Genomic DNA, 72,089 nt, shown 5'->3' with positions numbered 1-72,089 from the left:
TGCTTGCAAGGGAGGCAAAAGGTGAAACCCGATGCCCTAACTCCCATCCATTTGATAACAACTTGTTTAATTTAGCTTAGTTTTTATATTACTTGCTTTCATTGTTTCAATTTGAATAGAAACCAATCTGAAAATCAAAATCAAATCTCTACACACCATCTTGCACATACTCACTATGAACTTTGGTTCACTTGTGAGCCTTTGTTTGTGATTGTACATTTGCATATTCTTCTAGTTTTTCCTTAGGTTTTCCCTATCTAGGAAAGGATTTACCAATCCTCGTGGGTTCGACATCCTTACTTAATCCCTTATTCTATAACTTGTACCTCTAGCACTTGAGGTGGCATCAATGTTAACAACACCTTACTCCATTGAGGAATACCAACATAGAGAAAATTGACATAAATGGAAAGACGCGATCTAGGTTGAATTTGATTCACTAACGAAGAGGAAGGATTTCCGCTTGAGATGTCAACACCTCCTGACATAAAACCTGTTAACATAAATAGGTCTTTGTTAAAAAGCGTGATGAGAAAGAAAAAAAATGTAGACTCGCCTCATGGCGCAAGGCTTCTCACAATGCCCTGGAATCGACTACAAGAAGATATATTCTCTCGTAAGGGATGTCATCGCGCTCCACTACTTTGTCAATTTGGTAGTTTCCAAATAACTGAACATGTAGCTTATGAATGTGGTCATTAAGTATCTTTATGGGGATCTAGATATGAAAATATACATGAAGGTCCCTAATGGACTTTATTTATCCAAATCAAGTGGCTCTAAACCACGAAACACGTTTGCAATGAGGATGCAACGCTCACTAAGTGACTACTAGATTAGGAAGGGATATGATGAACTATGCCTGTGCGTTTTCATGACAAGCTCTAGACTTACAATTATCGCGGTCTATGTTGATAAACATAATTGGTAAGAAAAACCGCTGAACAACTGAAATCCAAGTTTAGGATTAATGACCTTGGGAGAACAGGGTTTTATCTAGATTTAGAACTTGTATATAGTGACAATGGATGCTTAGGAATTTTTGTTAAATTCAAGATGCACTCCCATGATCGTTCGTAGTCTTGACCCTATGAGGGATCAGTTTCGTCCCAGGGATGATGACAAAGACGTGTTAATAGCAAAAGTGCTTACCTAAGAGCAATAGGCAAATTATTGTACTTAGCATAATGCAAGACCGGACGCCTCATTTGTTGTGAACTTGTTGGCTATATGTAGCCCTGCGCCAACGCGATGTCATTGGATTGGTGTAAAAGACAATCTTTTGATACTTAAGATATGAGCTTGTTCTATCCCTACAGAGAGAAAACAAAGGACGAAAGAATGGATTTGGACTCCATCGGTCCGAAGGCTACTATCCACACCGCCACCTACGGTGTCGACGACACTCCCACCACCAAGGGTGGCTAGCGTCCTCCCTCCCTCCGTCACAATGATGGTGACGTTTTGATGGGTTTTGCTGATGCAGGGTACCTCTCTGACCCTCACAAAGTTAGTTCCTAAAATGGTTATGTCTTTACCATGGGAAGCACAGCGATATCTTGAAGGTATACAAAGTAGACCCTTGTCGCTACTTCTTTGAATCATGAAAAGATTATTGTTCTTTACAAAGTAATTCATGAATGCATATGGTTGAGATCCATAGTTGGACATATTCGAAAAACTTGTGGTTTGAAGTCTACTACAGATAAACCCACGTGCATTTATGAGGATAATGTAACTTGCATTGAATAATGAAGCAAGGTTTCATCATGGGTGACAACACCAAGCATACATAGCCTAAGTTATTTTATAAATAAGCAAATAACAATCACTTCTAAAGATTGAAGTGAATTAATCGATCTGAGGATAATGTAGCGGAATTATTCACTAAATCATTACCTAAATCCACATTTGAGAAACATGTGAAGAACATTGGATTAAGAAAGTTATCCGAACTCCCATGATTGTAGCAATCAGGGGGAGGCATGATGTCTACATGTTTGATCTCGAACAGTGAAGGGCATGTTGTACTCTTTTTCTTCTCCTCGAGGTTGTTTTTGTCCCATAGAGTTTTTATTACTCCAGCAAGGTTTTTAATAAGGTAGCATTTAAAGCACCATGGTGTCACGATGACATCTCGTTTGGACTGCATAAGGGGGAGTGTTGAAAGATATCAGGATTTTGTGTGTGCTTTACCAAAATATGATTACTTTCTATAGTTGTAATAGGAGAGAATGTTCTAGATTCCTAGTTCTAATTAGAATATGATTCTTTGTACTCAAAGATTATGTACTTGTACTCCCTATATATGGAGGCTCCTATTATCAATGAAATACACAACTATTCTCCCAATTCTCTCTACAATTCTCTTTTCCTTAAACAATTTTCTGGTAGTGATGTTTGAAAGGTACATGTTAAATTTGTTAGTCTCAAGAAAGTAGTCGTTTTCAAGCTTAAAATCTTTCGGCCGAGTTAATTTGGTAATGTGGTTGTGCAGTGGTCCGGTATGATTGATAGTTGGTTGTCCATGATATTGAAGAAAGAATTCCTTCCAGCAAAATGAATTACAAGCAAACCATCATAGATACGTATTGCGGTATATGACATGTGCTCCTTCTGTCCTTCATGCGATTTCTGGAATTATGTTCTTATTGATAATTTCCCTTTTTCTTTGTGCACGAAGAGTAAAAACCAGAAAAGAATAAGCGTGGTTAAAACTAGAAGTATGTTCTTCTAGTCTTGTGCGGACTGTAAAAATCTCCATTTTGTTATAGAGGATAAACATAGGAAGTGAGCAGAACTAAAGGTGGGCTTGCTTCGTGTTCTCTCTACTATGGGCTTTGGTTCTTGCTTCATTTATAAAACCATAACTTCATGCTCACAATCATATGCATACAAGCTCGACAACAATCATACAAGGATCAAGTCTTACCTTTAGCAATAACTGGCATAGATTCCATCTCTGCAGCTGCACAACAATAATCACTTGAAGATGGCCTTCTGTTACTTACCAACTTGCTTATTAATTGACAGAACAATATGCAAAACGTGGTGGTAACAGAGACCAGTTCATCCATATATATAGGATACTTAAACCTCAAGAAGCTTCCCATTAAAGCATTCCTTATCGGATTAGGTTTCCTAGTTAGATTCCTAATGTATCACAATCTTGTAGCCTTTCTTGTAGACTAAGCAATAGATTACTATCCTTAATGAACTGATACACTGCTTCATTAAGTCACTAGTATTGATTTACAGCTATATCCATGTTAAACTAGGATTGATATTAAGCTAATCATCATATGATAATATGTGACAAGTCCATATTTGATTCTAACATCATTTATTAGTGTTGCCTAGCATATGCCGTTGTCCCTTGTTATGCAATCAGAAGATGATAATGGGTAGGTTCGGTTCTGTTTATGGCGGTAATCATATTTCCTGGCATGTTTTAGTTATTGCTTGGCTGAGGGTCATACTTTAGTGATGTGACACATCACTAGAGGTACTGATTCTCTTCTTGCTATGTATGCGAACCTTGTGGGCTTCTCTTTGTTTGCCACAATCTATGAAAAGGAAAGAAGACATTTGTGCTGCAGTGCTGCTGTCATGCATGATTTTCATGAAGCCCCAGAAGGACAAACAACTTTTGGGTTCAGCCGGCAACTTCTAAATTTAGTCGATAACTTTCGAAAAGTAACCCACTAAAAAGCCAATTCTCACGTCAGTAAAAGATAGATGTAGTTCAAGCCTATAAATAATTGGCTAGTGTTTGAAACGAATACACAAAAGATCTAAATGGCTTCGGATAAGCCTCATGCTGTTTGTATTCCAGCTCCATCTCAAAGCCACATAAAGGGTGTGCTCAAGTTTGCAAAACTCCTACACCACAGAGGTTTTTATGTCACTTTTGTCAACACAGAGTTCAATCACAAGCGTTTTCTGAAATCTCTAGGCCCTGACTCCTTAGATGGCATCGCTGATTTTCGGTTTCAAACCATTCGGATGGCCTTCCCGATTCTGATCCTGATGCCAATCAAGACTTGACATTACTCTGTGAATCCACGAAGAAATATTGCTTGGCTCCTTTTCATGACATCCTTGTAAAACTCAACAATTCTAATACTAATCCTCCAGTGACTTGCATTGTTTCAGATGGTTTCATGTCATTATTCACCATTACAGCCGCTGAAGAAATTGGAGCCCCCATAGTACTCTTCAATACTGTTGCTGCATCCACTTACATGGGGTTCAAACAATTTCGGACTTTGGTCCAAAAAGGGCTTGCACCATTAAAAGGTGAATGGATAGTACTTAATTAACTATATCTTGAACAGAGTAGAATTTGTTCATATCAAATTTTTCTTTCTTTAACCATTTACTTTGGTTGTTGAAGATGAGAGCTGTCTCACAAATGGTTTCCTGGACAAAGTAATAGATTGGATTCCCGGAATGAAAGATATTCGTTTAAAGGATCTTCCATCCTTTTTTCGAACTACAGATCCAAATGACACCGTCTTTAACTTCGTCATAGAAGTGATGGACAAAGTTCATAAAGCTGATGCACTCGTGTTTCTTACATTTGATGCGTTGGAACAAGATGTTTTGGAGGCTCTATCATCTATATTTGATCCGTCACTTGTTTGTGCAATTGGCCCTCTCGAATTACTTCTCAGTCAGATTCCGGATGACCCTTTGAAGCATATCGGATACAGCCTGTGCAAAGAAGAAATAAAGTGCTTAGAATGGCTGGAGAACAAAGCGCAAAATTCAGTTGTTTATGTGAATTTTGGAAGCATAGCTGTCTTGACACCAAAACAGCTTGTAGAGTTTGGTTGGGGACTTGCAAATACCAAGTTTCATATCTTCTGGGTAATTAGGCCTGATCTTGTTATTGGTGAATCAGCTATTCTGCCGCCTGAGTTGGTAGCTGAAACTAAGGAAAGAGGCCTAATAGCAAGTTGGTGCCCACAGGAGCAAGTCCTTAACCATCCATCAGTTGGTGGATTTTTAACACACTGCGGCTGGAATTCGACCATTGAGAGTCTAACGGCTGGAGTGCCTATGCTCTGTTGGCCATTCTTTGGTGACTAGCAAACAAACTGTTTCTATACTTGTAACAAATGGGGGATCGGAATGGAAATTACCAATGACGTCAAGAGAGACGAAGTAGAGAAGCTTGTTAGGGAGTTAATGGAAGGAGAGAAGGGTAAGAAAATGAAGAGCAAGGTCATGAGTGGAAGAAACTTGTGGAAGAAGCCACGGCTCCAGAGGGTTCTTTGTTCAAAAATTTGGACAATCTAGTGAACCACGTTCTACTGCAGAAAAGTTAAATGTTATCTATGCATTAGAATGATGTAACAGAGACGAAGTAGAGAAGCTTGTTAGAGAGTTAATGGAAGGAAAGGACGGAAAGAAAATGAAAACTAAAATCATGGAATGGAAGAAACTTCCGGAAGAAGTCACAGCTCCCGATGGTTCTTCATTCACAAACCTTGACAATTTGGTGAATCGAATTCTGTTACAGAAAAGATAGACGTTGCCAATCTTATTTGTCGCTTACTGGTCTGTCTTTGCCGAGCCTCAGGGTCTGTGTTTCCGTTGGTTTTTTTTGTTTTAGACTTTTCACTCTTCGCTTGTTAAGGGTTGTGATAAGCTTGTTGCTTGCCGCTTGTTGCTTGTTGCTTTGTTAGTTTTTATGCAAGCTGTCATTTTACATGAGTGCTTTGGGAATGATAGTTCTTATTGTGTAATCTTTCTTTTACTAGAGGGTGTGTGATTGTAGATACTGCCATGGAGCCCAATATCTCTCTGCTGTTCTATGAATGTGAAAAGATAAAATTACCTATATGTTAGAAGTCCTCCTGATTTTCTGGATTTATAAACAGCATGTGATGCGCATTTTTATGTTCTTTTGAGCAAAGTTGGTATACTGCTTGTAATTGGGTTGATAAGCTTCACGGTGTCCTGATTTCTGGAACTAATATGCTTTTATAAGCATATTGATTGATCATCTGCCATGCATTTTTGTTATATATAAGTTTTTTAAATAAGTTGGATTGATATATAGACTAGGTTTTTTCGAACAACAAGTCCAAGTTTAAAGCTGAAGCTTATTGAAGAAGAAATTACAGAAAACTGGAAAAGAAGAACAGAGGAAGTGAGAGAAAACATTGTTACCGACGTGAAAATGGATCGGAGAATAACAAAGCTATATATGATGTCAACTAATACAGGTTAAATCAATGAATTAAAAAGCGCGCCTCCTGAGGCTCAAACAGCGATTTCCTGGCCTGAAATTCAGTGTGTTTCAGTGGCTATGTGACGACGCTGGTGAGGCGTCCTCCAAGGCGCTAAAGGCGTACGAGCAGAAAAAACTGAAAAGTGACATCGTTTGAAACAGATCGGGTTTAAAGGCTTTCTTGGTCACGACCCCAGGGCCATTAAGTGTGTGAGATCCAATTTCAGTCCTCTTTGTTCCAAAAGGTACCAAATTCGATCCCTAACCCAGAGTTCGAGTTAGGAGTTTGATTTCGATTCGCAGCAGTCAATTTGAGCTTGATTGGAGGTCGATTCGCAGCAGGCTATTTGAAGGTATTGGAGTTGGATACTTGGATTCGCAACAGGCCATTTGAACTTTTGAAGGTATGATTCCTTATTTCCCGATTTCAGGTTGTTCCCGATTTCCTGTCTAGACAATCATATATGTCCAGTAACCCCATTAATTTGGTTGCAATAGTTTGCATATTTTGATCTTTTAGATATTCTTGTTTGTGGGTTACTGTCAATTTTGCAGATTTTGTGATCACATTGGAATTGATTTAGATTTTGTTGGATTCAGTTTGAGTTTTGAGTTTGGTTACTGTCAATGTTCTTGGTCCAGATATTAATAGCAGCAGGAAGATATTGATTGCAGCAGGAAGATATTGATTGCAGCGGGAAGATATTGATTGTCTCTTGTGTATATATAATACACAAGAAGATATTGATTGTCTCTTAGTTCTCGGTCCAGTTATTATATAATTCTAGTTATTGATAGCAGCAGGAAGATATTGATTGTCTCTTGTGTATGATACCAATTATATAATACCAGTAGAGTCCAGTACCAGTTATTGATAGCTGCCCGAAATAGTCATGTTGTGATTTTTGGCAGATTGTATGATTTTGTGTAATAACAATAGTCATGTTGTTGATTATTGTTTTAATATTGATATTTGCCATATTTCAGTCTTTTGTGAATAAATTAGCTGATTAAGATGTTGGATTCTTTGGTCGATTACATTGACATGTTGGCTGTTCATTTTACAGATGTTCCTGTTGCAGTCCAGGTTGAGAGTCTTCACTGTTTTTTCTCTCTGTGTCTTCAATCAGAACTTTGATTGCCAATTCAATTTCTCGCTGAATTTCCATCTCTTCTTGTTCCATTGGCTAGTTGTAACCAGGTTGGGTCTTTTGCCTTTTCTTTGGTTAACTAGTTGAAGTTGTATGTACTTGCAGTGGACCTTTTCTTCTCTCAAGTGTCTTGATTATCATTTGTTACCATCCTGCATGCCTTTTCTACTTTGTTAAGATCATCTTTTATTGTCTATCATGTCATTTGGCCAAATGCTTGTCATTCTTTTATACTAATAATGTGGTATATATAAGAGTAATAATGACATCAATATATGTCTTTTATACGTAAGACTTACGCCTTACGCCTTAAGGCGAACGCCTTCTTGAGGCTCACCAAAAAACGCCTCAGCCTACTCCTCAGCGTTTTAAAACATTGGGTTAAATTACCTCTCTATCCTTAACACTCCCCCCTTCAACCATATGCATGGGTACAAACATATGGTTGGAACTAATTTGAAAAGAAAATTCCCACATAAAATCTTCAACTAATGTGCTTCTTGAACTCTGGGAAAATGGTAGAACTGGTGCTTTTTCAATGCAACTCACAGCTCTGCAAGCAATGCAATTAAAATGACAAAATGTGTCAATATGAGTTGTGTGACCACTTTGTTCATAGAAACAAAAGCCTTAAGCATAGCCTTCTTGTTCAAACCAAACTTGATGCAGCAGATGGAATACTACAGATTAAGATAAGCCTGTGGGAGAGGTAGATGCAGCAGATGGCAGCAAAGAGACCCCTGCTAATGAACCTGAAGTAAAGAAGCATGAGCACTCATATGTTGCCGGAGTATGTCATCAGCTTCAGAGCTACTACTTGCTTGAAATAGCTGTAGAAGACTCGGGAACCAATTAGAAAACCAACTTCACCTTGGAATCTTGGATGCCAATTCCAATTCCAATATATCAGTGTACTTTCAAAGTTCTTGCCTCAACCTAGCATTGCTTTGATCAACAGGCTAGGTATCATAAGGCCCACAGAGAGAAGATCTCAATGAGTGAACTAACAAGTATCATACCCTGCATCGTCTTCTATGCTTTCCCTGAATTCCTTGTAAACAATTATACTATCTCACTTGTTTGGTCAGAACCATCCCATCCAAAAACATAGAAACAAAAAAAACCTGCAATATTCAACTAAATCTTCTTCAACTTTATTCAATTCTTCTTCTGCAACTTCAAACTATATACAACTAATTCATCTACTCTTCAAAATCCAATCAATTCATCTTCTTCACACTTCTTCTTTCAACACTCAATCAGTTCTTCTTGTTCAAACTATATACAATTAATTCATCTGCTCTTCAAAATCCAATCAATTCGTCTTCTTCAAAATTCACTTCTTCTTTCAACATTCAATCAATTCTTCTTCTTTAAATATACACAACTAACTCTTCTACTCATGCAAAATTCCATCAATTCTTCTTCTTCGAAATTCAACTATACATTCATAATGGACGGATGAAAACTGGACTTAAAAACCAAGTACAGAGCTTCCATGATAGACAATACCTCATGAGTAGAAAAGAGAGAGGTGCCAATCGGAATGAAATTACCAAACTCTTTGTGATTAACATGGACATGAGTCCTCACAGCAAGCGAAATTGAGCATCAGACTGTCCGAATGAAAGCCATCGAATTGGTCCAAAAGCCTCACAAGCTCCACATCATCGACTTCGAGCTGCTTCACACCGTCTCGGGCAAAGAGTACATCACTCTGGATCAATTGAGGCATGAAAATACAGGCGGAAGAGAGGCTTCCAATGATAAGCAAGAACATCTGGGTCACCGATAGACTTGAGCTCCTGATACCATAAAAGATGAAGCTTATTAAAGAAGAAATTACAAAAAAACTGGCAAAGAAGAAGAACAGAGGAAGCGGGAGAAAAGTTGGGATATTACATTGTTACCCACGTGAAAATAGATCGGAGAATTACAAAGCTGTATATGATATCACTAACACCGGTGAAATTACCTATCCATCCCTAACACAAGTGACATCATGTTCAACTTCACCATGGATGATGGATAGCTGCATAAGCTTTGGCACTTGTATTTGTTACTTTTGATGCATGCGTTAGAATATTTGAATAGGGAAAAATTGTAAGAACAATACATGAAATGTTGGCCACTCTGAAGTTCGGTACATCAAGTTTCAAATAATTAAGATCGGTACATGAAGTTGCAATCCCAACACACTTTAAGTATATGCTGTTACATCCTCGGTTAGTCAATGTGATTTTGGTCAAATTTGTAAGGGCAAATCCGTCTCTTCAAGGATTGATAAAAATAAACAAAATTGCAAAAGAAGAAGAAGGAGAAAAAAAAATCAAATTTGGGTGTCAAAATCAAACCTTGATATCGGGGAGGGAGGGAGGGAGGAAGAAGAAGAAGGAGGAGGAGGAGGAGAAGAAAATTAGATTTAGGTGTCCAAATCAAACCTTGGTATCATGGAGGGAAGGAGGGAGGAAGAAGAATGAGGAGGATGAGAAGAAAATCATATTTGGGTGTCCAAACCAAACCTTGATATCGGGGAGGGACGGAGGGACGGAGGAAGAAGAAGGAAAAAGAAGAAGGAGAAGGGGTACCCAGATTTGGGTGTCCAAATCAGAGAGAGATGAAAACCCAAAATCACCCTTTGAAAATTGAAGAATTGGTTAGGTTTAACGATGTTATTGACGTTATGTACTAAAAGTGTGTCGGAATTGCAACTTCATGTACTGATCTTACCGAACTTTATAGTGGCCAACATTTCATGCACCGTTCTTAATTTTTTTTTTCTTTGAATAAACTAGATATTTCGGAAGCTCTCTCAACTATATATGGTTGAGATTGAGTTTGTCTGGGCTTATACGGAGAACGGTGTTGAAGCATTCAACGATGATAAATTTAAGGAGTTATGCTCTAAACAATTAAGAGAAAAATTAACTGGAACAAAAACTTCTCATGCTAAGAAATTTCAAGTGAGCTTGCAAGGTTGCTACCCCGTGTGTCAGGAATAGAACAAGTACGGTAAAGCTTAATCTTTTATTATTCCTTGCAACTTTTTGGGAAATTTCTTTTGATTTTCTTTGGTTGCTTTGATTTTTATTTTATTTTTGGCCATTTTGTTTTATTTAAGGATTTGATTTACATGTTCCCTCCTCTCTTGTTACTTTTGTTTTTCTATATTTACTTTAATAAATATCTCGGTTTGCTGAGGCTCGCAAAAACAAATAAAAATAATAATAATAATAATAAGAAAATTTACTAAAAAGAAATCGAATTACTTCACAATCGGATTCCAAATGACCCTTTGGCACCTTAGGGATGCAGCATGTGGAAAGAAGAAATCGAATGCCTCATTTATGGGATGCTCGTATAGCTGAAGAATAATGCTCCAAATTAGGGCTGGCCTGAGTCGGTTCTACACTTTCAAGTCCAGAAACCGGAACCGGAACCGAGATGACATAATCGGTTCGGGTATGCTGTTTTTTTTATTAAGAACCGATATGGAACCGAACCGACCATATTCGGGTCGGTTTCTCGGTTTTTCGGTTCCAAGATCAGTTCGGGTCCTGTGAAGGTTTTTCGGTTTCGGTTCCAAGTTCGGTTCAGTCCAAGTTCGGTTCCTCGGTTTTTCCATACAGAAAAACTGTTTTTCAGCATTTTTCAGTCTCCAGCTTCCAGTTTTCCTGATTTCCATACATACATTCAAATGATTCAATATTGCAAATACCATTCACTCATAAAACTCAACAATCAACATCAACATAACAAATTAGAAATTTCTAGCAAACTCCCAAACTCTCAAAGCATGAAACTGATCGAAGCATTAAACCATCAAACACACAAAATATTGAAACTGCATCAATTTGCAGCAAACTAAAATACTGAAACAAACCAACTAAAATGAAACAAACCAACTAAAATTGAAACAAACTGAAACAAACCAACTAAAATTGAAACAAACTGAAACAACCAACTAAAATTGAAAAAGTTGAAAAAGTTCATGAATGATCAATATTTCATCAAAGTGCATTACTGCAAACAATCAAACATTTCCAGCATGGCTTCCTCAGTTCCTCTTCATCAATGCAACAAGGCTTCCAGCCTTCCATCAATAGATTCAATACCAAATCTGCATACAAAATAACAAATCTAAAATCAATGATATTAGGATAACTTAAAAAAAAATTGAACTTCAAATGAAGCAAAAATGTTCAGACCTTTATGCATCCTTGATTGTTGATGAATTGCATCATTTTTATGCCTTTTCTTCTTGATAAAGGCAGCAAGCTGCAAGCGTATGTACAACCTCAATACCTTCTGGCCTGAAATGAAGACACCAAGCAATTTTGTTAAGCAATATTTCCTGGCCTCAAAACAGATGCAATATATTTTTTTCATTAACAGTTAACAAACAAAAAAACTGAGCAAAACAGATGCAATATATTTTTTTCATTAACAGTTAACAAACAACAAAACTGAGCAAAACAGATGCAATATATTTTGAATTAATAAAAACAATTTCTTAAGTACAACCAAACCAAAATTTAGATCAATTTTGAAATCATAAAAAACAATGGATGAGCTTAGCTACCTGCAATGATGGTGGCTTGAGTTGAGCTCTAAGATCCCGTTTTGCAAATGTAACTATGAATGCAGCTTCCTTTTTCTTTGCTTTCTCCAACTGGTGGGAAAAAAAATTAAAAATTAAAAGATGAACAAAAGCTGGAGATTACTGATGACTAATAAAGGAACGATGAACACAAACCTGAAATGCAGAATGCCACTTCTGAACCTCAGATTTTGCAGCATCATATTCCATCTGTAACCAAGAAGATCATAATTTAATATATGAGAGAAGAATTAGAATGTAGGTACAACCATATAACACATATAATGGTGGTGCATGCATCAAGAGGTGCCATGAATCATGCATGTGACTAGAAGGAATTACATTTGACATGATTTTTAAAATTACACACTAGTAAGCATTAGATTTTCCAACTAGATGGAATTTGATGTCACATGAGTGATATATCACTAACTGTAGAAGGATAATGAAGAGATAGAAACGAGGGGAAATGAAATATGATACATACTTGGCACTTTGCAAGATCATCCTTAGATAGTAATGAAGACTGCAAAACAAATTCATTGTCATAATCAATTTAGGCCCTCCTGAATATTCAATGCAAAACCAACTGCCCAAGGTATAGAAGTTTGATCAGTAAATTATAAACCATTCTAGATTTCAGAGTACCTCTCACGCAGAGACAAAATCATTCCTGTTGCAACACCAGGAGCAATTTCTTCAACTTTTGAATTAACCTACATTGTAAATAAATCACTATCTTTCTCTAAGGGACTAAACAATAACCGAACGATAAGCAATGCATATATCAGATGGGTGCTCTAACCCAGTAAGCAAAAACCATCAAAAATTGAAACTTTGAAACAAACAAGAACAAAGTTTGAATTTTTATACCACAAATCTTGATGGGTGCTCTAACAAATTGGGTTGTTGCAAGAAGATATCTTTAGAGGTAGAGCAGAGTTGTCGGATCTCGGACTCCAATAGCTGCACGCCTGCACCTGCTTTCCGGGTCGGCCTCGGACTTCAAGAAGACGGCTGAAAGATCAAAGACTGAAACTTGAAGAGAGAAGAAGAAGAAGAAGATGAAGGAGAAGGATAAGATAGGGAGTGAAAGAAATGCATGAGACTGGGGTCCAGACTTACATTGATGGAGGTCGAAGATGGGGATGCATCAACCAAATCGCAGATGGCTAACAGCCCAACACAAATCGAAGACGCGATGGTCTTGCTCGTCGGGGCTGCATCCGATCTTTGAGGGCGATCGTCTTGGTCGTCTGGCTTTTGAATCTTTTGATCGCCTTGGTCGTCTGGGTTAGAGAATGGAGAGTTGGGGTTTTGAGAGGCAGTGAGCGATAGAGAGAGGCAGTGGGCGATAGAGAGAACTAGAGAAATTTTAGGGTTTTGAACTTTTGATCGAATGGATAGATCGGAATCATCGGGGCCTCATCAAATGAGAATGGGTTTATTTTAGAGAAATAAGCTCGGCCCTTATATCCACTTATACACTGACATATGTATTTCGGTTCCAAGGGTGTTTTAAAAACAAGAACCGGAACCGAACCGATAATACTTCATTAGGAACCGAACCGAGCAAAATGTAAATATATATACCCTAAAACCGAACCGAACCGGATTTTTCGGTGGTTCGGTTCGGTGCGGTTCCTTCGGTTTTTCGGTTTGCCAGGCCAGCCCTACTCCAAATTCAGTTGTTAATTATGTGAATTTTGGTAGGGCAGCAGTCGATCTTGACAGCAAAACAGCTTGTAGAGTTTGGTTATGGACTTGTAGGGTTTCTTCATTGGTAACTAGGCCTCATTTATCATTTATGGTGAAATGACTATTTGCCACCTGAGTGTAATACATCTGCATGAGGTCTCAGCAGCACCCAAGTGACAATGAACTCCAGTACAGAGGATCACAACCACAATCTGCACCTGTATGCTGTATGTACATACACTACAACAATTTTCCCCAAGTGAATGAACTCGAGTATATATACCAGCAAACAAGAACTTACAGAGCCCGACGCCAGACCAAAAATGCAGCAAGCTCAGGAATCTTGTCCTAACTATAAAACTGATGTCGCAGAGTCGCATCAGTAGCAGTCTACAAGGACATGTCCACTTGCAAACACATGCATGTATACACGAAACCTCAGTGTAAACGTTGTAATCAGGCAAATATTCAATACACAAAGCTTTTCTGCAAATTTTCGCTTGTTATCTCAATTTTCTCAAACCAAAAAAAAAAAAAAAAATTCTCAAGTTTCTTTACAGAGCTTGCTGCTGAAACCAAAGAATAGCAACTTGTCAAGTTGGTATCCACAAGAGCAAGTGCATAAGGATCCATTAGTCGGTGGGTTTCTTACACAATGCGGTTGGAATTCGACCATCAAGAGTTTGACAGCTGGAGTGCCTATGTGGGATGGTTCTCTCAATAATGTGTTGTACTTGAGATGCATGGAGTTGGAATACACCAATATATTGGTGTGTTTGTAATGGTGCTTACTCAATAATAATCGGTGTATGTGTTTGTTGTACTGCTCACTCAGTAATATACAAATTATTGGTGTACGTGTTTGTAGTAGCACTCATTGGTTATTTCAGCACCTGAATGTCCTCTCTTTACCTCCAAGGGATAAAAATTATTGGCCAGGTTATTGGTTATGAGCAGGCATGCAATAATACACTCGTTTATACAAAGGATAAACCTCCATCTCTAGCAGAAGCAACCTGCAATAATACATTCAAGTACTGACTACTGACCATGCATGAGGAATAGATAGGACATTCTGGTGGTGAAATTACCTAACTATACGTAACCGAAACTCATTGTACAATAATTGCAATTACCTAACAGCTCGTTGCCTCTGTCTTGACTCTTGACCACATGGTACTATTGCCTCTGTTTGTGGCCATAATAACAAAGACAACATCATTATGTATAAAGCAAGATGATCAGAGGATCTTAATGTCAAGCAAAAGGGAAGGCTGACATCAAGAAATACAAAGGAAAGCAAAGAAAAGGTGAGAGCTGTTTAAGTAAAATCCCTATTTGTGTGTCTAACTCAAATTTTAGGTTACTTGACTTAGGGGTAATAGAGTTAAATTAGAATGATATAGATTCCTATTCAATGTATGATTACCTTTCCTTGTATGATTCAGATTCTATGTATTGTAATCCTCTATATAAAGAGACCTCTATTATCAATGAGAATACACAGCAATTTTTTGTCAATTCCTGTTTCTCTAAAACACGTTATCAGCACGAGCCCCAACCCTATCCTTAAAAACCAAAACCTTAAAAGCCGAAAATACTTCACCGGATTAGCCTCGCCAGTGATACCACTGCCCCCGCAGTCCCCGCATCGCAACTCAATGCTAATCCTATAAGGTTAGCCTCGCTGCCCCTGTAGCGCCCACAAGCCATCCTTACCTTCTGCCCCCCCCCCCCCCGAACACTTGCCTTTCCATGCGAACGCTCTCCTTCCCTCGGCATCTCCGCAGCGACCTCTCGGCGTCTCCACAGCAGCCTCGCGGCATCACAGCATCTTCGCGGCATCCCCGCACAGCCCAGCTTAGCTCCGGCCACCAACTTTGGTCACCAGATTCCGGCAACTTTTCAAAATAAAATTTTCTAAAAGTTCCCGTTTTTGAAGTTTTTCATCCATTTCTTCTTTGCTCGGGGACTTGTAACCTCCCTTCTTCTACCCCCCCCCCTCTTCTTCATCGAGGAGACCAAAAAGCCGAACTGTGAGGGTTCGTACTCACTACAAGCTTGAAGCTTGTAGAGTACTCCAAACTTAGATTTTGTTGAGATAAAACGATTGGCCACAAACATCATTGTTCTGATCTAATCCAACCCCTCTTGGAATTGAATTTCTTGGAAGCGACTACGCTTGGAAATTCCTTATTTCTTGGAAGTGACTGTGCTCAGAAATGTTTATTGTTTTCATGGTAGCCTATTTCGCTCCAAAACTAAACCTATTTTCTTGTTGTTTTTCAGGATGAGTAACTTGAACAAGTTGAGCTTCACTCCACTAGAGACAATAAGCGCAGGATATCACAAGTGGGTCCGTGATGAGCGTCAGCATCTTAAAACTGATGGGATCTTGAGTACGATCCTAGAGGCAAGTCAGGACGTGTTTACTCCTCAACAAGCTACTGCTTTTGAAGCAAATAGAGCTACGAGAGATGTGAATGAAGCTAAAGCCATCATTCTCATGACAAGGCACATGAATGACACGCTCCAGAATGAGTACCTCAATGAGGAAGACCCAAGGAAACTATGGGTAGAACTCGAGCAGCGTTTTGGCAACGCCTATGACTCCCTGCTTCCAGACTTAGAAGTGAGATGGCATAGCCTTTGCTTATGTGATTTCAAGTCCGTACTTGACTACGATTCGGAAGCACTTCGTATCAAGTCTTTGATGGAATTCTGTGGGCAGAAAATTACTGATACAATGTTGATCGAAAGACTCTCTCTACCTTCCCCGTCTCTACAGTGATGGTAGCCAAGAACTATCGGATTGATGTCAAGGCTAGACACATCACAAGATTTCATGAGCTCATTGGTGCCATGAACGTGGCTGAAAAGCACGATAACATACTTATGAACAACTATAACTCTAGACCCGTGGGAGCCAAGTCAATTCCGGAGTCTAATTATAGTCGCGCCCCTAAGAAAGGTCGCAAGGAGCGAAACCCTAAGGATAGGGATAATTCTCGCCCTAAAGAAGAAGGAAACTGCCAAGATAGGCGTGCACGGAACCGTGGTGGTAAATGTGTGAAGAGAGAGGAGCCAAGCCTCCGGTTATGGTGGTGACGCCACCAAGGGAAGAAACCATCCCCAAAACGCTTCTAAACCACCTCAATCAAGGGAACCTGACCATAAAGATGCTTGTCTTAGATGTGGACTACCTAGACATTGGGCAAGAGCATGTAAAGCATCCCAGAATGTTGCAAACTCATACAAGATGTATCGTGAAGCAAGGGAGGAAAATTACATGGAACAAGAAGATCAAGGTGGCTATCTCGATCTAAGGGTGGAAGACTTCAAAGATCAAAACCCAGAAACTAGCGATTTTGATTAAGTCTTTTTTTTTTATTTTCCAAGAGATGTAGGCAATTGCCATATTATTTTTGTAGTAGTTGTCAATAGTTTAATATTTCTTCAAAGTAGGCGTACTCAATAAAAATGTGATGTCTATGAAGGTTTTGAGATTAGTGGTACTTAAGAGAGCCTTGCTCCACCAACATCTCTCTACTCACCTAGTCACATTTGCGTTGGAATTACCGAAAGAAGTTAGACAACTACCATTGTTTTGCATTAGCTGGTTTTTGGATTATATTTTCTCTAATGAAAGAGACAATGATGTAATCTCGTTGGCTTATTAATAAAAGTTGAGTTCTTTTCTTTATGACTCCTTTTTAATTATGAGCTTTTCTTCTAGGAATGGATTTTGGAAAACTACAATATCTTGCGGATAGTTCCACTACGCACACTATTCTACGCCCTAGGCAATTATTCTTAGAGATGTTACCTACACATTCCTTTGTGACTACGATGGCTGGGCCATCAGGTTTAGTTCAAGGACATGGAATGACCCAATTCCTATTGCCAAATGGCACCTTGATTAAAGTCGCAGAAGCTCTCTATGCTCCTAAGGCAAATCGAACCTTATTGAACTTTAAAGATATAAGAGGCAACGACTTCCATGTTGAAACGCATACTGAGAATGGAAAAGAGTTCCTTTGCATTACCTCTAATAATTGCGGATGAAACCGCATCTTAGAGAAGCTTATGTGTCAATCTAGTGGACTTTATGTCACCACAATTCGACCAATTGAATCCAATAATGTCATAAGAGAAGATCTCTTAGATTCTAATACTTACTAGCTTTGGCATGACAGACTAGGACATCCTGATCGTGATATGATGCTCTGTATACTAAAGACTTCACACGAACATCCATTCTTCAGAGTGAGAAGAAGCAAGAATCGAAAACTGATTCTCAGACTTAGTAAGATAGTAGCCACCACAGCATCTGGCGCTGCAGCTATCTTAGGACGCCATAGGGCCACCTAAGTCCCATGTGAAAACACCATAAATGGCGCTACCCATGGCCATGCCGCCATGGATGATTCTCCCCATGGTCAAGACGCCATGGATGCCAATTTCCATGGCTCCAACGCAATGATGGGTGATGTAGTCACACATTTTGTTTCTAATAGCACCACGGACGCTCAGGCCCAACCAAAATTCTCATTGGTTGCTTCTAAGGACCCTAGCTCATTCTGCAAAACCTGTTCCATCGGGAAATTAGGATCGAGACTGTCCTACGCAAAGTATCCCAAAATACTCATTCTGTTCTTACAGAGAATCCAAAGGGATATCTGTGGAACAATTCAACCATCATGCAGACCTTTTAAATACTTTATGGTATTGGTTGATGCATCGAGACCCTGGTCACATGTTGCACTGTTGTCCACTTGAAATACTGCTTATGCTAAACTCCTCACCCAGATTATCCGTCTATGGGCTCACTCTTGATAATGCTAGGAAGTTTATATCGAAAACATTCAATGACTATTGCATGTCACTGGGGATTGATGTAGAGCATCCAGTTCCCCATGTCCATACCCAAAATGGTCTCGCAGAAGCCGCTATCAAATGACTGCAAATGATAGCACGGACATTGGTTATGCACACCAATCTCCCTGTTTCTGCTAGGGGATATGCAATATTGCATGCAGCGACGCAAATTTGTCTACGACCCACTGCAACCCAATCTTACTATGCATTACAGCTAGTGACTGGGTACGAGCCTGATGTCTCACACTTACGCATTTTTGGGTGTGATATTTATGTGCCTATTACGCAGCCACAACGTACTAAGATGGGTCCACAACGACGAATGGGAATCTATGTTGGCTATGAATCTTCAACTATCGTCTGCTATCTTGAACCCTTGATAGGCGATCTTTTTACCACTAGATTTACTGATTGTCACTTTGATGATACAGTCTTTCCGTCGTTAGGGGGAGATAAGAACACAGATGTTCAATAGGAACAACAGGAATTGTCGTGGTCTGTCCCCACTATGTCTCATCTCGATCCTCGTACCTCACAGTCCAAACTTGAAGTGCGACGAATAATCGAGCTCCAGAATGTAGCAGACACTCTGCCTAATGAGTTTTCTGATGTTGCTAAAGTGACGAGATCACACATACCTACTACAAACGTGTCTGCAAGGATCGATGTCCGAAATACTGGACATAACGCCACTCCTGTGACACCAAGAGATGGCGCCATTGCCTAGAATGGCAATGATGTGGAGTCTATGACCGCAGGTCTCGTGAGGAAGTGAGGTAGACCAATTGGTTCGAAGGATACTTGCCCTAGAAAGAGAGCGAATGAGGCACAAACGAATCTTTTGATCATCAATACTCAAAATCCGTCTCATGAGAATGTTCCAGATTATGGTTATGTCCAAGAGATATTATTGGGGGACGCCTCAATGTCAGAACCTATCCCTAACTATGTAGAGATCTCTGTCAATTACACTAGTGTACATGGGACGTGGGAAAGAATCTTCATCATCGTTGATGATATATTCACGTACTCAGTAGCGTGTGTGATTAATGAGACCGATGATATCGAACCACTCTCCGTTGATGAATGCCAACATAGAGCTGATTGGTCAAAATGGAAAGATGTGATCCAGACAGAACTTGATTCTCTAGTGAAAAGAAAGGTATTTAGCAAAGTTATACCAATACTGCCCAACACCAAACTAGTTGGTAATAAATGGGTATTCGTTAGAAAGCGTAATGAGAGAAACGAGATTGTAAGGTACAAAGCTTGCCTTGTGGCGCAAGGCTTCTCACAGCGCCCTGGAATAGACTACAAGGAGACCTATTCTCCCGTAATGGACGTCATAACGTTCCGCTACCTTGTCAGTTTCGTAGTTTCTGAAAAACTGAACATGTAGCTTATGGATGTGGTTACTGCATATCTATATGGGGATCTAGATACAAAAATATACATATAAAGGTCCCAGATGGACTTCAGTTACCCAAATCAAGTAGCTCTAAACCACGGAGCACTTTCACAATTAGATTGAAACACTCACTATATGGATTGAAACAATCCGGATGGATGTGATATAACTGTCTGAGTGACTACTTGATTGGTAAGGGATATGTCAACAATGAACTATGCCCATGTGTGTTCATAAAAAGGACAAGTTTCAGATTTGAAATAGTGGCGGTTTATGTCGATGACATAAACATAATTAGCACCCTTAAAGAGTTAAGGGAAACCGTTGAACACTTGACATCTGAGTTTGAGATGAAAGATCTTGGGAAAACACAGTTTGGAACTTGAGCACCGTAAAAATGGTATCCTAATTCATTAATCAGCTTCTACCCAAAAGATGCTTAGGCGTTTCAACACTGACAAGATTAAGCCTTCAAGCACCCCAATGGTCGTCTGTAGTCTTGATCCAAAGAATGATCCATTTCGTCTAAAGGATGATGATGAAGAAGTGCTAGAGGCAGAAGTGCCCTACCTAAGTGCAATAAGCACATTATTGTACTTAGCATAATGCACAAGACCGGACATAGCATTCGCTGTGAACTTGCTAGCTAGATATAGCTCTGCGCCAACACGACGCCATTGGACTAGTGTTAAGGATATCTTTCGCTACCTAAGTGGTACGATAGATATGGGCTTGTTCTATCCCTATAGAGAGAAGATGGATTCGGACCCATCAAGTGCCAGGGAAGCCATACATGGTGGACTGCGTCCCCTTTCCCCATCCCAAAATGATATAAGTGTTTTGGAAGGTTTTTGCTGATGTTGGGTACCTCTCTGATCCACACAAAGGTCGCTCCCAAACTAGCTATGTATTCCCCATGGGAAAGACAACGATATCTTGGAGGTCTACAAAGCAGACCTTAGTCGCTACCTCTTTGAATCATGCAGAGATCATCGCTCTTCACAGAGTAGTTTGTGAATGCATATGGCTTCAATCCATAGTTACACATGCTAGAAACAATTGTGGTTTGAAGTCTACCATAGATGAGCCAACAAGCATTTATGAGGATAATGCCACTTGCATTGAACAAATGAAGCAAGATTACATCAAAGGCGACAACACTAACCATATATCGCCTAATTCTTCTACAATCAGCAACAACAGAAGCTCCTCAAGATAAAAGTAAATCAGGTTCGATCTGAGGACAATGTGGCAGACTTGTTTACTAAGTCATTACCCAAATCCACATTCGAGAAACATGTGGTAAGAATTGGCTTGAGGAAATTATCTAAACTCCCATGATCGTAGTCTTCAGGGGGAGGCGCAAACATCATGGAGAGATGTCTACATGTAAATCCCGGAAAGTGAAAGGTGTGTTGTGCTCTCTTTCCCCTTCGACCGAGATTATTTTTGCCCCACTGGATTTTTGTTACTCGGCAAGGTTTTTAGCTAGGCAACCAGAGAAGCACCGCATTTGGGCGACACAAGGGGGAGTGTTTAAGTAAAATCCATATTTGTGTGTTTGGCCCAAACATAGGTTACACTATGCCAAAAACTGCATCACACTACACTTTTTAGTCAACAAAAAAAAAATTTCCGTTGTGTGATCACTGAAACTACTTCACACAACAAGTTTAATGAGATTGGCATTGTATAAGGAGGTCGTACATCAATTTTTTTGGGTCCAAGATTATTGTACAACAGTTTTAAGGATTTGTCTGTTGTCTGAATGTAAAAAAAAATTCCCCCTCACCTTGCTCAAATTTGGGTCGAAATTTTGACTCACCTTGCACAACAGTATTGTTGTATATGTTGTATGAGAGTAAGTTGCAAAATAACATACAACGTATTTTTTTGTTTCCATTGTGCAAGTTTGGAAGAAAATCACATGTACCCCAAAATGTTTGTGAGTAGCCCCAAAAAGGCCAATATTTGAGTAAAATGCTGGTACACGATTTAAGCTCCTACAACGGAATGGCTTATTTGTGTTGTCTAAAAGAGAAATGTATGTCCCTAACGTCAAAACTGCTACTTTGATTGCACATAGGTGGGAATTTTCCCTCCTTTCTCCCTTAACTCAAATTTAACATGTACATGACCAGACAACTTAACTTCATACATGCGTTGTGTGAAAATGTTATTAAAAAAAAAAACCCACCTTTAGTTAGGGCCTTAGTGACTTTGTCTCCCCATCGGCTTGCACAAAGTAACTCTGCCTTCTGGTCTCTCTTCTTGTTCGTGTCTATCTCTTAGAAGCCAACGATTTCCTCTCTCATCTCTCCTCACCTGCAAACCAAAAAGGAAGAAACCCAAAGTTTTGATTCTAAGCAACATCACCACCAAGGTAACTCCCTCTTCTCCTTCTCTAGATTTGGTCTCTTCGCCCCATTCTACCATGTTTTAATTTCCTGATTTTGATTTTAGGGTTCTTTTTGTTTTCCAGATTGGGAAGAGACACTCTTCATTCCTCTCTTTCAGCTTGGGGTTTCGTATGTGGTTCCCGAATGGGGTTTCAATTAGAGTTCCAAAAGGTGGAACGATTCAGATCGTCATCGTCGTCCACCTCCAGTAGCTCTCACTACTTCTCCAAGTGCCTCCTCCGAGGCACCGTTGTTCTCCAGGTCCTTTACGGTCACATCCACTTCCCCAACTCCAACGATATCGTTTTCGGTAAGGTCCTCTCTCTCTCACTCTCACACACGCGCACCCTCCCCCTTCTCTCTCTCTCTACTCTCTAGGTCAATCTTTTCTCATTTTAGATCTGATTTTCATGGAATTAGAAACAAAGATGATCTTTTGATTGTTGTTAAGTGCATGTCTAAATGTGTGTTTATGGACAAGTAAATATATGAGTTTAATTGTTAAGTTGAGATTGAAGTAGTGACGAGTAAAAGGATGAATGGGAATTAATGTTTTATGAATTAGTAATGAATCACGTTACTGACATTAAAAGGATGAATGACTTTGCGAGTGATATCCTCATTTCTTCTGTCAAACCTCAAGTTGGTATGTAAACAAACGTTTCTTGATTCTGGGTTTTTGTTTTTGTTTAGTGAAAATTAATTAAAATGGTTGATGCAATTAAAGATGTAGTCTTGCAACCAAGGCCATTGCTTTCCACAAAGAAGCTGCTTGTTTCCATTGCAGTTGGAGTCAAACTGAAAGATCTCCAGGTCTCTCTCACTTTCACCATCCTATTACTCTCTTCTACATTTCAATCTCTATTATGTCTCGTGGTTCATGTGTTTAATTCTATTTTTTAAGTTTCACATATGACTTTGAGCTCTCAATCTTTCTTACAAATGTATGAAATTTCAAGTGTTTGACCTTCAGGCTTGTTGTATTTTGCTAACCAATTTGTTCCATCTTCCTCAGGATTGGGCCAGTCACAGCCGATTTATCAGGGTAATGCTCAATACTTCTTCTGCTGTTGGTGTTGCAGCATCAGGTACTTCAACTAGTTCAGTAGATTTCCGGCCGGTTCTAGTGGTTCTGCCACCGGTTCTAGATTCCTGCGGTCAAGGGCTTCAAGTTGTGTGGCGGAGGCAGAAAATGGTTCAAGGTTTTGTATTCAGATTTAAGGTTTTAGCTTCTTGAATCAGGGTTTGGCTATTTGTTTCAGGGTTAGGGCTTCGTGCTGATAACGTGCACTATGCCAAAAAGGCCTTCGGATGACAGAACTGTTCTGTCGTCTAAAAAATCAGATGACATAAAAAATAAAAGTCTTGTGTTGTCTGATGAGTTTTGCATTTTGGGAACATTGTGATCTGTATCTTTAAAAGCATTCAAACAACAGTTTTGTATTGTCTGATAAACAAAACAACCACAATCTTTTTTAAATACTATTGTGTGAAGCATATTTGCAAGACTTATTTGTGTGGTCTGAATGCCCTTAAATAAGAAATATGAAGACTTTTATGTAGTGTCTTCTCTCATAGAACAACAATTAAAGGTTGTGCTAATTTACTTTAAACTACAATTATATGTGGTTGTAAAGAGTATCAGAGGACAATTAAGTGTCATTCTACGGTAGGGTTGTATGACATTTAAGTGTTGTGTTAAAGGTTTTGAAATTATACGTATGTGATGTTGGGAAATGGTTTAGACAATAGATATCATATTCTTTTGTTATGTCAGTCTCATTACAACGACAATTTACTGTCGTTTAAGGTTATTAGGATGACAAATATTTATAGTCTGAATATAAAAAGGACGACTAATAGTACGCGTTTTATATTGTCTGTGATCAAGTCCAATCACACTTATTTGTTGTTGTTATACGCTATAGCCAATACTTTCATCTAACTTATGTTGTTGTTTTGCCTTTTATACTACAATTTTATGTTGTCCCAATGCCAAAAAGACAACAGACTTCTAATTGATTTTTGTGTTGTTTTTGGCTGCAACCACACGTTTTGGTGTGCTTTTGTTGTAGCTTGCATTTTGAGATAACACATATTACTGGTCCCCTATTACAATTGGTATGCATGCATTCTGGAAATTAAAATTGCCCATTCATGAAACCATAATATCCACATCCAAAATCATTCATTGCAATTTTCATGAATCCACCATTGTCTCATGTACACAAACCTATTCATGAGCATCAGTTCAAAATGGCTATATCTATTAATCTGGGCAGCCAACAAAATATATGCATGAATCAAGCTTTCATACCCTAAGTTATAGGGCACCCAAAAAATCTAACTAGGCTTCCATCTTTAATAAGAAGCTAACAAAGAACGAGCTCGTTTAGTCGGATTTCCACAGCCAATGACACCAGTCTGAGCAAGGTCTACGAAGCCAATCATGTCAAGCATATTCGATTTCTTCAACACTTGATAAAGGAAGCTATAGAGTAAGAAGATTGTAGTAAGACGAGTGTAGCTTAGCATGCTTTGCCCTAGAAAACCTCCTAGCCCTAGTGTTAAGGGCAAGGAGAAAATTTAGTTTTGTTCTTTGAACTAAGCCCATTTACTTGTCATTATAACATAGTTTCTAGGCTTTCTTTAAATAAGTGAGCATGGGTACCGTCAAATGATCGAACATAATCTATGTATCGCTGTGGTTTTTATACCACAAACTCTTTATCTAACCAGAGATGGTAGAGTGATCAAGGATATGTAATGGTCCTTTTTGGCCTGAGAAATATTAATATATAGACATGATATTCTTCAAAAAAAAAAATTAATAGACTTTGGTGTATTATGGGGTGGGTTTTTTTTTTTAATCAATAATAATAGGGTTTTCATTCACTAAAGCCAGTTTGGCACGGATACATATCAGTCACTGCTCATAGGCAAGTAAGACGAGCGATATGCTAGCACCACTCACTACTACATATCAATGCTCACTTATTCCAAGTGAGCCTATAAACTACACAAAGGTATAGTAAATAGGCTAAGTCACAAAATAAAGAAACTTAAATTTTCTCCTTGCCCTTCTCACTAGGGCTAGGAGGCTTAGTAAGGTACTCAAAACAAGTGGATTGTGCAGCAGCAATCTTCTTTGATTTGGGTGGATTTTTTTTTTTTTAATCCCAGTGGCCTGTCTCTCTTCTTTGTTGGCTCCATAGTAACTGCCACGATCGGCTCCTTTGGCACCAGAATGCTACCCGGGGCTTCCAGGAGTCCTCTAGAAACCTGGCTGAAAACTTAGTCAAGAAACATGAGGTCTTCAACTTCTTTGTTGGAGCATCATGCATATCCACTTGTTTGAACAAGTCCAGGAGCAAAATCTTCAGCTTTTTGGGAGAGGCCTCAGAGGTGGGAGGGCATACCCTCTTCTCAATTCTTGGCTCCACCTTGGCAGGAACATCTGTGTCACTATCCAACTTCTCAGCAGACTGCCCCGTATCTTTATCATCTTCAATGAGAACCAGCACAATAGGTTCAATCTCAGCATTATCATGAGGATTAGAGACTGGGACTAAGGCCAGTGAATTATCCGTTTTTTTTTTAAGTAACTTCTCCCACAGTATGATAGGTTTACGGCCAGGAGTGTCATGACTAAATAGAGCCCTATTGACTGGTGGAAGGACCGGTGTTTGTACCCCCTAGAATCGAAACATGCCGTCCATGAATGTACCTGCATTAAAACTCAGCGATGGAGCGGTGATCTCCACTCTCTTATCAATATTGGCTCGAACCCCAGTATGTATAGTATCCACCCCACTAACCGGACACCGATTCCCATCATGCATCAGAAAATGGCAGGAGTTGCACATACCTACCAAGTTTTCGAAAAAGAATGAGATATATGCTTCTATCCCCGGAGCAAGGCGGAGCGTTTTCTACGTAAAGAAGGGTTTGGACAATTCATGAGCAACTCGAACCCTAACTTTACCCACAGTGTCGAAAAGTTTGTCATCCATTTCTAAAAACTTTCCCGCTACAGAAGCAATAGCTTGGATCATATCTGGGTCCTCAAACGCAGGTGGGATGTTGGAGATCCTCACCCAGAAGAATAAAGAGTTCATCTTCACCGAACTAATCGGCGACATGCCATCATATTCATTCATCACAATCGGGGCATGATTAAAGCTCCATGGACCACCACACAACACCTTGTTTCAATCACGTTGGAGGTCAAAAGCGAGCACAAAATGGTTCCGCTCTCTCTCTTGGATCTTATATCCTTTATCGAGCACCCATACTCGTCTGAAGAATCGCCTGCTGTCGTTGAGGGCAGCAGGCTGCTTTGCCAAGGGTTTGGCCAGTACGTAGGATTGCCGAGGACGGCGTTGTGCACCCCCAGTTCGATCAGACAAATCGATAAGTTCATTGCTGGCTAAAGCAAGAGATGCCGCAAAGGAGGCAGTGACATCCTCAATGGACTCCATGGAGGTGAGGAGATCACAGGAAAAGCAGCCGGCGGCCGCCGTAATCACTCTTAGGGTTTGGATGCGTGTAGAGAGAGAAACACACGCTTAGGGTTTTTATTATGGGGTGGGTTTGATCTGATATATGACTAGAAAATTGGGTGTATTATAAAATTCTTATAAAAAATAAAAAATACAGCTAACACACAGCAGCAGATAAAAACACAAACCGCACATAACCCATTCACAAAATCATATTTATTAAATTCTGCTGGCATTACTTAGTCCGAACACGTACTTGTACAGACATCACTCACTATATGCTAAGGCACTCTTGAGGAAGGAAGTTCAAACAAGCAAATTCTATTGAGAAAGTGAGGACAAACAAGTGTCAGGTCCTGTCTACTTGCTCCATAAAAGATACAGTATACACCAGAACCTCCAGATTGATGAATAAACTGATAGTCCTTCCCTGAACCAGCCAGTTACAAAATTCATCAACCACTTTTATAACAAATTGAACACGTAAAACTTAACAGACTGAGAAAAACTTACACATCTAGCAGTATTGTTTCCTCGGCAAGCCAAAGCAGTAGACCTTATTTTGAACAACAAAAGTTTGCAAAGCTAAACAATGGAACACTGAGATCAATATAAAACATACAGCAAATTGAAATTAAAAATGGTAGTAGAGAGAACGTCTGGGTAGTCTGCCGCTCAGACAATAACCTCTAGCAGTAAATTTGGTTATGAAATGGGAACAACATTAGCTTTGCTCAATAGCACTTCATTGACTAAATTGTCTAGGGTTATGGATGAAGAACCAAGTGGACCACTGGCCTTTTCTGCTAGCTTCTTCCACTCCATGACCTTACTTTTCATTTTCCTACCCTTCTCTCCCTCCATCAACTCTTTAACAAGCTTCTCTACTTCGTCTCTCTTCACATCACTACTGATCTCCATGCCGATGCCCCACTCATTGCAAACATAGCGACAGTTTATAGGCTGGTCACCACTTAATGGCCAACAGAGCATATGCACTCCAGCAGAAATACTCTCCATGGTCGAATTCCAACCGCAATGTGTTAAAAACGCTCCGACTGATGGATGGTTAAGCACTTGTTCTTGTGGGCACCAACTTGCTACTAGACATCTTCCCTCTGTTTCAGCCACAAACTCAGGTGGCAGAATCGCTGATTCCCCAATAATCAAATCAGGTCTAATAACCCACAAGAAGGGAAGCTTGCTATTTGCAAGTCCCCAGCCAAACTCAATAAGATGGTCTGCTCTAATGACTACTAAACTGCCAAAGTTGACATAAACAACTGAATTTTTTGCCTTAGAGTTGAGCCATAGCAAGCACTCTGTTTCTTCTTTCCATAGACTGTACCCCACGGACTTCAGAGGGTGTTCTGGTATCTGATTGATAAGTAATTGGAGAGGGCCAATGGCATAAACTGGTGGAAGCAGAGATGTACTCTTAGAGAGAGAATCTAGAACATCTGGCTCCAGGGCATCAAAAGTATGAACAACAACCGCTGAAGCTTTATGAACTCTCTTTACTGCTTCCAAGGTGAAGTTAAACAAGATGTTGTCGGGGTTTGTCGTTCTCCAAGAGCTTGGGAGATCCCTGAGACGGATATCTTTAATTCCGGGGATCCAATCTATTACCTTGTCCACAGATCCAATTGTTAAACAGTTCTCATCTGCAACAACCAAGTGAGGAAAAAATTCATCATTTATTTAAAAACAGAGAAGTTAAAAGTGAAATTAAACAGTTGATTCAATAATGCTTTCAGTACCTTTGAGTGGTGCAAGTCCTTTTTCCACCAAAGTGGGAAGTTGTTTACATCCCAGGAATCCTATTGCAGCCAACGTAAAGAATTGCACTACAGGGATGCCCAGTTCTTCAGCAGCTGTGATGGTGAACGTAAGGAAACCATCAGAGACGATGCAAGTCACGGGAACCATATTTCCATTTAGTTTGTTAAGGATGTTACGAAACGGATGCAAGCAATTTCTTCTGACGGAATCACAAAGCAAAGGGATGTTTTGGGTCTCACTTTCAACTGAATTTGGAAGGCCATCTGGAATAGTTTCAAAGCGAAAATCAGGCAAGGCATCAAGAGAGTTGGGTCCAAGAGATTTAAGAAAGCGCTTGTGATTGAACTCTGTGTTGACGAAGGTAATATGAAAACCTCTGTGGTGGAGGATTTTAGCTAACTGAAGCATTGCCTTTATATGGCTTTGCATTGGCAATGGAATGCATACAGCATGAGGCTTATTACCGACTTCCATAGATTATGTATTCAGTGAAATGCACTAAAACTTTAGAGGAATAACGTTTATGTGCGGCTCTGCATAATCACAATCGTAAGCAATATAGTAAGGATGGAGGGGGGTTGCTATATCTGTTAAGTTTCTTTGCGTGGTAAGATATCTGCTGCATTTTCACACAGGTAGAAATCTAATCTTGTCTTTTCCAAAAAAAAACAAATCGAATCTTGTAGAAAATCAAAACGGTATCCTGCAGATTAATGAGCAAGTTCTTTTTTTTTTTCTTTTTTTTTTTAAATAAAGGGCTTGTGCGGCTACCCTTAAGCCTTGATTAATTAAACTGAATACAAGGGGGGACTTAGAGCCTAAACCTCTGATTACAATAAGCATCTAGAGAATTTCCCGAAATAATATCAGGAGTCTCTACAAAATACATGCATTCTAACAAGCACCAATTAGTAAGGAGTGCACTACTAGCTACTCCAATTGCTTTGACATAGCGGTGACATACCGAAAAAATAACTCGATTACAACGAAACATAATTACTAAAATCACAGCTTTCCCACTATGTTACCGCCGGAAAATAATTCCGACGACACTTAGTTTCATTTTGACACTAGGGAGTTGAGACCATTTAATTGATCGTCGCCTCGTTAGGCCATTAAGATACTTAGAGTGCACGCACTGGCATTTAGCCTGACTTGTCCTACAAAATAGATGTAGGGATTTATTCCAAGCCGAAGGCGAGACAACACTAACCAACTAATAGAAATAAAATTAAAAACATAAATAAAAAAATCAACCCAGGCCAGACCCAAAAGAAGGGCCCAACCCAAGCCTCTACCAAGGAAGCAAGGGAGATCCATGATGTCATCCAAGCCTGGCCCAACCCCACCACCGACAAGCCACCAACTGCACCGTGCCGCCAGAGTCGCCGGACCGCCGCCATCATCATTCCACCCTCCCTACAGCACCACGGAACAGCGCCGTCGCTGTCCAACAACCCCAACCCTAGATCAGTTCGAAGAGAACCAAACCAGATCGGATTGATCTGAACAGACCCAATCCGCGCAGCCATGACCTCTGCACCGTCCAGCATCATTCCTCCAACCTTTCCTCGCCATGGAAACATACATCCACGGCCAAAGAAATTCATCCCCATATCAGATCGAAAAGATGTGACCCAGATCGGACAGATCCGATTAGACCCGAGCCGCACCACCACGACCGTGGCTCCACCCAACAGGCTCCGGACTCGCTCCACCATGCCATTCCATAGACCAGACCACCGAGGGGCACACCAAAGCCCGACAGCCGCCATGATCTTCCCCGTCCTCACCACAATAACCGCTACCACAAACTCCTCGATCTGAACCAAACGTCAATTGAGGACTCCGGCTCGCTCCAGACCCACAAGGGGCCGACAAAGGCTCGTCCGACGACGGCGGAAGGCTCTCTGCCAGACAGGACGGAAGCAACCACTTTTGCTCTCAAGCGCGTGAACGAGCGCGTTCTCGATTGCTCAATAACTTATAGTTTATTTATAAATATTTTCATGAGCAAGTTCTTTTATGTATAAGGTTCAAAACTATTATAAAAAATTTGGGGTATCTAGTCATAAAGCTAAAAACCCAGAATAGTAAAGAAATAAATCCTTTCAAAAAATAAATAAATAAATAAGCAAAAAATGAAAGAAAAAAAAGTTAAAAGTATGATCCATCTTGCTGGCCACTTCTCTCACCAAGTTGTAACCCATGTATGCAAGTGAATCCCCCTTTATAGAGATATAATTGAGAGATTCTTACATAAGGCAAACGTATCACGTGACGGTGAGAGTGTGAGACAACCCAATCAAAACTAAAAAAAATTTAAGTGTGTTCCGAATTTATCCTTACTTGTTAAAATAAAATACCTAAAACACTTCATTGCATATTCACTTATTAGACAACTCTACCGGTCACAACTCTACCAATCACGTGATACGTTTGTCTTACGTAAGAATCTCTCATAATTAAATAGGTTATCATCTCCTTTTCTTTGAATATGTCAACCACTTAATCCACCTGATGGGCCAGTCCCTCCTTATTTGGAGGAGACAAAGAAAGAAAGCAGGAGATGGGCCAGCTGCAAAATGAAAAAGCAAAAGAAAACATGGAGGCATGTTTTCTGCGCAGGAAACAGGGAAAAGGTGAAAGCAAAAAGGTAGCAGAAAACATGCAAAAGAAGAAAGTAGAAAGCATGCATTAAGAGAGAGCTGAAGAGAGAGTGTGGGATATATAATCCCATATCGGCAGTCGAAGAAGCACAAGAAAGGAAGAGTGCAGAAATCCTGAAGGCAGAGTCAAAACTGCAGAAGGAAGAAAACATCTTCATCCAAGTAGAGAGTGAAGAGTGTTTTACTACATGTTGAGAGTGTAGTTGTGGTTAGGTAGCAAAACAAGTGTGAGAGAGAGTTTCCTTCAAGTAGTGTTCTTGGAGTTGTGTATCTCTTGTACCCACATTATCATAGTGGAAGTTCTTGTTGTTGCTGCCCCGTGGACGTAGGCATCTTGCTGAACCACGTTATATCTGGTGTTCACTTTCCTTTACTCGTTTTATTTCTTTGCATATTATCCTTTTGTGGTTGGAGTTATTATTTTCATTCTATTAATTTTCCCAACAGTGGTATCAGAGCACTTGGTTCGTAAGGTGTTAGAATGGAAAGTTCACGGAGTACCATGATCTGACTCAACCACTCTAATTGGATTACATGGAAGCCGAGAATGGAGGATATTCTCTATTGCAAAGATTTGAATGAGCCAATCGTAGGAGAGGCGGCCAAGCCGGAAGGAACTTCAGCTCCGACTTGGACGAAGATGAACCGCAAAGCGATCGGTCATATCCGCGAATGGGTGGATGACAGTGTATTCCACCATGTGTCTAATGAAACCAATGCATGTGAATTATGGCTGAAGTTGACGTCCTTGTTCGAGAAGAAGACTGCTGCCAAGAAAGCATTTCTAATCAAGGAGCTCGTAAACATGAAGTACAAAGATGGTGTTAGAGTGACCGAGCACCTCAACAACTTCCAAAGTACAATCAATCAATTGGCCACGATGGACATGAAGATTGATGACGAGTTGCAAGCCTTGTTGCTATTGGGATCATTGCCGGACAATTGGGAGACCTTTGTTGTAACTGTAAGTAATTCTGCTCCAGATGGTGTATTGTCTATGGATAATGTTAAAAATAACATGTTGAATGAAGAAACTAGAAGAAAATCTTCAAGCTCGGACAATAGCCAAGTCTTTGTGACGGAGTATAGAGGAAGGAGCAAAAGCAGAGGACCCAAAGGCTATGGAAGGAGTGTGAGCAGATCCAGAACAAGATTCAATGGAAAATGCCATCATTGTGGTATTTTTGGCCACATGAAGAAGAATTGCAACAAGTTGAAGAAGGATCCGAAGGAGGGTCGAGATGGCAATACTCATCAACCGAACGATGACACGAGAAACACTGCAGCTTACGTGTCTCATGATGAATGTGAGTTCCTTTGTCTTGAAGGTGAATGCTTACATATTGATGATTGTCCTGGTGTTGCATGGGTCGTTGATTCTGGAGCCTCTTTCCATGCTACTCCACACTTGGAGTACTTCATTACATACCAAGGCGGTGACTTTGGGACGGTGAAGATGGGCAATGATGGTTACTCCAAGATTTCAGGAATTGGAGATATTTGTTTTGAGACTGATTTGGGCAACAAGCTTATGTTAAAAGATGTTAGACATGTTCCGGGTCTACGTCTCAATTTGATGTCAACCGGTGTGCTTGACCGACAAGGGTTTCATCAACATGGAGGTGATCAAAAGTGGAGGCTTACCAAGGGATCGTTGGTGGTTGCTAGAGGGAAGATGTGTTGCACCCTCTATAAGACATATGGCAAAATATGCAAAGGAGAGTTGAATGTTGCAGACGACTCTTCTCCAAGTTTATGGTACAAGCGGCTAGGTCATATGAGTGAGAAGGGATTGCAAGTTTTGGCAAAGAAGTCTCTGATCCCCTTTGCCAAAGGTACCTCACTTGACTCTTGTGATTATTGTTTATTTGGTAAACAACATAAAGTTAGTTTCACAAGAACATTTACAAGGAAAGAAAATGTATTAGACCTAGTACACTCAGATGTATGTGGCCCCATGGAAGTTGAATCAGTAGGTCATAATAAATATTTTGTCACTTATATTGATGATGCTTCACGAAAGGTTTGGGTTTATTTGTTGAAAACAAAAGACCAGGTGTTTCAAACCTTTAAGGAATTTCATGCCATGGTGGAGAGGGAGACAGGAAGAACCCTCAAATGTATCCGTAGTGATAATGGTGGAGAATACACTTCGAACGAGTTCAGAGATTATTGTTCGAAGCATGGCATCAAACACATGAAGACAATTCCTGGCACCCCACAACATAATGGTGTAGCAGAGAGGATGAACCGCACCATTCTAGAAAAAGTGAGAAGCATGCTGAAGACGGCCAACCTGGCAAAGAAGTTTTAGGGCGAAGCAATGACAACTGCATGTTACCTTATTAACCGAACACCATGTGTACCGTTGGGCTTGGAGACTCCCGAAGGAGTATGGACCGGTAGAAGCGCTTCATATTCCTACTTGAGGGTGTTTGGGTGCAAAGCATTTGCACATGTGCCAAAGGAGTAAAGATCAAAGATGGATGACAAGGCCATGCCGTGTATCTTTCTTGGATATGGCAATGAAGAGATGGGCTACCGATTGTGGAATCCAAATACCAAGAAATTGTTCAGAAGCAGAGATGTGGTGTTCCATGAAGGTCAAACCATTGCGGATTTTGACAAAAATGAAGTAGAACATGCAGACCAGCTCACCTACGATTCATCACCGCTTCAAGAAGAACCTAGTAACAAAGCTCAAGATATGGTAAATGAAGATGTTCCTGATATGGCGGAAGCAGAAGCAGCAGAACCTGAAGATAATGATCAGGGGGAGCCAAATCAGGGGGAGCAGCTAGAAAATGCCCAAGTACCAGTTCGAAGATCCAACAGAGAGCCAAAGCCAAATACCAAGTATCATTCTTCACAATATATATTGGTGACTAGTGATGGAGATGATCCATATTCCAGATACATTCTGTTGACCAATGATGGAGAGCCTGAATGCTTTGAGGAGGCAAAGACTCATGCAGACTGTGATAAGTGGATGTTGGCGATGAAGTCTGAAATGAAGTCCTTATTGAAGAATGACACCTATGAATTGGTGGAGCTTCCTAAAAGCAGAAAAGCACTCAAAAATAAATGGGTGTTCAAGTTGAAGAGAGACGAGAATGAACAGTTGACAAAGTTCAAGGCTCGCTTGGTAGTGAAAGGTTTTGGGCAGAAAGAAGGAATAGATTTTGATGAGATCTTCTCACCAGTTGTCAAGATGACTTCTATCAGAATTATTTTGGGCATGGCAGCTAGCATGGATCTTGAGATGGAGCAGTTAGATGTGAAAACTGCATTTCTTCATGGTGATTTGGAAGAAGAAATATACATGGAGCAACCAGAAGGTTTCGAAGTCGAGGGAAAGGAGCACATGGTTTGCAAGTTGAAGAAAAGTCTATACGGGCTTAAGCAAGCGCCAAGGCAATGGTACAAGAAATTTGACTCATTCATGGTGGGTCATGGGTACAAGAGAACTGATGCAGATCCATGTGTGTATCTCCAGCAGTTTACTAGAGGTAACTTCATTATCATGTTGCTCTATGTTGATGATATGTTAATAGTGGGCAAAGATGTTTCTATGATTCGCAAGTTGAAAGCAGACCTATCAAAGTCATTTGAGATGAAAGATTTAGGTCCAGCTAAACAGATTTTGGGCATGGAGATTACTCGTGACAGGCAGGCGAAGAAATTATGGCTGTCACAGGAGAGGTATGTTGAACGAGTGCTTGAAAGGTTCAACATGAAAGAAGCTAAGTCAGTAAGCTCACCTCTAGGTAATCATTTCAAGTTAAGCAGATTATTATGTCCAACTACACAAGTGGAGAAAGACAAGATGGCAGGTATCCCTTACTCGTTAGCTGTTGGTAGTCTTATGTATGCCATGGTATGCACTCGCCCTGATATTGCACATGCAGTTGGTGTTGTTAGTAGATATCTTTCTAATCCTGGCAGAGAGCATTGGGAAGTTCTCAAGTGGATACTCAAATATTTGAGGGGCAGCTCAAAGTTGTGTTTATGTTTGGTGGATCAGAACCAATCTTGGAAGGTTTTACAGATGCAGATTTGGCAGGAGACCTTGATAATCGAAAGTCCACTTCTGCATACTTATTTACATTTTCTAGGGGAGCTGTGTCATGGCAGTCCAAGTTACAGAAGTGTGTTGCATTATCCACCACAGAATCAGAGTACTTAGCAGCAAATGAAGCTGGCAAGGAAATGATATGGCTGCAAAGGTTCGTTCAAGAGTTGGGTGTGAAGCAAGGAAATTATGTGGTACATTGTGATAGTCAGAGTGCTATTCACTTGAGCAAAAATTCAATGTATCACCCTCGCACTAAGCACATTGATCATCGGTATCATTGGATCCGAGATGCAATGTCAAAGAAGTTTTTCCAGTTAAGGAAAATCCACACCAACAAGAACATTTCAGATATGTTGACCAAAGTTGTTCAACAACAAAAATTTGAGTTTTGCAGAAGCGCGTCAGGACTGACGCATCCCTCCATCTAAGTCGGGAGGGGGAGATTGATGGGCCAGTCCATCCTTATTTGGAGGAGACAAAGAAAGAAAGCAGGAGATGGGCCAGCTGCAAAATGAAAAAGCAAAAGAAAACATGGAGGCATGTTTTCTGCGCAGGAAACAGGGAAAAGGTGAAAGCAAAAAGGTAGCAGAAAACATGCAAAAGAAGAAAGTAGAAAGCATGCATTAAGAGAGAGCTGTTCTTTTATGTATAAGGTTCAAAACTATTATAAAAAATTTGGGGTATCTAGTCATAAAGCTAAAAACCCAGAATAGTAAAGAAATAAATCCTTTCAAAAAATAAATAAATAAATAAGCAAAAAATGAAAGAAAAAAAAGTTAAAAGTATGATCCATCTTGCTGGCCACTTCTCTCACCAAGTTGTAACCCATGTATGCAAGTGAATCCCCCTTTATGGAGATATAATTGAGAGATTCTTACATAAGGCAAACGTATCACGTGACGGTGAGAGTGTGAGACAACCCAATCAAAACTAAAAAAAATTTAAGTGTGTTCCGAATTTCTCCTTACTTATTAAAATAAAATACCTAAAACACTTCATTGCATATTCACTTATTAGACAACTCTACCGGTCACAACTCTACCAATCACGTGATACGTTTGTCTTACGTAAGAATCTCTCATAATTAAATAGGTTATCATCTCCTTTTCTTTGAATATGTCAACCACTTAATCCACCTGATGGGCCAGTCCCTCCTTATTTGGAGGAGACAAAGAAAGAAAGCAGGAGATGGGCCAGCTGCAAAATGAAAAAGCAAAAGAAAACATGGAGGCATGTTTTCTGCGCAGGAAACAGGGAAAAGGTGAAAGCAAAAAGGTAGCAGAAAACATGCAAAAGAAGAAAGTAGAAAGCATGCATTAAGAGAGAGCTGAAGAGAGAGTGTGGGATATATAATCCCATATCGGCAGTCGAAGAAGCACAAGAAAGGAAGAGTGCAGAAATCCTGAAGGCAGAGTCAAAACTGCATAAGGAAGAAAACATCTTCATCCAAGTAGAGAGTGAAGAGTGTTTTACTACATGTTGAGAGTGTAGTTGTGGTTAGGTAGCAAAACAAGTGTGAGAGAGAGTTTCCTTCAAGTAGTGTTCTTGGAGTTGTGTATCTCTTGTACCCACATTATTATAGTGGAAGTTCTTGTTGTTGCTGCCCCGTGGACGTAGGCATCTTGCTGAACCACGTTATATCTGGTGTTCACTTTCCTTTACTCGTTTTATTTCTTTGCATATTATCCTTTTGTGGTTGGAGTTATTATTTTCATTTTATTAATTTTCCCAACACCACCAAGGATTTGACCTCATTCATGTATCTTAATCATCCTTAAACTAGCATATATCAAAGACTTAAAATTTACTGAGGGGACTTCTCTACCATAATCAGCATCTAAACTAGCAAAAATTTTCAGCTTATTGGAATGTTTCATAAATCGGTAAACCAGAGAACATATATATCAGAAACCAATCTGACGATAATCTCAACAATTCAAAAGCACATAGTTCAAGGACAACACTAAACACCAAAAAGACGCAAGTAGAGCAACCTAGCTGTCAAAGTAGGGGTCATCATGGGCCGGGTTAGGGCCGGCCCTACCCTAAATTTTAGGGCTTAGGGTCGGGCCGGGCCGGGCCGAGTCAAAGTCAACAAAATTTAGGGCCGGGTAGGGTCGGGCTGGGGCTTAAATATGCTAACCCTTACCCGCCCGAAAAGCCCTATCCGTTAGGGCCTAAAGGGCCGGGTCGGGCCGGCCCTCAAATAGGACCAAATAGGGCCGAAATGGGCCAAAAAGGACCTTATTTTGTTTAACAAAAAAAAAACATTATTTTTCTTCTTCTCAAAATATGGCTTAATGGTATATATTAGTGATAAAAGACTCATTGTTTTTTATTGAACATATTTTATATTCATATAATACTTGTAACTTATAACATTTATTAATATTACTTAAGGTGGTTATATTCAATTAACTATCTATATAAATCTCCCAATATTAATTGTTGTGTAACAAAGAAAATAGAAATTAAAGAAAACAAAACTTATGAAATCAATTACAAAGAAAGAGATAAATTGCATATTATAGAAAAAAGAGAAACGTAATTAAAAAATAGAAAAACTATAAAAAAATTATGGCTTATTCGGGCGTGCCAAAAATTTCGATATGGAAATCGATCAATCTGACAATGCTCATGGAGGGCAACAAGCCTAATAAACTAGTTATACTACATTACAAGGCATATAAGGATTATGTGCGATCCAAAAATTTTGAAATGAAAATCGACCAATCTGAAAATTCTCATATATTTATACAACATTGATAGGTATTGTGTAAAGAAATTAGGCCGATCTGCCGTGAATAAGGAGTCCAACGTAGCGGTCAACGCTTTGCACAAGCAAACTTCCCTAAGAGGAGCGGCACCATGCGCGGACAAACGTTGCAGAATTTTGACATCCGTAAGTAGACCCCCTACCCATGAGAGTGTGAGAGCTGAAAGATCGAAAAAAGTGAATTGCCAAGGACCAGTTAAGTGCATATTTGTTTTATGTTCTATTAAGGGTATTGAGTTGACCAGGTAGATCGAGGTCCAACCGAAGGCGGAAATTGCTGAAATTTCTACCACTAACATATATTCATATGAAAACAACATCCAGCGGTTCATTTTAAAAAATTCTATTTCGTCCCCCATTTTGCTCATGGAGGCTAACAAGCCTAATAAACTAGTTATACTACATTACAAGGCATATAAGGATTATGTGCGATCCAAAAATTTTGAAATGAAAATCGACCAATCTGAAAATTCTCATATGTTTATACAACATTGATAGATATTGTGTAAAGAAATTAGGCCGATCTGCTTTGAATAAGGCGTCCAACGTAGCGGTCAACGCTTTGCACAAGCAAACTTCCCTAAGGGGAGCGGCACCATGCGTGGACAAACGTTGCGGAATTTTGACATCCGTAAGTAGACCCCCTACCCATGAGAGTGTGGGAGCTGAAAGATCTAAAAAAGTGAATTGCCAAGGACCGGTTAAGAGCATATTTGTTTTATGTTCTATTTAGGGTATTAAGTTGACCGGGTAGATCGAGGTCCAACCGAAGGCGGAAATTGCTGAAATTTCTACCACTAACATATATTCATATGAAAAAAACATCCAGCGGTTCATTTTAAAAAATTGCATTTCGTCCTCCATTTTGCTCATGGCGGGTAACAAGCCTAATAAACTAGTTATACTACATTACAAGGCATATAAGGATTATGTGCGATCCAAAAATTTTGAAATGAAAATCGACCAATCTGAAAATTCTCATATGTTTATACAACATTGATAGGTATTGTGTAAAGAAATTAGGCCGATCTGCCGTGAATAAGGCGTCCAACGTAGCGGTCAACGCTTTGCACAAGCAAACTTCCCTAAGGGGAGCGGCACCATGCGCGGACAAACGTTGCGGAATTTTGACATCCGTAAGTAGACCCCCTACCCATGAGAGTGTGGGAGCTGAAAGATCGAAAAAGAGTGAATTGCCAAGGACCGGTTAAGAGCATATTTGTTTTATGTTCTATTTAGGGTATTAAGTTGACCGGTTAGATCGAGGTCCAATTGAAGACGGAAATTGCTGAAATTTCTACCACTAACATATATTCATATGAAAACAACATCCAGCGGTTTATTTTAAAAAATTCCATTTTGTCCCCCATTTTGCTCATGGAGGGTAACCTCAATCATTTAAATGCAATGTATAAGTTATACAACTTTAGGAGGCAAATTGGTATAGACCAACATATTTGTAATTAAATTTGAAATTTTTATCTTATATGTATGCACATCCATGATCCATTGATGAAATATTTAAAAATGTGATGTAAAAAAATTAGCACGTTTTGCGGTTGTCACGCCATCGGTCAACCAAGAAACATACAAGTGAATATGGTTGACCAATCCGATCGGGTTCAAAACTATGGTGAAATTGACTAAATTTTTAACCACACGCATAATTTATTGTAATAATCACATCAAACGGTTGATTTTCTCATTTTCTTTGAATTGATAGAGGTTGCTCTTTGGAGGTATGATATAAAAATATAGATTTATAAAAAAAATTAGTGTCCATTCTCTTTGGAGTGTATGATATAAAAATTAGATTTACATATATTAATTGGGTTCAAATGTTCAATCTAATACCCATTCTCTAAAATAACATATTTCTTATTTCTTTTTATATAAATATGTAATATAGAAAAATAATAAAAATAAAATATAAATTTTAGGGCTGGGCCGGGCCTGGCTTTTAGGGCCGGGCCGGGCTTGGCCCTTTCGGGCTCAATCGGGCCGGGCCGTAGGGTAGGGTCGGGCTTCATTTACATAACCCATACCCTACCCTATTTAAAAAAGGGTTGGGCCGGCCCGCCCTAATGCAAGGGCCGGGTCGGGCGGACTTAGGGTAGGTTTAGGGCCGAAGGGCCAAATGGTGAGGCCTATGTCAAAGCAAACCTTATCAAACCGATAACAAACAGCAGAGGATAAAAATAAAAGGACCGATAACCCATTCACACAATTAGAAACCCAAAAACATGTACTTGTATAATTATGCAAACATCAATGACCATATGGTTAAGGCACTCCAGAGAAAGAAGCTCAAATGAGCAGTTTCTATTGAAAAATGAACGCAAGACAAGCGAGGGCCTCAAGTTCATGTTTACTTGTTCAACAACTTCTCCAGTACTATATTCACAAGCCAGAAACAAGTCAAACAACTAGTCTCGCATATAAGAACAAGAAACAACTACTCTAGAGAATTTCAAACAGAGAAGCATTGAAGTCAAGAAAATAATCTGCTTATCGGCAGACTGCATATTAACCAGAAGGACAGTCCCTGGCCCAGTGCCCCGTCTTTCCACACTTATAGCAGCTGCTTGTTGAAGCAGACCGTCCTCCAAATTCAACCGGAGCATTGTTTGAAGGAACGGAGCAATCTCTTGCCCAATGCCCTTCCTTTCCACACTTGTAACAGGAAGAACCAGTCCTAACACCATAGCTCCCTTGGCTGCCTGTCTCGCTTGAACCATAAACCACCTTGGGGATTCGTGCACCTTGAACACTACCAGCTGCCACAGTATTCTCATTGCACCACTTGAAGAAACCGCAAGAGCTTCCCTAAATAAACCAAGTAACTAATCTATTAACCACTACCACCCAAGTTTAACTACACACTCTACATATACATGACAGATTTCACACTCGCCAAAAACTTTCATCTACTTGTACCAAAAGCAATAAATTCAGCACAACAAACTAGAGGGTACCTCATTTCCAGGACAGCGATAGAATTGGCTGCCGATATTTTTGCCCGTTTTAGCTGTTAAGATTCGGCATTGCCCACCACCACAGGGACATTCAAGAGCTGGAAATGTAGAATCAGATGCATAGTTTTGGGTCCTACTAAAGCTACCACTACCAGCACCAGCCATGGCATTAGGCCCAGAAGCATTATCACACCACTCAAAGAAACCACAACCCCCATTTTCCTATCAAAATTTGAACAAACACAACAACCCTTAGCATCCATTCCACTATTAAATCCAAGAAAAGAAAGGAAATTTGTTTGCGTACCTGTCTAAGTGGGCATTTGTAGAATTTTCGACCTCGATTCTTCTCAGTATTTGCAGTGAGCACCACGCAGGTTCCAGATCCACAGGGGCAGCTTTTCTCAGGAAACAAAATGGCGGACGCAGCGTCGCCGCCGTAATTACCATTATACGCTCCGCCGCCGTAATTACCATTATACCCCCCGCCTCCTCCTCCTCTTCCTCCGCCTGGGGCATCGCAATCGCGAGCCCAGTGTCCCGATTTCCCGCACTTGAAGCACGCATCACCGCCCAAAACGCCGTCGTTTCCCGAGGCCGCTACGGCCCCGCCGACTCGCCCTCTGCCAAATCCACCGCCGCGCGGAGGCTCGGAGAACGCGCTCTGGTTTCCTTTGAGCGCCGCGATGTAGAGACCGCCGTCGGCTTCGGAGTCGGATCTCTCCTTCGGATTCGCTGCGCCTGGTGGAGGAGGTGCCGACGCGACGGCGTTTGGGGAGAGCGTGGGGGTGGCGATACGGCGGCGCTTGTTCGCGAGAGCATGGGCCTCGGCGGCGGCAACCTGAGAAAGGAAGTCGTCGTCTACGTCGTCGTCGATTTGGATCAGAAATCCGGGTGCTTCCGTCTTCATCTGTGGCTCTGAAATTGCAGAGATGAACGAAACAGTGAGCCAATTAGGAATTGAACTCGAATTTGCTGTTGCCTCTTTTTGTTTAAAATTTTGATTTTGCCCCTTCTTTGACCAAAAATCCCGCGCTTTCCCGGCTTTTTTTTTTTTTGGCTGACCAAAAGTCCTTTTACTTCGGTACTTTTGTAAATTTAACCCATTAATTTACTTTTATTTTAAATAAAGATTGATGCAGCCGCTCTTAATCTATACTAATATTAATAGAACAGGCTTTGTTAGCCAAAACTAAAAAAATGTACTAAAATACCCTTAAAATATTAAAAAAACAAAGCACAATTTTCATTCTACATGACATAATCGTCAAAACACTAAAACAATAAAAAAAAATATCAACTACCCATTTTTAAACTGATAATCACCCACTTTTCCACACCCAGAGGGTGTGAGCAGTTTCTAGTTTTTTATTAATGAAACTGAGAAATGCAAAGGGGGTAGTGCCTACACTCAATATTACAATACAGCTCAAGATGACATCTCAAATAATAACAAGAGTCTCTACTACTATAATTTATTCGAACATGCATCGATTAGCAATGAGTGTTATATCGATTACTGTATTTGCTTTACAATAATGGTGGCATATCAGAAAATTAAAGCAATGTCATACAACTATAAAATAACTTTCTCAATATGCTGACGACTAGAAATAAATCTGCTAACAAGACGTTTCATCCTGCCACTAGGAGGTTGCACCCAATTCATGATATGTTGCCTCGCTAAGGCACACAAGGCATACTGAGTATGCAGTCCAATCCAGAGCCCACATGACCTTACCAAGAGTTGGCAGAGATTTATTGTAAATAAAATACACCTAAACTTTAAACAAAGGATTGAAAATAAATAAGACATAATATAAGCCCACTAGCAAAGGCCCAACAACATAAAATAGGCCCACGACCCATGTTTCCCATTAGCCTTAACTGCTTCCTCTCGAAAACATGGCATCTTAACCAACGAACCACCATGTCGTCGAATCACGGACGACAGCAGCAGCCGGACTAACTCCTCATCAATCCCCACTACCGGGGAAACACACAGACATTGAACCAGGTTCATTGAAGCACACCCGACAATAGTGACCGGATCGCCATTGCTCCCAGATTCTAGCGGGATCTAGAGCACTTCGTCAATTGAGTATCTCACCCTCCATCAGGCTTCCACGACCATGGTGAAAGGCGGATCCAAGCTTTGTTAGCCTAAGTTGGCGGTTGCAGACTTCTCCTCGTCCTCAGTGGTTACAGGCTATCATAACTCCACCATCAATCCTCCCTGTCCCAACCTGTACTCTGTTCTAGACCATCATTGGTGAACTGACAAACCAGACCTACTCGTTTGATGACGACGTCCTGAGGATGCGCTGCCGAATGGAACATGGATGCAAGTAGGGTGACAAACTCTTTTCTCCTCTCCGGGAAACACAAACCAAATTCTCAAAACCGTAAACCCTAAATTGTAAAAGTGACTCATTTCTTATCGTTGTTTCTTACCCATCAATTCACTTATCACATCAAAATTACAAAACCAAAACCCCCTACAAATAAATAAATAAATAAATCAGACTAATGGTGGATAAAATTTTTCTCAACAAAATTTTATGTATTATATGCAAATAAAATGTGTACTTACTTTTTAAAAAAAAATACTTCCGTACTTCATATTTTTTTTTAAAAGAACTCATTAAATTTCCCTTGTTTTGAAGCCAAAAGTATTTATACAAGCATTCTAAAAAAATATATATATATATTTATACACGTAATAAAAATCTTTTTTTTCCTTCATATTTTTTAAAATTGCTCCCTATAAACTTTACTCCAGAATACAAAGAAAACACATAAAACACAAGATGAAAACCTAAATTCCCATATTTGAATCAAAGGAAAAACAACCACAATGCTAAGAGAAGAGTTAATCAACAACCAATGAAAAATGAACATATTGTTAAAGTAAAAATGAGATGGAATTGGTCTACTCATTTCATTTCATAGTCCCTTTATATAGGGATAGAATTACAACGGAAATATTAATTACATTAAATACATTGAATGCTGATTGATCTATAATTGTGCTGATTGATGGTAATCGCTGATTCCTTGATTCCCTCTCCGTCAGTTGCTTTGACGAAGGCACATCATATGTTTTTCCTTTAACACTCCCCCTTGTGCCAAGTCAAAGACGAAATGGTGCATAAGTTGTTGGCTCACTAAAAACCTTGCCAAGTAACAATAAAAACCCTGTGGGACAAAAATACACCTTGGTCGAAGGAAAAGAGCACAACGCACCTTTTACATTTGAGGATGACATGTGTGTGTTAGACTCCCCTAACGTCTACACCTCCCCCTAATCCTTACATTAATCAAGGGAGCTTGGAAAGTCTTCACATTCCTATGCTTTTCACATGTTTCTCAAATATGGCCATAGGCAATGATTTGGTGAACAAATCTGCCATATTCTCCTCAGACCTTACTTGATTCGCTTGAATCTTGAGGAGGGCCTGTTGTTGCTGATTGTAGAAAACTTTAGTGATATGTGTTTTGTATTATCACCCTTGATATGCCCTAGCTTCATATGTTCGATGCAAGCTGCATTATCTTTATTAATGCAAGTAGGCTCTTCAGTGGTAGAACTCAAACCACTAGTCCCTCGAATATGTGTGATGATAGCTCTTAACCGTACACACTCACTAACCGCCTCATGTAGAGTAATGATCTCTGAGTGGTTCGAGGAGGTAGCCACTTGGGTTTGCTTGGTTGATCTCCAAGATATCACCGTGTTCCCATTGGTAAATACATAACCAGTTTGGGAACGATCTTTATGTGGGTCAGAGAGATACCCAGTATCAGTAGAACCAAAAAATCGTCATTTGGCATTTCGGTGTAGGGAGTGGCGCTTTGGCCATCAACATTTCCTTTAGGGATTGCAGTTCCATCTGCGGTCCCTCTTGTCTCTCTGTAGGGAAAGAACAGTCCCAAGTCAATGATTCCTTTTAGGTATCGGAAAATGTTCTTGATACCATTCCAATGAAGCTGCGTTGGCGTTGAGCTAAATCTAGCTAACAAGTTCACTGAGAATGCAATGTCTTGTCGAGTACATTAGGCTTGGTATAATAATGCGCCTATTGCACTTAGATAGGGAATTTCAGCTCCCAACACCTCTTCGTCATCTTCCTTTGGATGAAATGGATCTTTCCTTGTATCCAAGCTTCGACAGATCATGGGAGTGCTAGCAGGATGCGATTTGTCCATGTTATATCACCTGACTTTTGGACATATGCAAACTGGTGGATTAGTATTCCACAAACTCGGTGTTCTAGTTCAAGGCCTAGATAGAATCAAGTTTTCCTAAGATCCTTCATCTCAAATTCGGATTTCAAGTAGCTCACGGTTTCTCTTATTTCATCAAGAGTACCTATTATGTTCATATTATCAACATATACAGCTACAATTGCAAAATCCAGAACTTGTTTTCTTTATGAATACGCAGGGGCATACTTCATCGTTCTTATATCCCTTCCCAATCAAGTAGTCACTTAGACTGGTATACCACATCCGCCCGGATTGTTTCAATCCGTAAAGTGAGCGTTTCAATCCGTAAAGTGAGCGTTTCAACTTAATTGCAAATGCACTCTGTGGTTTAGAGTCACTTGACTTGGGTAATGTAAGGCCATTAGGCACTTTTCATATATATCTCTGAATCTAGATCCCCATAGAGATATGCAGTAACCACATCCATGAGCTGCATTTCCAGTCCTTCGGAAATTACTAAGCTAACTAAGGAGCGGAACGTTATATTTTCCATTACGGGAGAGTATGTCTCCTCGTAGTCAATTCCAGGGTGTTGTGAGAAACCTTGCGCCACAAGGCGAGTCTTGTACCTTAAGACTTCATTCTTCTCATTATGCTTTCTGACAAAGACTCATTTATGTCCTACAGAGGTTAACGTTAACCGTGCACTATTCGGCACGCTGGTCAACCTCGACGGGGAACCCCAGGCCTGCTCCCAGGTCCCACCAACCCAACCTACAGTGGAGGCTCAGTCGAGCAGCAGCCATCCTCTGGTGCAGGACCTCTCCTCCATGTATGACCTATCATTAGCCGACCTTCACAAGGCAAATCGAGAGAGCAAGCAGGAGCGTAGAGAAAAGGCCGAGGCACAAAAGTAGGTGGCCACGCTGATGTCAAAATTTGAGGAGCTGAAGAGGGCGCTGGAAGCAAACGCCAACCCAGCGCAAAACGAGCAATCGCGGAGCACCAGGCACAGTCAACCCAACACAGGCGGATTAGTACCCGGACCAATAGTACAGATGCAGGTACCGTTAAACCCACCAGAGCTACGGGGAATGGAACGACCTCCTGAACCCAGACTAATGTTGGAGCAGGAGGTGAAGTCACAGCCACACACCAGTCACTTAACAATCAGGGCCAGAACCGAGGGTAATATACCTGTCCCCATGCAAGAGCTGGTTCAGCGGAACATCCAGGCAGGACCCAATGGAAACACAACCGCCCTAATACTGGAGAGGATGCAACAATTAGAGCAAAGGCTAATCCAGGCTGAGACAGGAACCCCAGCGCCAATACCAAATCCACTATTTACGTCCAGACCAGGACCACTCACCGCCAGGATCCTGCATGCCATCCGCCCAGCACACGCAAAGACACCAAAGATGTCACATTACAGCGGCATGACTGACCCCTTTGTCCATATGGACACCTTCAAAAAAGTCACCAATAACAAAGGCTTCGATGACGCCACCCTCTACCACTTGTTCAGCAAAGCGCTGGATAGTGAGGTAATGAGTTGGTTTTTTGAGTGCCCGCCAGGGTCCATCGACTCGTTCAATGCACTATCAAATGCTTTCCTCTCTCGGTTCATCCTATTGGCTGCCAGACACCACAATACATCTCAACTATTCAACCTCAAGCAGGGGGCGGAGGAGACATTGAAGGCATTAGTCACCAGGTGGCGTGCAACAACGTCCCAGTGCCGTGATCTTGATAAAACAATGGCGCTTGCGGCTTTCAAGCAGGGACTCCTCAAGGGACCATTTCTCTATCACCTCAATTACAACCATCCAAATGCCGCTTACGACCATGCCATGAGCGAGGCTGTCATCCATGCACAGGCAGAATTCATTACATATGGAGAAGCCCCCCCCCCCCACCACCAACGCCTGTAAAGTCCACCCAACCCTCCGCCAACCATCAGGAAACCGCTAGCAAAACCTCCGCCACGCCTCCAACTGATAAGAAGAGAGAGTGGCAGCAGGGCAACTACTAAAGCAAGCAGCAGAAGGACCAACAATACAATAAGGGCAACTGCTCATCTCATGGGGATAACCGTAATAAGCAGGAGTCATCCCAGCGGTACGCAGTGTTTACAGTCCTCACAGCCTCGAATGAAGAAATATACGCCCAGTGCAAGGACTAGATACCGCCACTACCCCCAAGGAAATACCTAAAGGTGGGAAAGCCCAGAAACACTGGCAAGTGGTGCAAATATCACGAGGACAGCGGCCACAACACCAACAATTGTAACGCCCTCAAAACAGCCATCGAGACTCTATACCGAGACGATAAGAAGGAACAATTCAAGGTACACCAACCACTACCCGTGATCGCTAACATTGAGCCCTTGGGCCACATCAACACTATCGATGGTGGTGCTCCAATCACCAATATGTCTCACAGAGAAAAAAAAGAGCTATGCGCGTGCTAATCACCCTAAGGAGGTGTGCAACATCTGCTATGAGAGATCCACTAAACTCCCCAAAGCTGGTTAGGAGCCCATTACCTTCTCAGAGGAAGAGGAATGTGGAGTACATCTGCCCCACGACGATCCATTCTTGATCGACGCCATACTCGATAAATGGTCAGTGGGAAGGATCCTTGTCGACAGCGGCTCCGCTGTAAATGTCATCTTCAACAAGTGCTACGACAAATTTCGGCGGAACAAAAAACTACTGCAGGATCATAAGCCACTACTTAGCTTTTTCGGTGACATCACACAACCATTGGGTTCTGACTACATGTGACTGGTTATCGGCGCCAGTCCACATATGGCGGAAATCCATACAGAGTTCATCATTGTGGACTGCTTCAGTTCATATAATACCATCATTGGTCGATTGGCACTTAACAAACTCAAATGCATCATCGCTGGGTACATGCTCCTCATGCAGTTCCCTACTCCCAATGGAACGGGCTGTGTGAAGGGAAGTCAACAACTGGCACGAGAATGCTACTCCACAACCGTGGCACGATCAGAGGGTTGCAATGAACTCCTAGCAGTGGAAAATCATGCAACGGCACCAAATATCTTTGAGGACCCTAGGGAAGAAATATGTCAAAAAGGAGCCTGTCAACCCAGAAACATCCTTGAGGGTTATCAGCATCTCCGACGAGCACCCTGAGCGGACAGTCCATATCGGCGCTCAACTAGACCCAGAGGTAGCGGCGGAACTCACCCAGTTTCTACGTGACAATGCCACCGTCTTTGCATGGTCCTACGTTGACATGCCAGGCATATCCCCCGAGATCATAACGCACAATGTGAGTATCAAACCTTCCGCTAACCCCATCAAGCAGCGACGAAGGGCCTTTGATGAGAAGAGATACCGTGCAATAGGAGAAGAGGTTCCCAAGCTCCAGAGCATTGGATTCATCCGCTAAGTAACTTACCATAAGTGGATTTCCAACTTGGTCATGGTAAAAAAACCTAGCGGAAAGTGGCGCATGTGTGTCGATTTCAAGGGCCTCAACAAGGCATGCCCCAAGGACAGTTTCCCGCTACCTTGCATAGACCAACTGGTCGATGCAACCGTTGGCCACGAGCTACTCAGCATGATGGATGCCTTCTCCGGCTACAATCAGATCAAGATGCACCCTGGTGACCAAGAGTACACCTCCTTCACCACCAACAAGGGCCTACACTGCTACAATGTCATGCCTTTCGGTCTGAAGAATGCCGGTGAAACTTACCAGCGGCTGATGAACGCTATGTTCTCTGAGCATCTGGAAAAAATCATCGAGGTCTATGTGGACGATATGTTGGTAAAAAGCATAAAGGCCAGCGGACACGTGGCAAACCTCAGAATTATATTCGCCATTCTATTGGCCTATGGTATGCCCCTTAACCCAGAAAAATGTTGCTTCGGCGTCACCACTAGCAAATTTCTAGGTTACATAGTCAGCGAGCGGGGCATAGAGGCCAACCCTGACAAGGTACAAGCCATCCTCAACATGAAGGCTCCAGAGTGGAAAAGGCACGTTCAAAGCCTCCAGGGAAAGCTAACCGCCCTCTCTCGGTTTATCTCAAGACTCACTGACAAATGTCTCCCATTTTTCAAAGTCCTGAAAACAACCCACAAGAAGGCCATCGACTGGAACCCAGACTATGAGGCAGCGTGTCAAAACTTGAAGGAGTACTCGGCAGCAGCGGTAAGCTGCGCCAGTGCAGGGAGAAACATTGTACATATACCTAGTGGTATCACAGTCAGCGGTAAGCTGCGCCATTTTCCAGTCGGACGGCCAGGATGAGCTCCCCGTCTTCTACTCAAGCAGAGGCATGAACGGAGCCGAAACAAGATATCCCCCCTGGAACAGCTTGCTCTCGCACTCATCATACCCGCTAGGTGCCTCCTCCAGTATTTTCAGGCCCACACAATTCATGTCTTAACAAATCAACCACTGAGCGTACAAGTACTGCAAAACCCTGAACACTCAGGCTCAGGATGTCTCAACAAGTGGGTCATCGAGCTCAGTGAGTTCGACATTGACTACAAACCAAAAACTGCCATGAAGGGCCAAGGGGTGGCGGACTTCATTGCTGAGCTCACTGAGCATCAGGTTGACCCCAACATCAAGGTAGAGCCCAGCACAGAAATGATAACTGATGAAGGACAAGCCCCCCAGCAATCGAACTGGAACCTACACGTGGACGGCTCAGCTTGTGCCAGGGCAAGCGGCGCCGGAGTCATCCTAACAGGGCCAGGGGGACTAAACGTGGAATACGCGTTAAAATTCAACTTCAATGCCTCAAACAACATGGCGGAGTACGAAGCGCTCATTGCCAGCCTACTCTTCGCCATCGACTCAGGGTCTGACAGTGTCAACATATTCAGCGACTCCCATCTTGTCGTTAACCAGGTCAATGACAGTTTCCAGGCCAAAGACCAACAGTTGGCGGCGTACTTGGGGTACGTTAAAACGGTTCTCAAAAAATTCAAATTTCACACCATCACACAGATCCCCAGGGAAAAGAACACCAAGACTGATTCACTAACAAGAATAGCAACCGCTCAACCACACCAAAGTCCAGTGGACACAAGGGTGGAGTGTCTTGACAGGCCTATCATCACAAAAACCCTAGCAAAGATCTTCAACATTGAGGTCAATCCCAGTTGGATGAACAAGATCATTGAACACAAGCGCAATGGAACATTGCCATAGGACAAGGTCAAAGCACAATAGCTCAAGCAGAAAGCGACCCGCTACAACATCCAGAATGGCAAGCTTTACCGCCAGGGGTTCACCCATCCCAACCTCTGGTGTCTAATCCCAGAGGAGGGAAAGGTCATTCTGACAATGATATACGGTAGGGAATGTGGAAACCACTCGGGCGCCAGATCCTTGGCCAATCTCACAATGCGACAAGGCTACTTTTGGCTTATGCTCGGCGACTACGCCAGAAGGATATCGAAATCTTGCCACAAATGTCAACAGTATGCTGAGCTCCCATATGCCCCGGCGGAACCACTGTCGATCATCATTGGTCCATGGATCCATTCCACGTGGGGCTTGGACTTAATGGGAAAATTCCAAACCGCCAAGGGCTAGTTCAAATACATCATTGTTGCCATAGACTATAACAGCAAGTGGATAGAGGCGGAACCACTGACGGTAATCACCACCGCCAAGGTAACTCACTTCCTCTAGAAGAACATCTATTGCCGCTATGGCGTCCCCCACACAATCATCACAGACAACGGCACACAGTTTAACAATAAGGAACTTATTTCTTTCACCGCTAACCTGGGCACAAAGATGAGTTTTGCATCTGTCGCTCACCCCCAAACCAACGGTCAGGTCAAAGCAACAAACAAGATAATCAAGAAACTGCTAAAAAAGAAACTCGACGACACCAAGGGTTTATGGGCAGAGAAACTTCTGGAAGTTCTGTGGGCCATCAGAACTACCCCAACTTCCGCCACTGGTGAAACACCATTCTGCGTGATGTTCGGAACTGAGGTTGTTCTACCTATTGAGGTAACTCAACCCACCACTAGGGTCGAAGGCTACTGCACCGAGACCAATAGCAAGGGCGTCAACCTCGACAGAGAGCTCCTAGAGGAAAAACGATACAAGGTCCATTTGCACAATTTGCAAAACAAGCAGCGGGTATCACGTTTGTACAACGTCAGGGTCAAAGCCCGGAACCTCCAACTAGGGGACTGGGTAATGAAGGAAGTCATTCCACAGCCAACAACACTCCACCCAACTTGGGAGGGTCCATACAAAATTGTGGAAGTCGCTAGCCCCGGCACCTTATACCTAATGGACAAAAATGGCGCCACAACGACCCACCCTTGGAATACCAAACACCTTCGGTATTATTACAAGTAGACATACTGCTACTCTAGAGCATCTTGGCTTAGCTAAATTTTTGACTCAATATTTATCTAAGGGAAGCTACCAAACGGGTACAACCCCATTTTTTGTAAAAGCTGACATATCAGCTATTAATCAAACGAGGAATTGTTCAAACCATTGTTGCCAAGTCCAAGCACAAGAATCAACTGGCAACGCCAACAATATTCGGCAGACTACGCCCGCTACATCGTGCACTTGGAACAATTTTAATCCCTTTAATGTTTCATTGAGCCACAAAACAAGCAGTAAAAACTCTAGTGATTCAAACATATTCAAATAATGTAATCAGCAAACACATCCACACTTAGAAACATTTCAGAAACAAACTATCAATTGCATTTTAGGGGTCGGGAATCCCCGCCCAAGAATATTGTTGATTACAAAGGCCTTAGCGGCGCAAAAAAAAAAAAAAAAACAAACAAACAAACAAAGGCCTCAACGGCACTTCTTCAAGCTGTGGAGATGGCTTCATTGATGAGGGGCATCAGCGGCAGTCTTGCCCTTTGGCTGCGGTTGTTGCTCAGACTGACGGCTCGCCTGATCGGACCCACGAGCGATAGGGCTAGGCATTACAATGGTACCATCCACCCTGGTGTGGACGGCCAGAAAGCCTGCACGAGAGACCTCGGACTAGGTAGGGGGCGGGGTCTGCTGAGAGTCTTCCGCCGGACGCACATTACTCTCCCCACTACCTGAGCGGGCACCCTCAGCCTAGGCGCGAACTACAACCTGCCCCGGCGGTGCGTTTTGACTTGACGACCAAACGAGTTGAGACTTCTTGATCCAGTCAATGGCACCCTTTTGCTTCAGCAGCTCCACGTTGGCCATAGCACCAGCCTTTGCCGCCTCAATCAGCGCTTTCTTATCCGTCGACTGCTTGAACGCCTCCACAGCCGCAGAAGCCGCACGATTCCCCTCCTCTCCCAGTCGAGTAACCTCATCCCCAGCCTCTTCACCGCAGCGAACTTTACTGCAGAATCCTGCTGAAGGATCTCAACCTTCTTCACCTTTGTCGCCACTTGATCCTTCAGCAGGGCTATCTCTTGCTCCAGTCTGGAGACGTGGTCATTCCGCTCCACGTCCCGCTCGACGGTGACAGACAGCTTGCCGTGGGCATCAGCGGCATTACATTCTGCCTTTGTCAGGCGGCGTTCCGCATCCGCCAACCTGTCCTTGGCCTCCGCCAACTCCTTCTGGAGACCCTCGACCTCCTCCCTAAGCTAATGCTCCACCTGGGGCTGCTTTGAGGCTGCCAAGAACATCTCATGTAGCCCCATCGACAAATGCCAGAAGGCCGAGCTGTAGGGCGACTGCTCAATGACATTTGAGCGCACGATTCCTTCTAGCCCGCTGAAACCCAGCAGCTGGCAGAGGTCGAAGATGAACTCCCCCTCAGGCTCCTTCAGGAATTCGGCATATGAGGCAAACGAGTCAAGGTCGCTCGTCTGCACCTCAGGCCCAGCGGTCACAGTCACCTTCGACGGGGCCTGCCTTGCCTTCTTCCGCTGGCGGACCCCAATGGTCTCCACATCAGCCACATCATCCTCGTCGACCTAGTCGTTTTGTCGCAGCTTTCCTTGGTGCACCACCTGCGTCACACCAGCTGCGAAGGGGAGCGCTCCCCTCTACGGTTCCAGCCCCGCAACAATCACTTGCTCCCTTGTGGGTGCCACTCTCTCATTAGATCCATGCCTGACGGCAGGCATCCTCTCCTTCTGCTGCACTGGAGCAGCAGGGGCACTACCTTCGCCAACCCACACCTGCACCACGGGCGAGCCGTTGGGGCCTAGCTGTAAGTGATGCGGCATCGGCAACACCACGGGAACCTCAGATGGGCTCAGTGCCAATGTCTGAGGGTCGACGTTGGTCTTTTGAGCCTCTAGCCCAGAGGCATACATGCTCTCCAGGAAATTGTTGATCTCTGCACAGTCCATGGCTTTTTCGAATGCCTCGCGGCTAGCTTTGTTACCCGGCGAAGAGTCTACAAAAAACAACGGGTTAGCTTGACAACAATCGAACAAAGGCACACCAGCAAAAGGTACTTACCAAGGGCTCGTGTCAAATGTTGATCGACCAACAGCACCCAACCGGTAAGTAGGCGGAGATCTAGCAAATTGCGTTTCTGCCAGCACCCGTAGATCCTTGCCAAGTGGCACTCTTCGTTGCGCATTCAGGCTATAGCGCAGGCCCCTACCAAAAAAAAACAACGAAGCGGTCAGTACAACAGACGTATCAAGCATCAAAAATCAACTCTAGACCACGGTAGACCGACAACGTCGGATAAGTTGGAATTTCGACTTAATCCTGAATGTCGGCTCCCCCGCATTCGACCCCAATTGGTACTCCCATCCATCGATGGCAACGCAGAAGGTCCCCCGCCAAGGTGACATGGAATCCTTCAAATTCTCTATTAGCTTGGGCACCCCCTGCGGCGACTCAGATTCATTTGTCCGCTGCATCCTTGGCTCTTCACGTACACCAACTCGTAGAAGTGCAACACCTCCCCCACGGTTGAACCCTCACAACCGGACAGACGCCAAAGTGAGTTGAGCTCCATCAGCAACCGCCACATGTTATGGAAAATTTGCCCAAAGGCGATGCCAAATTCACAGACCAAAATCTAGAAGTTTGGCAGCAGCGGGAATGTCACTCCCTGGCGGAATATAGCCTCGTGCACGGCGGCATGCCCCGCTGGAAGGAACGACTCTCTCTCATCCTTCAGCGGTGGTCGCAATTTCACAACGTCTGGCAGGCGGAACACCCGCTTCACAAGGTTGACGGCGACCACCGTCATCGGTCCTCCAGCCTCGTCCACAGCAGTACCGTAGTGGAGAACCCAGGCCGACTCAACCTCTTCCCCTCCAGGCTCTCTCACCCCATCGGTGAAGCCGCTAGCAGCATTATTGCTCGCCAGCCTCTCCTCCCGCCTCTTGCAAGTAGCGGCATCCTCTCCTGCCATAGAACTCTCAGGACGACCTGCGCGACCCATGGCAACTTCCCAAGGTATGGTTTGTAGCAGCTCAATGTCTAGCGGTTCAGACCAGGAGGTTCCTGCAGGGGCAGACGGACGCAACGAGTCAATAAACACCCTATCCGCTACGTTGAGCGACCCGTCAAACCCGGAATCCTCACCGCTTGAAATCTCTATGACGCTAGCCATCCCAAAACCCTAAAAACCAAAACCAGTCAGTTCATACAAGATCTAGACTATCCCTTTACCACTTACATCCAAGAGCATGAAGAACAACTGCCCGGCAAATAACAAAACCAGAACAGAAAGCACCCATATACTCAAAAACCCATATTCAACCATCCAACAAACCCCAACTCTATACCAAAACACCAAAACCCATCCCCAAAGCTCACTTTGCACCCTCAGAACACACCGGGGAGGAACAGAGCACCCCAAATCGAGAAAAAAAGAACCCAGAAACCGATAAAAGCAAACACAAAAATCCAATAAAACAGGGATGGGATTCAGAATACCAACCTCAAGGATGGAAGACTTTGGTGCGACCGACGACGCTTCTCTTCACTACAGGAGATCTTCGTGCTTCAGGGATCGACAACCTCATGGAACCGTAGCAATCTTCTTCTAAGAATGTAGAAAACCAGGCTTGAAGACGACGATACTAGTTCAAGGTGCAAAGCGCCAAAAACACAAGGTTTCCTTCTCTTTTATGTCAACGTCAAACTAATCTACGCCGTCCGTTGAAAAAACGACATCACACCACAACCGTACACGTGCCCCGCAAATGCACTTACTCTCCGAATTGCCTCGGTTACAAAATCAATAATTACTCTCATTAATGACGAGATGACGGGCGTGCTGAAGAGACTTTATTGCACACGCTAATCCAATACATGTAGGCCACGTGTCAGGCACCATTACACGAAGCGTCTGTCCAGGGCAACCATTGAAAAGGAACTTCTCTTTCCATCTTGCAAGCGAGACAATCTCCGCTAAGCGGAACTTCTCTCTTTCCATCTTGCAAGGGAGATAGTCTCCGCTAAGCGCAACTCCGCTAGCGGAACTTCTCTCTTTCCATCTTGCAAGCAAGGTAGTCTCCACTAAACGCAACTCCGCTAGCGGAACTTCTCTCTTTCCATCTTGCAAGCGAGAGTCTCCGCTAGCAGAACTTCCCACTTTCCATCTTGTAAGCGAGATAGTCTCCGCTAAGCGCAATTCCGCTAGCGGCACTTCTCTCTTTCCATCTTCCAAGCGAGGTAGTCTCCGCTAAGCACAACCACGCTAGCGGAACTTCTCTCTTTCCATCTTGCAAGCGAGGTAGTCTCCGCTAAGCGCAACTTCTCTCTTTCCATCTTGCAAGCGAGATAGTTTCCGCTAAGCGCAACTCCACTAGCGAAACTTCTCTCTTTCCATCTTGTAAGCTAGATAGTCTCTGCTAAGCGCAACTCCGCTAGCAGAACTTCTCACTTATCATCTGCCAAGCAAGCTAGTCTCCGATAGGGACAACTCCGCTAGCGAGACTTCTCCCTCAACGCCTGGGAAGACCATCACCGCTGACCGCAACGCCGTACACTAGGCTGCAGCTGGGAAGGTCCCCGCGACATTGCCAGCCACGTATCATTAGCGGAGGGAATTCCGCCAGGGCGATTCCCGAGGCAACGCCTCACTTTGACAAGGACCGCAACGCGATGTTGCAGTCAAAACATGGTCTTCTGGGACAGATAGGGGGATGCATCAACAGTCTTCGACCACCCTGATCAGGCATGTTAACCCCCGCCACTTGGGTATCAAAGATGGGGTTCGCTACCGAACACCCTCTGCTCAGCGCAGCTCCCCTCAACAAACAATAGGCATTCTATGCCGGGGAATGGGGGACTCCCTAGGGGGTCTAGCAGGGGCCCACCTGGAAGGGTATAAAGCGTTTGGTCAGTAAGTCCATGGTTGACAACGCACTGATGCTAATTATGCTTTTGTAAGACTAGAGGAAGCAATGCTTCAAACCGCTAGGCAACTCCCCAACCAAGATTGCCCTCCTTGACCGGGGACTTGGGGGACTTGTACTTACATAGGCATTTGCAAGCATAATTAGCTATAACCAGCCAAACTCATGCTACCACTAGCGATACCAACTTCTGCCAAAGGAGTGACCTACTGGAACATAGCCAAGCAGGCTACTGCCTGAGCCGCAGCTTGCCCCCAGATCACCGCTGACGCGCCGCCACGTGCCGCGCCAAGATAACATTAGAAGCTCCAGAAGCGGGGGACTGAATCATATCAGTCCCACATCAAAAACATGGAGAAGATCAGCTCTCTCCTCACCTATAAAAGGTCCTATCTTCTCTCTTCATTAAGAACACAATTAATACTTACCTACTATTACTTTGTTAACACAAATACATTGACTAACTTAGGCATCGGAGAAGTGAAGATCGCCCAGCACGGTCTCTCTCTGTATTTCACTTGACAGGTAGCGGAAACTCTATCACAGGTAGCGGTCCGCCCATCGGACCAGCGTTAACAAAGGTTTAGCTACCGCTGAACTTTAAGCATTAACACAACTGGTACGCAGAAAATTGTTGGCTAGCTGTGGGTCTGAAACGAATAAATAAGGCTACGTGCAATATTGCATAACCCCATGTAGATATAGGCAAGTTGGTAGGCATAACCAATGCCCTAGCCACCATCTGTAGCCTTTTGATGGTGGCTTCTGCGAGACCATTTTGTGTAAGCACATAGGGTACAGGATGCTCAACATCGATCCAGATAGACATGCAATAATCATCAAATGCTTTTGATGTAAACTCTCTAGCGTTATCAAGCCTTATAGACTTGATAGGGTGATCAGGGTGGTGAGCCTTTAAACGTATAATCTATGCTAAGAGTTTTGCAAATGCAGCATTTCTTATGGACAATAAAGCGACATGTGACCAGCGTGTCTAATCATCCACCAGAACCATAAAGTACTAGAATGGTCCGCATTCTGGATGGATAGGTCCACATATATCTCATTTATCCTTTGTAAGAATAAAATGTTTTGTTTTGTATATTTAGCATAGGAAGGTCTCGATCCCGTTTTTGCTAAAGAGCAGGCTTTGCAAAATGAGTGATGTGCCTTTGAAATAGTCAATGAGGCATAATGGGAGGGAGGTAGTGCTTCTAGTACTTCAGAAGGCAATGACTGCATTTGAGCAATACTAGGACTGACACCTTGCAGTGTGGCGGATTTTTCTCCGATTGTATTTTTCACTCGAAAGAAGGGATGTCCATATGAGTTCTTTAAAATATGGATCATCATGTCACGACCGGGGTGCTCTAGATGGTTGTGCCAAAGCCTATATGAGTCAGTGTCCCAATTTCATTGTTGGTGACAACATAGGATGATCCGAATCGTAGTGAGGTACAATCCACTAGATTGACTCATAAGTTTCTCTAAAATGTGTTTCTTCCACATTTATTAGAGGTAATATAAAGGTATTCAGTTCCATTCTCACAATGTGTTTTTACATGATAATTGTTGGCACGAATATCGTTGAAACTTAACAAGGTTCGATTAGCTTGTGGTGCATACAGAGCGTCTATGACATTAAATATATCTCATATTCTTTAGAGTATTTCTATTTTAGGTACAATGATAATCTTTTCATTCAAATAATTTTTTCTTTTTCTGGATGTATTGCTTTACATCTTTATAGTGCTATTTCGAACCATGTAAATATGTGTATAATAAATAAATTTGAATAAATTCAGTGCTTTAGAATAAAATTCAAAATTTATTAATAAGCCAGCGATAATCAAATCAAGGTCTTGTTCAGAAATCTAATTCATCAAACCATTATTGAAATAAACTTTAAGATCAAGTAATAGTCTAATTCAAAATGAGGCATTATGCCTTCACAACTGTTTTTGGAAAATAAAATAAATAAAGCAGATTAGTCAAAATCTGGGGCATCGGTTGACTGAGCAAGTTCCTTGTTGCCATTAAAGTCTGCAATTGTGAGGTTGACCTTCTTCCCTATAGTGAGCCTCTTGTTCTTTAGACTCCCTATACCTCTTGTAATTGGTTGTTACTATGTTGCTTGCTTGGCAGTTCTTGTACAAATGCCCAATGACTCCACACATATAGCATGGTTCATTGCCAACTCTATCTTGTTTGACTGAAGGGTTCTTAGGTGCCCTTTGCACCTTGTCATGACCACTAGGGCTAGCACCACCATCTCTGCGCCATACATTGGGAGGGCCTCCACGATATCACAATCCCCATGTCCCTTGCCACGTGGTGCATTATTGCCATGTGGGTAGGGATCAGCACGTCCAACCCCCTTTGCATTTGGGTTCTTTCCACCTTTCACTTGGCCATAATTAGCCTCGAGAATTTTCTTTGTCCCAACAGGCTTGGTATTGTTGTTCAAAAGAACCTCATTATGCCTCTCAGCCACTTGCAGTATGTTGATCAGCTTATTGAAGGTTGTGATTCTTTTGTTGTCATACTCAAGCCTATACTGGTTCGCTAGTATAAGTGCTGAAGTAGGAAAAGTAGAAAGAGTCTTCCGGATCATATCATCTTTTGTGAGTTCCTTTCCACAGAAATTTAGACGTGTCTTTAGGTGCAACATATCCTTGTTGAAGTCATTGACCCTTTTATAGTCAAGCAAGCGGATTTTATTCCACTGAACGGTCAGTTCTAGGAACAAGGTGTCATGAATGTTCCCAAAACGCCCCTTAAGGGCATCCCATAGTTCTTTGGGTGTCTTCAACTAAATGTACTCCCAGCATAGGCTAGGATCATATGTCATCTCAGAAACATTAAAGCATTTGCTTTCACTTTGTCAGACGGTCCATTGTCTTTGGGGTTAGTGGGAGTTTTAATGGTAGCAGTGTAGTCTTTTGCCACAAATTCATGTTCTACATCGGAAACCCAATGGTGGTACTCAAGTCCTTCTGAGTCCAAAATGTCAAATTCAAGTCGTGTTGGATCAGCCATCTACATAAACAAGAGAGAAGAAATAAATTATGCAGTCATAAAGACATCCACGTGAATTATTTTCCAAACATATGAATTAGATTTCAAGACCAAGATTCGTAATGGTCACTTTTTTTTCTTCGATGCTATGTGAAAATATTTTATCACGGTAATTATGTGCATGAATTTTCATTATCATTGCAAAACGCAATTTATATGTAGCATTTTAAATAAGGAATAATAATAGCCTGCTTTTTTCTTCTTCTTTTTTTAGCCTACCTTTTTATTTTATGGGCCTACCTTTTTTTTTTTTTTTCTGGGCTTGCTTGTTTTTTTGTTTCTCCTTTTTTTTCTTTGGGCCGGTCCTTTTTTTGGGCTGGGTCACCTCTTTTTTTTCTTATTATTTTTTTTCGTCACTTTTTTTCTTTCTCTTTTCTTCGCTTCTGCTTCTGGTTTGCAGATGGGTAGAGGTGTGCGCAGATGAGCTGGCAGCGTGCTGGGCGAGAGGGGCCTGTGCAGGAGGAGTGGCGCTGGGATGGGCAGGCGTTGGGCTGCGCAAGACTTGGGTGTGTTGTGTTGGCAAGTGGCGGGGTGGGGCTGCAGGGCTGCCAGATTCTGCATCGATCTGTGCTGTGGACTGCGCGGGTGTGCTGGCCGCTTGGGTAGAAGGACGGCGGGATGCTGTTGTGCGAGTAGGAGGGGGACTAGGCGCGGGTGAAGGCTAGATCAAAGGCTAGGAGGCTCCAGTGAGGAGGAAGGATCGAAGGTCGAAATGCAGGTGGTTAGGATCGGTGTTGCAGGCAGTTGGTGCTGCAGATGACTCCGGTGAAGGGGAGGCGATGCTGCAGTTCCTTATGGGCTGGCGGGGACGAAGGACAATATGGTGGGTAGGCCGCCAGGATTTTTTATTTTATATTTTATATATATATATATATATACACACACACACAGATCCTATCCAGAGCAAAGTTCCGCTTTGAAATTACGAAGTGAACTTTGAGTTTTGGGTTGCTTTTAGGTCGCATATCCACATCGTTTTGGTTAATATCCAACATGGTATGCAGGTTGCTAGGTTATACTATCATTCATTCATTCTGAACATACCGAACCCAAACCCGAAACCCATAATACTCTTTAGCTAACTATGCCAAAACAACCAGAACAAGAGAAACAAAAACTTTATATAACTCAAAACACTCTGTAGCAGCACATACCCATCAAGCAAGGCACACTCAGAAACACAAATTAAAACCCAATGTGATCAAAGTCCCATAACACCAAAACCATTCCAACCAAAGCAATTGAAGCAAAAACGTGACATACCCACTATTGAAAACCCAACATGGTATGCAGAATGTCAATTAGCTAATCACCTCAATAATCTTCAATCAATAAACAGACCCAAATTGAATACAATGTAAATGAGATTGCAGAAATAAAACCCAGATCACGAATGAAGCCAGAAGCGGATTAATCAAAGCAACCTTAATAAATAAAACCTAGAAGTGGATTAATCAAAGCATCCTTAACAAATAAAACCCACAAGCGGATTAATCAAATTATCAAAGCAAAAAGACAGAATATCTCAGCTCAGATTTCTTTCGCAGAAGATGAACATGAACTAATGAAGGTACCTTGTTTCAGAACTTGTTTCCTAATTCCAATCCCAACTCAGATCTCTCTTGCTCTAAAATTGTGGATGAAGCAAAGAGAGACGTAGGGCGGAGGCTAGTCGGCTATCTCGGAGCCATTGTTGGATAACTTGGATTGCTGAAAGAGAGCGGAGTAGAAAGAGTTTTAATTTTGAGAAATGATTTAACGGGTTCCAATGGGCCTAGTGGGTTTAGCACGACCTGACCCGTTAATTTGCTGGTTTTTAGCGTGCGGGCTTTTTTCAGCACGGATTAATAATTGGAAGGGTTCGTGCGGACTTTTAACGTGCGGGTTAGCGGGTAACGGGTTCAAATGCCAGGCCTAATAAAGGTGAAGCCTATAAGGAAAGAGAGAGGGTTTTAAGGTCTCTCTGCAAAATCTAGCCCTGGGACTTTAGCATCGAGAACCGGAACTGGCAGTTCGGTTCGGGTTTTAGTATTAAAATCATGTCATTTTTCAAGAACCGGACCGTTTTCATGTCTCCGGTTTGGTTTTGGTTCGCTTGTTTGTGAACATATTAGAACCGTAGGAACCGAGATATGCAGGCCTACCACAAATAAAAGCCCATATATTTAACTAATTAAAGCCCTATTGCCTTAAGTCCAGGCTTGTTTCGTTTGTAACTCGACGTCTTGACCTAATGTTCCAATACTTCGATCAAACACGACCTCAAACAATCAAACCTCAGTTCCTCTGTCAGTCCTCAGCTCAACAGCTCCTTAGTTCATCCCCAATTCCAGACCTAGCTTTCGAAGTCAAAATTGTTCTTCCTCAATTCAAAAACACAAAAATCAAATCATCCCATTTCATCTGTCACTCCGTGCTTCAAAATCATAAATCCCAAGTCCTAAATCGAAATCCTCTTTCCCCACTTCGAAACAACAAGGCCTCCCTCGGGCTCTCTGTTTCTGTTAGCTGTCCCTCTTCCTCTGGCGGTGAAGCTTTCGGTGCAAGAACCCAACACTGTAAGGTAGTTTGATTTTTCGTTCAAGTTAATTTCTCTCTCAATTTTTCGGTTTTGGTTGATGCGAAAACTTTCAATCCCATCCCTTTTCTAGGTGTAGACCCCCGTATTCTTTTTATTTTATTTATTGTTTATTTTAATTTGTCGAATAACGTATGAAGCCACGTATTCGTATGATACACAAATATTCGCGCTTAGGTTAAGACTTTGAGGCCATTTAAAGGATTAAGAAATTTAGAGAAAATCCAATTTGGGTCTAGAAAAGTATCTTTTAAAGTATCGAGGCTTAGGACAAACCCGGAAAATTTTCCCGAAAGGATTCGGTGAAGAATCGGAGAAATAAGGGTGTTGAAGAGGTAATTTTCGGAGTGGGCTTGAGGAAATTAAGAGAAAAATGAAATAGGAGCAGCCCAAGCCATTTGCCCAAAAGGAGGGGCAAATTGGACTTTTCACAATTAAAATAGGGGAAGCTATTTAAGCATCTTAACCCCCCAAAAACCCTAGCCTCCCTCTCATTTCTCATTTCAGCTTTCTCTCTCTACCCGGTCGCCGGAAATCGCCGCCGCCGGTCGCCGCCGTCGCCGGAATCCGGATTTCAACCAAAATTTCCAGATTTTCTCCTCTTCCTTCCCTCTTTCCATTTCTCCAACCAAAATCATGAAATTTAGCCATTTAATCCCCCAAAAACCCTAGAACCCGAAGCTAAAATTGGGGCTTTTGTGATTTCTTCTTTCCAAGCTCAAATCAAGGTATTTTCCATCCTAATCTAGCCTATATTCCTTCGATCTATACATCTTTCTTCCTAAATCCGAGTTTTTGATTTGGGTTTGTGATTTTGTTTGCATGAACCCGATTTCTCCTTGAACCATGAAGCTAGGCTATGGGTTTGGCAAGGATTTTTGGTAAGGATCTATCCATGCAACCTTGTTTTCGAGTTTTTGGTTGAGATGTTGATTATGGACGGATTTGTAGGTGAAGAAGGCCAAGGAGAAGGTATATGACGTGATTTTTGAAGAAGAAAGGGTAAGGAATGGGTTTTGGACAAACCCTAGAATTTTTGGAATTTATTTGGTTGATTTGGTTTATGTTGAGCTTTTGTTGTTGTTGGAAAAATTGTGAAATTAGAGATTTGAGGATGGATAAATTAGTAGGATTTTCTTAGCATAATTTTCTTAGTGTTGGAATTTTTGTTGTTGAAGATTTGGTAATTATAGTTGTGTAGTTTTGGCCAAAGGAAAAAGAAAAGGAAGAAGAAAAGAAATGGATTTGTTCTTGGAAGAAAAGGAAAATAAAGAAAATGGTAAAAATTGGATTAAATGAGTTTTTACCTTGGTAAAGTGGTGAAAAGTGAAGAAGGTGAAAGTAAAGGTAAATTCGGTAAAAATTCGGTAAAAGGTAAAAGTGAAAGTGTGGAGGTAAAAGTCATGGTAAAAGTGAAAAGGTGAAAAATGAGAAGTAAATGGGTAAAAGTAAAAGTAAAACTTTATTTATAATTATTTATTTATTTATTTTTAATAAATAAGAATTATTTACTTATTTATTTTTAATAAATAATAAATAATGGTAAATAGAGGATTACTTGGTCAAAGTCAAAAGTCAAAGTCAAAAAGTCAAAAGTCAACTTATAGAGTTGACCATGGTTGACCGACCTCATAAAACGTGTGGATCGACTCGACTTTGGTCGCTCGGATTGACGATAGTTTAGCGGAGCGATAAGGACGTTTTTCCTTTTTAGGAAAGAAGTTAGTTTCCCAAATTGGTAAAGGTTGAAAGAAATAATTAATGGTCTCATTGAAATAAAAAGGATTAGTATGCGCGATTACTTTAACGTTGATCATGATGTTTACCTGGATAATTACTTACCAACTAAGTAATGGTTTAGGAAACACGATCGTTAAGGAAGTTTAAGCGGGAAGTATCAGAGTGTGGAATACGCCGGCATATTCCAGGTAGGGTGAGCTGTCCCTTCCTTGTTAGAGGCTTTTCGATATATGTGGAATGCTCTAGTATAATATTATGTTGCATGCAAGTATTTTTGGTTGTTCATTAGTCGATGCCTCGTGATACATGTGTTTTCAGAACTGATAATTGTTGATTGCGAAAACCGAGGCTAGACTTGCATGTTGAGATACTGTACCCTTTTGTATGTTGTGTTTGTGACCTGAAAGTGAATGGGACCTAGACGCGTAGATTCCTAGGGATCCCACGGTGTCGATAACCGTGAACCTCCAGAGGGGGCTGTGCTCCTATGTTTGTCAAGGAAAGGTAAATATAGACAGTGAACCAGTCATAGGAGACTCAGAGCCAGGAAATGGACACTTTCGCTACTTGTAGTCACAAGGACTACAGAGTAGTTGGCTGGTTCTCGAACTCAGGACGAACCAGGTCGGTCACCGATTTATTTTGGTTAAGAGGGCAGGTAAGTATCTCGGAGCTCCAAATTGTGTGAAGCATGCTGCATATGATTTCCTGAAACGAAACAACTGTGATTGTTTTTGTTTGCATTTGTTTTACTTGATTTTACAAATGCGCGCAACCTATACTCTAATAGCTATGTTTTACCTATTAGATTTCAAACCTAACTAAGGTTGGGTCGGCCCCTATTGGGCTAGCGAGGACGAAATGCTCACCCCTACATTTCAGGTTACAACTAGGTCATTCTGGACGATTTGGATTAGAGGTGGGTCGTTGGCCGAGTCCGTGTGTTGCTGTTCCTGTTGCTTGAAGTTCTTCCCATTTGGTACTCCATCGATTTACTAGCTTCTCTTTCTATGTTGAAACTCTGTGAGGTCCGCCTACCTGGGAACGCGCCTCACCCCTTGTTTTATTGTTATTGTTGAACTCCTTTCATTTCGATTATGATGTAAGCCCTAAGGCATCACAGTGCACTTGCCACTTTATTTTGTTGCATTTTCAGACTTGTTGATTTAAATGTTGGGTTGTTGACTTAAAGTCCTTTCATAAAAGGTTTCTTGGTCTCCTATTTTCTAAAATTGTGTTTTCAAAAAGGCCTTGTAGTATTAAGTTGGTAGGTCTACGGTACGTCTACGACGTATCGAGCTCCTATTGGCTTAAAATTACAGCGCTGTGGTATACCCATTCGGGTCGCCACAGTAGAGTGGTATCAGAGCAAGTTTCGAAAAAAGGTTGTTTTTGTAAAAGCGTTTTTGCTAAAAACCCAACAACCCAAAAACGTTTTCTAGAAAGTTTTCTTGGTTTTGTAAAGGTGTTCTTCTTTTCCAAAAAAAAAAAAAAAAACAGAGGTTCTTTGAGGAAAATCTTTTGAGTTTTCGTTGTCTTGCAAATCGTTTCGATTTCAAAAGAAAAGGATTTAAGGAAAGAAGTTTCAAATCACCTGTGATGCCTAATCCCAAAACCATCGCTTCTCATTTAATTTCCTTTGCGCTACCATAACCCTTCGCGTAGCCCCTATCTACTTTACTTCTTTTCAAGAGTCATTCATTCGTTGTATATAGTTCGATCATTGTAGTCTTGTGTTATTGCAAAATAATATTGTGAGATCTTCATTAGGGAGATTCCACCTCGTGCATTTGGCACATGAAAATGGAAAAGCCTTTGATTTGTAGACTTCAACTGAACGTTGAAGAGCTTAGGTTTGATCTCATGTTGTGAGCTTTGTGAATCATGTTGTATTTTGTTCTGTCTCAGTTTGACTCCTGTTACGATGCCGCCACGACCCGATCCTAGGATGGCAGCCGTGTTACGGGCATTCGAAGCCCTAGGCAATGCCCCGGAACAGACCCCGGAAGAACTTGAAAGATATAGGGTGACGCAATGCTTGGAGCAGTTCACCAAGCTTAAACCACCCCAGTTCAACGGAATCGGTGAAGCCTGCGAGGCTGAAAACTGGTTGAGGCAAATCTTGAAGACCTTGGATATCTTAAGGACACCGGAGCAGTATCGTGTGTCCCTAGCTGTACACCAGCTTGTCGGGGAGGCTGACAACTGGTGGGATACCGTCCGTAGCCTACGGACTGTCGCTGATTTAACTTGGGCAGAGTTCGAGCAACTCTTTCTGGAGAGATTCTTTCCACCTGTTCTGAAGGCACAGAAGATCAGTGAGTTCTTTGCTCTGACCCAAGGAAACAAGACCACTCACGAGTATGTTGTGGCCTTCACACGACTACTTAAGTACGTGCCAGCAATCGCCAATGACGATCAGATGAAGAAACAAAGGTTCATGGCGGGACTCCGAGACTAGATTCGACGCGAGCTACGCTCGGACACTACCTTGAGCTACAGTGAGTCCGTAGCCGCCGCCTACGCCATCGAGGCTGATGAAGCTGCATACCCAAGACGTGGGGATGGTCAGGGAAGCTCTCACCCACGGAAGAATCACTGGGTGCACCGGAGGAAGCTCCGAGGAGGAAATTCCCAAGGATATGCCAGTTCCAGCAGTAGCAGTGGATCTTCAGGAAGACGGGGCCCTGCACCCTACACTTGTTTTGCTTGTGGCCAGCCTGGACACACCAAGGTTCGCTGCCCGTTTGTTAACAACTCACAAGGAGCGTCTTCTGGCTCGGGATTCCAGAATCCGAGGCCCGCTCAGTCACTATCGACTCAGATATCGCCAGCACCATATCGACCACCGAACCCTACTCAGCAGCAGTACCAACAACCTCAGCCGCTGGCAGTGAGGTATGACCAGCAGATCACTGCACCACGACCTGCCAACCAGGCAAACCGAGGAAGAAACCGTGGAGGACGCAACCAGGGAGGACGTGGACAACTGAATGCAATCACCGGTGGAGAGACTACTGAGGCTTCTGGCTCTGGCACCGCACTAGCTGGTACGATACTCATCTCTAACTCTGAGGCTAGAGTTTTGCTTGACATTGGTGCATCTCATTCATTCATCACTACATGGTTAGCTGAGTCACTAGAACTAGAACCAACCCCGCTAGACGGAGTTTTCGACTTTAACACACCGCTTGGTGTGGGGACTGGAGTAGACAAAGTCTATAGGAAGTGCCAAGTTGTTATTGGCGGTAAGAAGCTCCAAGCCGATCTCTATCCAATCGAGTTGTATGATTTTGATCTAATTCTCGGGATGGACTGGCTGAGCAAGTATAGAGCACTCATCGATTGAGATCGACGCGCCTTGCGAATCACACCACCAAGCAGGGAGGCCTTCGAAATAAAAATGGCAGAACCCCTCTTACCTCCAAGTTCACTACTGAAGGCTTGTTTTCGAGGGAGGAGAACGCTCGCTTGTTACAGCATTATCGCTGCAGGGGAAAAGACAAACATGGAGTCCAACAGCTACGTGCCGATTGTAGACGAGTACCCCAACGTAATTCCGGAGGAGCTACCAGGATTACCCCCGCATCGTGAAGTGGAATTTCGCAGTGACCTAGTTCCCGGTACCGAGCCGATCTCGATATCGCCGTATCGGATGGCACCAGCCGAGATGAGCGAATTGAGGTTACAACTAGAAGATCTGGAAAGCAAGGGATTCATCCGAAAGAGTTCATCACCTTGGGGAGCTTCTGTCTTGTTTGCTAAGAAGCCTGACGGAACGCTACGTTTGTGCGTAGATTATCGACGATTGAACCAAGTAACGATCAAGAACAAGTATCCACTACCAAGGATAGACGAGTTGTTTGACCAACTTGCGGGAGCGATGTTCTTCTCTAAGATCGACCTTCGATCAGGGTATCACCAGTTGCGAGTGCGTGAAGAGGACATACCGAAGACGGCTTTCCGAACGCGCTATGGGCACTTCGAGTTTGTTGTCATGCCTTTTGGGCTGACCAACGCCCCAGCCGCATTCATGGATCTAATGAACAGAGTGTTTCGACCCTACTTGGATAAGTTCGTGATTGTCTTTATCGACGACATCCTCATCTACTCCAAGACGCAAGAGGAGCATGCTTATCATCTTCGCATAGTTCTGCAGACACTATTGGATCACCAACTCTACGCTAAGAAATCCAAGTGTGACTTTTGGCTCACAGAAGTAAAGTTCCTTGGACATGTCATCTCTGCAGCTGGACTTTCAGTGGACCCTTCGAAACTTGGAGCTGTCAGAAACTTTGAATTGGTCTGCATAAGTTGCTTCTGAGCTAGAAGATCATATTTTGGCTTTGGAGCTTTGGTACTTTCGCGCTGGATGACATCATCCATGAAAGCAAGATCATTTCAAGCCAGTACTATTGCCAATAATACATTTGCAGCTGTCCATTATAATCAGTGACACTCTGGGCCAACTATAAGTGACGGCGCAACCATTGTCAAACTTCCAGCCAAAAACTATAAATTAAAGCTTGAAAACGACCTTTTTTGAGACTACCAATTCAACCATATCCTCTCAATCTTTTAGAATAAACCGTAAAACAGAAGTGCAGTACCATATTTGATATTTCCTTCTATTCTCCTTGTATTGTTTATCTTGTGCTGTGTCCAGTTCCCAAGTTCAGGTTGCTCTAAGTAGATGGTGTTGACGATATTCCGCAGATCATGAGACATGAAAAAAATCTCCATTTGACTACTCCAATAATCATAGTTTTCTCCTTCAAAGATGGGAACTTCGCCGGGGGATATGCAAACAAGGTGGGGAGTGAATTTGGACTCATTGGAACAAGGGGTGGGATTTTTAGGTGAGGAAAAGTATCTGAGTTTAGCTCTGATACCCAATTTTTTTGGGGTAAAACGAAAGTGCAGTAGGTTAGAGACTAGTTTTTTAAAGGAAATTTGCAGCTATTTGATTTAACAAAACAGAGGGGGTTACAAAGATGGATAAGCAGAGCTGCTGCTCCTGCTATCTGTTCTTCTTTTTCTTAGTTGCATCATAAAGCTGCAGACACATATTTAAACTTGGAGAGGTGGATTCTAGAGATCAGTAGAGTTCCAAGATATTGAGAATTCTGAAGGACACTAGCTATGACAGACAACACATTTGGAAACATAAGATTACAAATTACTCTCTTAACACAATTTACTAAGCCAAACAGACATTACTTCAATAACAATATTTTTATGCCTAAATAACATTTAACTTTTCTGCAGTAGAACTTGGTTCACTAGATTGTCCAAATTTTTGAACGAAGAACCCTCTGGAGCCGTGGCTTCTTCCGCAAGTTTCTTCCACTCCATGACCCTACTCTTCATTTTCTTACCCTTCTCTCCTTCCATTAACTCCCTAACGAGCTTCGCTACTTCATCTCTCTTGACATCATTGGTAATTTCCATTCCGATTCCCCATTTGTTACAAGTATAGAAACAGTTTGTTTGCTGGTCACCAAAGAATGGCCAACAGAGCATTGGCACTCCAGCTGTCAGACTCTCAATGGTTGAATTCCAACCACAGTGTGTAAGAAACCCTCCGACTGAAGGATGGTTAAGCACTTCCTCTTGTGGACACCAACTTGCTAGCAGACCTCTTTCTTTGGTTTCAGCTACAAACTCAGGTGGCAGAATAGCCGATTCACCAATAACAAGATCAGGCCTCACTACCCACAAAAAATGAAACTTGCTATTTGCAAGTCCCCAACCAAACTCTACAAGCTGTTGTGGTGTCAAGACCGCTACACTACCAAAGTTCACATAAACAACTGAATTTTGCGCCTTATTCTTCAACCATTCGAGGCATTCACATTCTTCTTTCCACAGACTGTATCCCATAGACTCCAAAGGGTCGTTTGGAATCTGATTCAGAAGTAACTCGATGGGGCCAATTGTATAAACAAGTGGCTGATCAAACATAGAAGAGATAGCATCCAAAACATCATGTTCCAAAGCATCAAAAGTAAGTAATACAACTGCAGAAGCTTTATGAACGCTATCCGTGGCCTCCATGCTGAAGTTAAACATGGGGTCATTGGGATCTGTGGTTCGAAAAAGGGTTGGGAGATCCCTCAATCGAATATCTTTCATTCCTCGAATCCAATCTATTTTTCCGTCCAGAAATCCATTTGTGAACCAGCTCTCATCTGCCACACCCAAGTAATAGATTAGTGATACGAAAATTTCCCATGCATCAAAATAAAATGAAAAAACTGCATGTCAATATACATATGTAACACACACACACACACACACACAATTTATGTATGTATATGTATGTGTAGCTAGTTATTTATTCACCTTTGAATGGTGCAAGCCCTTTTTGGACCAAAGTGCGAAATTGTTTGCATCCCATGAAGGCGGAAGCAGAAATAGTATAGAAGAGTGCTATGGGGACTCCAATTTCTTCAGCTGCTGTGATGGTGAACACTGACATGAAACCATCTGAAACAATGCAAGTCACTGGAGGTTTAGTCTGAGTGTTGTTAAGTTTCATGAGGAGATCACGGAAAGGAGCCAAGAAATTTTTTCGGACACAGTCACAGAGTAAAGCAATGTCTTGGGTGGCATCTTCATTTGAATCTGGAAGGCCATCTGGAATGGTTTCAAACTGAAAATCAGGGAAGCCATCTAAGGAGTTGGGTCCTAGAGACTTAAGGAAGCGCTTGTGATTGAACTCTGTGTTGACAAAGGTTACATAAAAACCTCTGTGGTGTAGGAGTTTTGCCAATTTAAGCACTGCCTTTATATGGCTTTGAGCAGGACTTGGAATACAAACAGCATGAGGCTTATTGGAAGACATCTTAGAATTTCCACTGTGTGTGAGTGTTTGTGGTCTCACAGTTCACATCATTTATAGGGCTAATGGGCTACTTTTTGATGTGGTCCTTATCCAGAATCTTGAATATTCAAACTCAAGATTGAATTTGCAACTCTAGCGTGTGCAATCACACCAGTATAATACACCCAATCCCTTTAAAACTCTGCAAACGAGTCAAGTTTGGGTGAGAGTAGAATGACAAGTAAACAAAAACTGCAAGATGTGAAATAAAATATAACTAAAATCATATCATATGTAGATGTGAAGTCTGAGTCACCAGTGAGAAAATTATCTTTAACCGTTCAGCAAGATGTCAGAAAACTGAGGATATCATAGCAAAATTATAAGTGCCTAGGCTTAGCAGGGGAACAAGCAAGCAAAGAAATCGAGATGTATCCCCTTTCCATGAAAGTACTGATCATATATACCCCATCACTTGAAATATTACAAAGGACCACCAGATCAGCCTGCTTAATAATTTTAAGTTTTCTTGTAATTCGACCAAACAGCGTTGCTAATCAGCTATTATTGCTTTATATATGTAGTTTAGTCTTCCTTGGTGGTTTGTTTGTTTATTATCTCTTTCTTGTTACTATTGTACACCAGCCTGGAAAAAATATAAGAAAATAAAAAGTAGAAACATCAGTGATGAAAAAGAGGTAAAACTTCCAAATAGGGAAACAATAAAAAACATTAGGTGCTGTAGGATGAGGCCATGGCTGGATTGTAGGCGTGACTGCATTAGTGGTTATGAGTACTTATCCCTAAACCCAGACAAGGATTCTAACCTCTCGAGCTGCTCTCTGACAAATCTTGTAATGTATTTGCTATATTCAAGCACACTTACAACTGAGTTACAATCCTGTTCTTATAGAGCTCCTATAAGATTATAATATCAACATCATAGCTGGAAAGCCTAACACCTACATGTGTGATCCAGCTGATGTGAGGCTGGAAAGGTTAGTGGGCTACAGCTCACTTAACACTCCCCCTCAAGTTGGGGAATAGATGTCTCGCATACCCAACTTGTCTAGTGAGCTGTGGAACACTTTTCCAGAAACAGCTTTGGTCAGGATATCTGCAAGTTGATCTTCAGTACGCACATGTGGCATGTTAATGGTTTCTGACTCCAACTTCTCCTTGATGA

The 72,089-nt window shown here is 42.0% G+C and overlaps 3 protein-coding genes, 2 long non-coding RNA genes and 1 pseudogene across 5 annotated transcripts; 2 read left to right on the top strand and 4 right to left on the bottom strand.

Moving 5' to 3' along the window:
- The first annotated feature begins 3,798 nt into the window (after positions 1-3,798).
- LOC112188862 lies at positions 3,799-5,536 on the top strand (annotated as a pseudogene).
- A 6,478-nt stretch (positions 5,537-12,014) lies between these two features.
- LOC121051974 lies at positions 12,015-12,678 on the bottom strand. The gene is made up of 4 exons (XR_005807672.1): positions 12,641-12,678; positions 12,480-12,518; positions 12,149-12,202; positions 12,015-12,064 (listed from the first exon to the last, which is right to left on the bottom strand). It is a non-coding gene; the product is annotated as an uncharacterized LOC121051974 (long non-coding RNA).
- A 14,587-nt stretch (positions 12,679-27,265) lies between these two features.
- On the bottom strand, positions 27,266-29,177 carry LOC112188182 (7-deoxyloganetin glucosyltransferase). The gene is made up of 2 exons (XM_024327248.2): positions 28,638-29,177; positions 27,266-28,541 (listed from the first exon to the last, which is right to left on the bottom strand). Exons 1-2 carry the CDS (start codon positions 29,131-29,133, stop codon positions 27,583-27,585), a joined length of 1,455 nt encoding a protein of 484 aa, XP_024183016.1. The 5' UTR covers positions 29,134-29,177; the 3' UTR covers positions 27,266-27,582.
- Positions 29,178-40,446: 11,269 nt separating this feature from the next.
- LOC112188913 (DNA-binding protein HEXBP) lies at positions 40,447-42,184 on the bottom strand. The gene is made up of 3 exons (XM_024328143.2): positions 41,462-42,184; positions 41,155-41,376; positions 40,447-41,005 (listed from the first exon to the last, which is right to left on the bottom strand). Exons 1-3 carry the CDS (start codon positions 42,062-42,064, stop codon positions 40,706-40,708), a joined length of 1,125 nt encoding a protein of 374 aa, XP_024183911.1. The 5' UTR covers positions 42,065-42,184; the 3' UTR covers positions 40,447-40,705.
- A 20,708-nt stretch (positions 42,185-62,892) lies between these two features.
- Positions 62,893-65,268, top strand: LOC112189145. Its single transcript, XR_002931743.2, has 4 exons — positions 62,893-63,218; positions 63,289-63,339; positions 64,199-64,265; positions 64,960-65,268. It is a non-coding gene; the product is annotated as an uncharacterized LOC112189145 (long non-coding RNA).
- Positions 65,269-69,015: 3,747 nt separating this feature from the next.
- Positions 69,016-70,962, bottom strand: LOC112185660 (7-deoxyloganetin glucosyltransferase). The gene is made up of 2 exons (XM_024323927.2): positions 70,423-70,962; positions 69,016-70,268 (listed from the first exon to the last, which is right to left on the bottom strand). Exons 1-2 carry the CDS (start codon positions 70,922-70,924, stop codon positions 69,331-69,333), a joined length of 1,440 nt encoding a protein of 479 aa, XP_024179695.1. The 5' UTR covers positions 70,925-70,962; the 3' UTR covers positions 69,016-69,330.
- Positions 70,963-72,089: the final 1,127 nt, after the last annotated feature.

Source organism: Rosa chinensis, chromosome 2 (assembly GCF_002994745.2).
Source record: "Rosa chinensis cultivar Old Blush chromosome 2, RchiOBHm-V2, whole genome shotgun sequence".
Lineage (NCBI taxonomy): Eukaryota > Viridiplantae > Streptophyta > Magnoliopsida > Rosales > Rosaceae > Rosa > Rosa chinensis.
This window is presented reverse-complemented; position numbering and strand designations above follow the sequence as displayed.

Coding starts and splice junctions, on each gene's coding strand:
- LOC112188182 (XM_024327248.2), bottom strand. CDS start 29,133: ATGGAAGTCGGTAATAAGCCTCATGCTGTATGCATTCCATTGCCAATG. Junction 28,542..28,637: donor AGGACTTGCACCACTCAAAG/GTACTGAAAGCA, acceptor TGGTTGTTGCAG/ATGAGAACTGTTTAACAATT.
- LOC112188913 (XM_024328143.2), bottom strand. CDS start 42,064: ATGAAGACGGAAGCACCCGGATTTCTGATCCAAATCGACGACGACGTA. Junction 41,377..41,461: donor ACAAATGCCCACTTAGACAG/GTACGCAAACAA, acceptor AAATTTTGATAG/GAAAATGGGGGTTGTGGTTT. Junction 41,006..41,154: donor ATCGCTGTCCTGGAAATGAG/GTACCCTCTAGT, acceptor TGGTTTATTTAG/GGAAGCTCTTGCGGTTTCTT.
- LOC112185660 (XM_024323927.2), bottom strand. CDS start 70,924: ATGTCTTCCAATAAGCCTCATGCTGTTTGTATTCCAAGTCCTGCTCAA. Junction 70,269..70,422: donor AGGGCTTGCACCATTCAAAG/GTGAATAAATAA, acceptor TGGGTGTGGCAG/ATGAGAGCTGGTTCACAAAT.